This window comes from Pogoniulus pusillus, chromosome 6 (assembly GCF_015220805.1).
Source record: "Pogoniulus pusillus isolate bPogPus1 chromosome 6, bPogPus1.pri, whole genome shotgun sequence".
Classification (NCBI taxonomy): domain Eukaryota; kingdom Metazoa; phylum Chordata; class Aves; order Piciformes; family Lybiidae; genus Pogoniulus; species Pogoniulus pusillus.
Window position 1 is genome coordinate 4,587,642 of NC_087269.1, and position 70,359 is coordinate 4,658,000.

The following is a 70,359-nucleotide window of genomic DNA, read 5'->3' on the forward strand; positions in this document are numbered from 1 at the left end:
GGCAGGCGGAGTGAGCAGAGCTCCTTCGGCTCAGAGAAGGCTTCCGGGAGACCTCCCTGTGTTCTCTCAGAAGGGCCCTGTAGGATAGCAGGGCTGGTCGTGACAGAAGGGGTGATGGTTTAAAACTGAAAGTGAGGCGATTCAGACTAGGTACAAGGCTGAAATGATTGGCAGTGAGGGCAGTGAAACACTGACACAGGCTGCCCAGAGAGATGCCATGGTCTAGTTGATGCCATGGTCTAGTTGACTGGCTAGGGATGGGGGATAGGTTGGACTGGATGATCTTGGAGGTCTCTTCTGACCTGGTTGATTCTATGATTCTGTGATTCTATGGTAAATGCCCCATTCCTGGAAACATTCAAGCTCGAGTTGGACAGGACTCCGAGCATCTTGATCTACTCCCTGCTTGCTGCAGGGAGCTTGGACTGCATGGCCTTTAAAGGTCCCTTTCAACACAAATGATACGAAAATTGTATGGAAAAAAAAAGGCTTAAAAAAAATTTGTGTTTGATGGTTGTTGGTTTTTTTTTCCCCCACTGGCTGCAGTATAGGATCGCAGGATGTCAGGGGTTGTAAGTGCCCCAAAGAGGCCATCGAGTTCCACCTCCCTGCCACAGCAGGACCACACAATCTAGCTCAGCTCACACAGGAACACATCCAGACAGGCCTTGAAAGGCTCCAGAGAAGGAGACATCACAACCTCTCTGGGCAGCCTGTGCCGGTGCTCTGGGGCTCTTACAGCCAAGAAGTTCCCCCTTGTGTTGAGCTGGAACCTCCTGTGCTGCAGCTTCCATCCATTGCTCCTTGTCCTATCCCAGAGAGCAAGTGAGCAGAGCCTGTCCCCCTCCTCCTGACCCCCAGCCCTCATATATTTATAAACACATATTAAATCCCCTCTCAGTCTTCTCCAGACTAAACAGCCCCAGGTCCCTCAGCCTCTCATCAGGCAGTGCTCCAGTCCCCTAATCATCCTCGTAGCCCTCCACTGCACCTTCTCCAGCAGATCTCTGTCCCTCTTAAACTTGCTCTACAACTTGTTGCAAGGTGGGGATTGGTCTTTTCTCTCTAGTAACAAGCAATAGGATGAGAGGAAATGCCCTCAGGTCATGCCAGGGGAGGTTTAGGTTGAATATTAGGAAAAGTTTCTTCACCAAAAAGGGTTGTCAGGCACTAGAACAGGTTTCAGGGAAATGCTACAGTCACCATCCCTGGGGGCATTTAGCAGGTGTGTAGGTGTGGTGCTGAGACACAGTGGTTTAGTGGTGGACTTAGCAGTGCTGGGTTAATGGTCACGCTCCATGCATAACCTTATAGGTGTTTTCCACCAAAACAGTTCTGTAAGTCTATGATTCCAGAGAGTCATAAAGTAGATTTTCACAAAGTCATAAAATTAAAGCACAGGTGTTTAATATGCTTAGCTGCCGTGTAGAGACATGAGGAGTCAGACCATAAATGGTGCTCCCGATTCAAGCCTGGAGGGCTTTCAGGAACTTCAGAGATCCAAAGCAGAAGAGTGGGCTCTTGAACAGCAAATGATGCTATAAAGTGTCAATGAATACCAGGCAGCACATCTGCTGGCCCCTGCCAGCACACAGCTGCCCCCACAGAAAAGGCTGCAAGGCCTCAAGACAGGCACTGGTTCCAGTGGTGTGGCACAACCAGCCTGTGGATGCTGTCTGGACCTGGGTGGTGTCTCTGGTACTCATCTGACAGAATCTCAATTAGTTTTATAAAGACAAGAAAAGGACTTGTTCAGCATTATAAATAGCTTAATGAAGACTACTGAATGTATTCCTGTGGTTTGAAACAGAAAAGAGCAGGCTGCCAAAGCAGTTCAGGACACAGACTGTACTAAAACACTGCCACATGAATCAATAGTGTGGCCTGATGGAGAGAACACTATACAATGTCACTGGAACTCAGAGAGACCAAGGGCACAAGGACATGGAGAAAGTCACAATTGAAGGGACCTTAAGAAAGCAAAGTTGACTTCCCCCATCTTTTTTTTTCTTTCTAGAATGGAGTGTCATATAACAGAGTGGAAAGAGATCCACTGATGGTGCTAAAGCTTCCATACAGTGACTGTTTCTTAGTCTGCAATATTTGTCTGTTTAGCAATAAACTCTGATTACAAGCCAGCAATAAACTCTGATCACAAGCCAACACGAAACAGGATTTTTTTAAATCTCTAAAATGTTTATGAAGCCTTCTGGTGGCCATGCAAGCTTATAACACAGCAAAACAGAAATGTGAAAGACAAGACAGGCTGTCTTTGCTGATTATCCTTTTGGCAGGGGGGTTGGATCAAGAGGAGTGTGGGGGATCAAGAGGAGTGTGGGCATCAGAGTGAGGGAAGTGATCCTCCTCCTCTGCTCCACACTGGTGAGACCCCACCTGGAGTACTGCATCCAGTGCTGGAGCCTCCATTACAAGAGGGATGTGGAGATGCTGGAGTGTGTCCAGAGAAGGGCCACGAGGATGATCAAAGGGCTGCAGCAGCTCTGCTATGAGGAGAGACTGAGGGAGTTGAGGCTGTTCAGTCTGGAGAGGAGGAGGCTCCCAGGTGACCTTATTGAGGCCTTTCAGTGTCAGTATTGTGCCAGGTAAAGCATAGGCTGGATGTTAGGAGGAAGGTGTTCACAGAGAGAGTGATTTGCCATTGGAATGGGCTGCCCAGGGAGGTGGTGGAGGCACCGTCCCTGGAGGTGTTCAAGAAAAGACTGGATGAAGCACTTAGTGCCATGGTCTAGTTGACTGGATAGGGCTGGGTGCTAGGTTGGACTGGATGATCTTGGAGGTCTCTTCCAACCTGGTTGATTCCATGATTCTATGATTAAGGGGCCTACAAGAAAGCTGGAGAGGGACTTTTTAAGATGTCAGGGAGTGATAGGACTGAGGGGAATCGAACAAAGCTAAAAATGGGTAGATTTAGACTGGATGTTAGGAAGAAGTTCTTCAGCATGAGGGTATTGAAAGCCTGGAATGGATTTCCTAGGGAGATGGTGGAAGCCTCATCCCTGGAGGTGTTTAAGGCCAGGCTGGATGAGGCTCTGCACAGCCTGATCTAATGTGAGGAGGGTGTTGGAAGTGAATGATCCTTGTGGTCCCTTCCAACTCTGACTGATTCTACGGTTCTATAACGTGACCACTGGGGGTCTCTTCCAACCTCCAACTTTCTGTGATTCTGTGATTCTCAACAGACTTCTCCATCTACTATGTATGTGTTGAAAAACTATTTAGAAACAGACAGCTGGGTGTGCAGAGGGTGACAGCTCAGTCATGATGTCGTTGATGGTCCAGCTGTAGAGGTATGCATTTCTGCTGGCAAGACTGGAAAGCACATTGAGTTCAATGCCCCACACAGGGGCACAGCATTCTGGTGTTTACTCACCCCAAATTCCTTATTAGTCACACATTCACTTGCTGTTTTACTGCTTTTGCTGTTGCTGCTATGGGACTTCTATGTGCAGTTCACACACCTTCATGCAGCTTCCACTGACTCACCACATACCAAGAGATGTTTTCACATCAGTAGTACACTACTTTATTGCTACTAGTCTTGCTCTTAAGAGGAACAGCTGAGTTGCTCTGAAATAGTTTGGCTTATTTTTCTAAGATTAGGGATGAAATCTGTAGCAGAGGATGCCCACGTGCACATGGAAGGGCCTTTCTGCAAGTCAAGTGGCTGAACTCTGATTTATGAAGCGGCCAAACAAGTTGTGAGGAGCAAAGGCTCAGCACACACGACACCTTCTTTGCCAGGATGTTATTCTGCATGAGATTCATAGAATAACTTTGATTTTAAAAGATCTCTAAGATCATCGAGTCCAACCCTTATCTAATGTCTGGAGCTAAACCATGTCCCCTAGCACTTCATCTATGTGTATTTTAAACACTGCTGTTGATGGTCATTCATCCACCTCCTTGGAGAGCCTATTACAGTGTTCAATGATTCTTTCTGTGAAGAGATTTCTTCTAATATCCAACCTAAACCTCCCCTACTGCAAACTGAGGCCATCTCCTCTCTCCTATTGTTACTGGGGAGAAGAGAGCGAAGTCGTTACTTTTCCACAGCCTGCTTTCTAAGGAATGAATCGAAAGGCTCAACCCTAAGTTGGCCAAACAGCTTCGTGAAGCTCCACAAGGTGGCTCGTCCATCTGGAGAGCCGCTGCCCTGTGAAGCCACCCCCGGGCAGCCCGCGGTGGCCGCGGTCCCTGCCTCTGTGGCATCTGTTCGCCCTGGAGTCTCCGCTAGGCCGGAGGGCACAGCGCGGGGTGTCACTTGGGACACCGACAGCGGAAACCAGCCTCGCCGTCAGCCTGAAGCGTGGCTCTCGGCGGAGGGCTCACTGCCGGGAACTGCCCAGCGGCAGCGCTCGGCCGGCGCCCTCCCGGCTGGGCTCGCCTGACACCGCCGGGACGGCTCCGACACCGCCCCGCGCCCGCGCCGGGAGGGGCTTCCGCTTCCGCCGGCGTCAGCGCGCGCGGGTGACGGCCGCGCTCTCTTTCCGGCCTCGCAGGCTGCCTGGCTGGAGCACGGAGCGAGCCGCCGCCGCCGCCGCCCCCCGCCCCGTGAGGAGAGGCCGCCGCCACCATGCCGGTGTACTTCCAGCGGCCCGAGAATGCCCTCAAAAGGGCGAACGGTCAGTGCGGGCCACCTTCCCCTTGCCGCCGGTTCGCCTCCCCCTGCTCCCGCTGCGGCGGGCAGCGTGCGCCGCTCCTCTGTCCCTGGTCGGATCAGTTGTGCCGGCCTCCAGAGCTCCATCGCCAGCCCCTCGGTGCGGGGCCGTGACCGGCGTTTCCCTGGAGCTGAGGAGAGGCTGCCCGGGAGCGGCGCAGCGCTGCCTTGCCGCGAGGAAATGGCCGAGGCCTACCGGCGCTGGCCGCGCCGCATGGCGGAGGCGAGGCCCGGGCGGCCGCGGGGAGCGGGCCCATCCCGGCTCCGCCTCCCTCTCCCTGTCGGGGCCCCCAGCCGCCCGAGGGGCGGAGGCGTTGGGCAGGCTCTGGGTGAAAGGGGGGTCGTGGATGTGAGGGCCTGTTGTGCTGAGGACAGCATGGCCCGGGTCCCGCGGCTTCTCAGTTTGCGGCCCTGCGACCGCGGGAGCCACGGTAAAGTCGGCGTCGTGCAGCCGCCGGGAATGGGCTGTCCGCCGACCGGCGGCTTGGGGAGAGGAGTCCGAGGGCAATCTGGCCTGTCATCCCACTCCGCGATGATTTCAACGCCGGTGGGATCTCGGATGCAGTTTTTCCACCTGGGCTTCATATTCAGTAGTCCCATCCTTCATGTGACTGTTGACAAGGTGAATGATTATATGCCTTAGACGTTGCACAGTCTGATGCATAAATAGTATGGAATAGAAACCAAAGAGGGCTGTGCTGTAGCTGTCTTTTACTGATGGCCACAAACGAAGTTGGACTGCTTATATTTATCAGCCGTATTCTTTTGGCACTTATTTTTTGATAGCATCTTTTTCTAAGCACTTACCACGACCATTTAGACCCTTCATTGTTGCAGAGCTGACCGCAGGATGACACATAAATGACATCCAAAAATCACACGTGATATGCAGGTCTTGAAGTGGCAGCTGAAGAGGCCATTCTGGAGGCAGTGCATAATTCCAGTCTGTGGTGTTTTAACTAGAAGATGTTAAAGTGTTGTACGTCCTCAGGATTTCTAATCTAAAAGTGATGGTAAAAATAACTCCCCCAAAGACTAAAAGTGGAAAGATAAATTCAACTTCCATCAACTACTGAAGATGAAATTGCATTTTTAGCAGTCTTTTAAAAGATACATATAACATAGTGCTGTTTACTTTGTCTTCAGAATTTGTAGGTAGAACAAGTTGCACTTCAGTGGTGAGTGAATTACATTGATTACATTGCTGGCATATTGATCTTAAACTGTTTGGATCTGATATTTGACTGTTTCTTGATATTGAGGAAGCAGTTTTAAATTCATATCTTGCAATGCTGCAAGTCTACTAAATTCTGATGAGCTGAAGGAGAGGAGATAATGGAAGGATAGGAAAGGAAGGGAATGTTCTGTAGACAAATGCTAGTAATTCTCAATCTAGGTGGACATTACAAGCGTCTTGCAAGCTGCAGGGTTTCAGTCTCACCATGGCCAAGTACCATAAAGGGTGAAAAGTTGTACCTAAGACAGTTACATGTTGCAGGAAGCAGTTCAATGCTAAACTGATTGTTTGAGTTTTGGACACGTAAGAAGTTTAAGAGGGACAGAGATCTGATTGAGAGGAACAAATGGAGGACTATGAGGATGATTAGGGGACTGGAGCACTGCCTGATGAGGAGAGGCTGAGGGACCTGGGGCTGCTTAGTCTGGAGAAGAGAAGACTGAGAGGGGATTTAATAAATATAAATATCTGAGGGCTGGGGGTCAGGAGAGCGAGGACAGACTCTGCTCACTTGCTCTCTGTGATAGGACAAGGAGCAATGGATATAAGCTGCAACACAGGAGGTTCCAGCTCAACACAATGGGGAACTTCTTGACTGTAAGGATCCCAGAGCACTGGCACAGGCTGCCCAGAGAGGTTGTGATGTCTCCTTCTCTGGAACCTTTCAAGGCCTGTCTGGATGTGTTCCTGTGTGAGCTGAGCTAGATTGTATGGTCCTGCTGTGGCAGGGAGGTGGAACTCGATGGCCTCTTTGGGGCACTTACAACCCCTGACATCCTGTGATCCTGTAATGTTGAGTGGCTTTCAGAATTGCAGTGTTCACATTTTATTGGCTAAAGCTTAAGTGGTCATGTAGGGACATTTTATGCTTCAGGTTCTCAGTGACCTTTACATACATTGGAGATGTATGGAAATAAGAGCTAGGCTATATCTACAAATCTGTTGGAAAGCTTGCTTTCCCTTATAATTGATAAATGTAGGTCAAATCCAACCCTTTAGCTATTTTTAAGATCTGCCATTATTTTGCACTTGAGGATGTAATGCAACTTTCAGGAATGTTTTATTGTCGCAGGTGCTGAAGTTGCCCTCTGTTACATAACTGGGTAACTCATGACATCTTTGTACAGTTTCTCAGCTGGAAAACACAGCTTAATTTGTGGTTTGGGTTAGCAGTATATCACTTTATAATATGTATCAGCTAGTTCTTTTCCATGCAGACCTTTAGTTGTCATTTTGGATACCTTTTAGAGTCTTAAGGGGTATGACAGAAGAAATGGTTTTAAAAAATGTAATTCTGGCAGCTTTTCAAAGGCCACAACTTTACATTTTGTTTCCATAATTTAACAATTGCTACTGCAAGACATGTGTGCTGCATTTGACTATTCAGGGTCACTTTGTATATGCTTTGTCTGGGAAATCAGCCTTCATTATTTGACCTGCTTCTTAGAACTTGCTTGACCAGACTTAATTAAAAGTTTCAAAACCATATGAATGAATTTTGTGCTTTGTCCAGTTGGTTATCGACCACTGGCCTTGATTCAGGATTAAACTTGCCTTTCAAATTGAATTTCACATACCAAAAATGTCAAGCTGGGCAGTAGCTGTCTCAAAACCCACACTGAGATAGAGTAGCAGTGTAAATTGTGGGGTGGAGGATAGCTTTAGTAAAATTCCCTTGGTGAGTAAAAAAACACTGCTGAATATTGTCATGCTGTAACCTTCATTATCTTTAAATGTAACTGTGTTTTCTAGAAAGGAATTTGCTCATCTTATGCAAGCTCATTATTTACATAAACTAAGCCCTGGATACATGGTCTTGTGGTCTTTAAACTAAAACCACACTCCTGCTTCCAAAATACATTTTTTAGCCATGTTTAATTTTGATTCTAATACTCCAAAGCTTAGAAACTCTCTCTAATGTATGAACACTTTGAGCAAGCATCTACTTAAGTCCTTTCTGCCATCACTTCTTTAGGAATGAGGTGGTTTCCAAAGTACTTCATGGGGAATTTCTGCTCCACCCCTCAGCCTTTGAGAAAAACACATTTCCTTGTAGCTCTACTTGACTTTATCTTTTAAACCTGTTTGCTTCTCGTTCCCAGCATTCTTTTTGCTTGCCTTTCTGCAGTTAGAAGTAGGTCTGTTGTAGGGCCTGTGTGTATGCTGATAATGGTTGTGCTGCCTGCTTGTGGAGGTTCCTGTGTTTTATACTGAGCAGAATGTGTGGTGCATCATAGATGGGAGTTGCTGTGATGCTGAGAGATCCTGTTAGGAACATCAGCTGCTTAGGGAGTGAATAAATGGGACCTTGGTTTCAGCAGCAAGGCTGATGCAGAAAGTATCTGACCCTTCAGTTGGACTGGCAGCTTTTAGTATAACTGTTCTGTACATCACTTGACTTCAAAAACCATCCAAACAACTTTCCTGACTGAAATTTTTCTTTGCTTGGGGCAGGATTTTTTTTTCTAAGTCATATTCACTGAAGGGTTTGTCTTGTTGAATGCCGTTGGTAGGTGCTGTATTACAAGGCCTGTGTGTTTTCATTTGCCTTCTTGATGAGCTAGCTTTAAAATGGGATGTATGTGTTTTAATATGTGTGAAGAGCCCAGTCATGCAGTGGTGGGTGGAGAGACATCTCTGCTGTCCTGAAATGTCAATGTTAATGGAGAGGACTGTGTTTGTTGGCTGGCTATGTCCTTGAAAGATTACCACTGCATTTGCATTTGCCAGCATTTTGATATGGCCAGCAGTGAGCTCTGGTTAAATTCTAAAAGCATGAACCAGACACCTTCTGTTTTTCAAGCCTTTTGCTAATTGGATTTTACTTTCAGAATTCCTTGAGGTCGGCAAGAAGCAGCCAGCCCTTGATGTTCTCTATGATGTTATGAAAAGTAAGAAACACCGAACATGGCAGAAAATCCACGAGCCTATTATGCTGAAGTACCTGGAACTCTGTGTGGATCTCCGCAAGAGTCACCTGGCAAAAGAAGGATTGTACCAATACAAGAATATTTGCCAGCAGGTATGGCTTTTCCATTTGGTGGTATCTATTTTTAGCAAACGTGGTGTCAGCTGGTATGGTCTAAAAGTAACCAATTGGTCTTGAGTTAGAATTAATCTGCCCTTTAGATGTTTGTACATTTTAAATGTTGGCTGCCTGTTGTGGGTGGAAACATCTTCCCATTTTCTGCCTTTGGTGTAGGTGAACATCAAATCTTTGGAGGATGTTGTTCGAGCCTATCTAAAATTAGCTGAAGAAAAAACAGAAGCAGCTAAAGAAGAATCCCAGCAGATGGTGCTGGACATTGAAGACTTGGATAACATTCAAACTCCAGAAAGGTAGGTCACCTCTCATGAAAATGTAGTAAAGTATCCTTATAGCCATGAAGGATGTTAGCAGTTCAGAGAACCGAGATACAGAGATGGTGGATTAGAAATGGAATGCTAAAGGTGTTTGAGAGGTTTTAATGGTGGGAAGGAAAAACAAGAATTTTTCATTGAACTAAGTCCTAAGTCTTGAGTAAAGATAAGTAAAGAAGGAAGTTGTAAAGAATAGGAAATGGAGATACAATTAGAGCAGTTCTGGGAGTCACAGAATCAGTTAAGGTTGGAAGGGACCACAAGGATCATCTAGTTCCAAGCGTCCTGCCATGGGCAGAGACACCCTACCCTGGATCAGGCTGTCCAAAGCCTCATCCAGCCTGGCCTTATGCACCTCCAGGGATGAGACTTCAACTGCCTTCCTGGGCAACTCACTCCAGGCTCTCACCACTCTCATGCTGAGCAACTTCCTCCTCACATCCAGCCTGAACCTACCCATCTCCAGCTTCGCTCCACGCCCCCTAGTCCTGTCACTACCTGATCCTAAAAAGTCCCTCCCCAAATTTTTTGTAGGCCCCCTTCAGATATTGAAAGGCCACAGTGAGGTCCCCTTGGAGCCTTCTCTTGTCCAGACTGAACAGCCTCAACTCTTTCAGTCTGTCCTCACAGGAGAGGTGCTCCAGCCCTCTGACCATCCCCATGGCCCTTCTCTGAGCATGCTCTAGCACGTCCACATCCTTCTTGTAACGGGGGCTCCAGTCAAGCCACCACTTTCTAGGATCTACTCATACCTGTGTCTGTAGTAATATTGGAGAGTTGATTATTGAAAGCTGCTTGTTATCAGTTGGGTGTACAATTTAATTCCTATGTAGACCAATGTAATGGCTGTGTGTGATAACCTCCAGTCTTTCTGCCCATATTGTGCATGTACAAACAGAAGGAAATGTTGTGTTGTACTTGCCTGGGTAGCTGATAAGAACAGACATGAAAAGTAAACTCGGTGTGCTATAATTAATTGGGTGGATAATGAGAAGGAATGGAGAAGAGGATCAGTAAATATAATCTGCTTTCACTGACAAGTAGTGCCAGGTTAGGATTAAACTCCTCTTCAACTCCGAGAAGTCACTATTCTGTTGTCAGAATATTTCCTTGAAGACCTTCCTAATCTCTTCAGATAAAGCAAGGTTAGCTCTGATTGTGGTTTTATGTTCTTCATATATATCTATTGATTTGGAGAGTACTCATATTAAATCCTGTAATGTAGCCCTATATGTGGCAACATCTGTGGAAGAAAAGTGACCTGGTAAGCATTAAAGAGATATTTTAAAGCATTCCAGCTGCCCATAAAAAAAAATTTAAAAGTATAAGGGAATAAATTAAAATTTCCAGAGGTCAAACCATATTAAAACTTGCAGAGGATATCAAAAGAAACAACAAAGCACCTTTTGAGTTATAGGTAGAGCATTCTAAGAAAAATGGTGATGAAATTCTGTGGAGGTGGGTTGAGATGAGCCATCCTGGGTGTGGTCTGAAGATTAAAGCAATGCTTTTCTAGTCATATTTGTAAGAACATAGATACTGAAATAAGAGATAGTTTTTTAGAGCATGGAGGTAAAAGGAAAAGTCAACTTTCTCTTCATGTTAGGTGTCATCACCATTTTTGTTCTAGTGGTTTAAAAATGCTGGGAGATATTTTGGATACTAAAGCTTTGCTGCTCCATCTGTGGGAGTGAGTGGTGATCTGAACAGTTGCTGCTGTGTTGTTACCTTGTTCGTAATAGCATTCAGGTCTTCAGTACAAGTTTTGAAGGATGGAAGTAGTGTATGAAGTTAATCAGATAAAATTTAGCACAGGCTTGCTGAAGGCTAGGTGACATGTGATTATGTTAGAATTCTATTTGGTAATTTAGTTTTTCAGGTACAAGAAATGTGCAGCATCTCACCTGAGGCACAGTAGACCTGTGGATACCACACCAGAAAGGGTGTTTGCAGTTGAGTTGGAAGGGGTCTAAGGCATTTCACAACGAGAAACTGATGACATGGAATGACAAAAGGAGATAGGAAGCAAGGCTAAAATTGCTGGGACTTCTTTCAACTAAAACCGTGGAACAGAAGCCAAAAATGGCAAAGCTACACCTTCTGATGATAGAAAATTGGAAGAAGTTGCCAAAGTAGAGAACATTTTGTCTTGTGTTGGCGACTGTGAGAAATAGTTAACAATAGTCAAGCAATACTCGCACGTGGAGTAGAAGGCCATGGATATGGATGTTAACAGCAAAGCTCTCTGGCAGAAGTTAGGAACTCACTAGCTGCAGAAAATGACAAAGTTACAGACCTGTCTTCAGTAGTTTAGTTGTTCCAGGATGGCAGTGCCATTTTTGTTATTTCCAGTGCCTGAAGTAGTCTTCATTACAGGTGAATCCTGCTGTTGGGCACTGAGGAGTGGCTGACCACACTTTGCCTTGTTCTCTTTTATATAACAGAACTAGAAAATGTGTCTTTTCAGTCATACTATTTCTTCTGAACAACCAGAGTTTCTTTAGTGTTTTTTAGGTCCTCTTTTCTAGGCTTCTCATGCCTTTTTTTTTGCTGCTTGATCTCTTGGAGAAGGCACTGGTGAAATGTTTAATATTGTATGTAGAATGTAGTCTTCAAGGAACTAAGTTAGACCTGGAAACACTGTAGTGGGAAGAGAGTTACAAGAGTTAAGAGTTTATATTAGAAGCAGGATTTTAGAGACAAAGGCTTAGAGGATTCTTTGTAAGTTTGTCCTGCTGGGTAGTGTTTATCATGCGAGCCATGATACTGAATTTGTACTTGGCTTTGGTGAGGCCACACCTCAAGTATTGTGTTCAGTTTTGGGCACCACCATACAAGAGAGCTGTGGAGGTGCTGCAGCAGGTCCAGAGGAGGGCAATGAAGCTGGTGAAGGGCCTAGAGAATAACTCTTATGAAGAGCAACTGTGGGAGCTGGAGATGGTTAGTTTGAAAAAGAGAAGGCTAAGGGGAGACCTCACTGCTGTCTACAGCTATCTGAAGGGACATTGTGGAGAGGCTGCTGCGCTTCTCCCAGGTAATTGGAGACAGAACAAGGGGGAATGGTCTTGAGCTGAGACTGGAGAGGTGTAGATTGGACATTAGGAAAATTTTTTTCATGGAGAGAGTAGTCAGGGACTGGAATGGGCTGCCCAAGGAGGTGGTGGAGTCACTAACCCTGGATATGTTTAAGGGTGGTTTGGGTGTGTTGCTTAGGACTATAGCTTAAGGTGAATGTTGTAGAGTAGGGTTCTAGGTTGGACTTGGTGATGCTGAGGGGCTTTGCCAAGCTGGATGTTTCTATGAGTCTGCCTCAAGAGTCTTTTCCAGTCTTATATTTCTGCGAAGGAGGGAATGCAGTTGTAGCCACTGAATGCCAGATTACCACATCTCACTTCTGACAACTTTAAGCATCTTTTTCATGTCAGAATTTGAAAAGTTTGTAATGCTTTAAATATTCCACTTTTCCTATGTCTGCAGATCATACAGCACCCAATGCTTGTCCCATATGTCAACAAAAAACGGCCACTTTCATTTAGCACTTGATAAGAAAAATTGGTGAGAATCACAGCGAATGAAACACTTTCTTTTTATTTTCCTCCTTGCCTCCCTGCCCCAACTGCAGTGTTCTTTTGAGTGCTGTGAGTGGAGAAGACACTCAGGATCGTACTGACCGGCTGCTTTTGACTCCCTGGGTTAAGTTTCTGTGGGAATCCTATAGACAGTGTTTGGATCTTCTGAGAAATAATTCTCGAGTCGAACGCCTGTACCATGACATTGCACAGCAAGGTAAGCCATAAAGATGGAAATGACAGGACAATGAAATCTGGGAATTCTGCATTACATCTCATAAAACTAGAAAAACAAAGGTTGGTTCTATTTGGATATTGCTTCAGTTAAATATATGTTAATTTCTTAAGCAGATGTATGTACACAAAAATACTGTTCTTAAAATCACAGAGGTTCCTTAATGTTACTGAGCTTTCTGGCCACAGATCTTCTCTTGTAGCAGAACCTGAAAGGAGAAAATTATGTTTTTTGGGACATGCTGAGAATATGAGAATTCCTGGTGCTATGCCTTTATTTTTTTCTAATTTAGGAATTTAAATTAGTCCTTTTTTTACTTTATTTAGAGTCACAGAATGTCAGGGGCTGGAAGAGATCCTGAAAGCACATCCAGTTGAACTCTCCTGCCAGAGCAAGATCACCTAAAGCAGATTACACAAGAAAGTGTCCAGGCAGGTTTTGAATATCTCCAGAGATATTCTCTCTCCAGAGACTCCACAGCCCCCTTGGGCAGCCTGTTCCAGAGCTCTGTCACACTCACAGGGAAAAAATTCCTCCTCATTTTTGCATGAAACTTCCTATGCCTCAGCTTCTACCCAGTGCCCCTTGTCCTGTCATTGGGCATCACCCAGCAGAGCCTAGCTTCAACCTCCTGGCACTCACCCTTTACATATTTATAAATGGTAAATGTGTCTTCCATTAATGTGTTCTGTGCCAGCTAACTTCAGAAACTGGTGTACACAAAAGGGTCTTGTAAAGTTATGATGTCAATTCTGACACAGGCATAACTTATAGAAATATTATGCAGGAAGTAATAGGAGAAAGTCCAGTCTGGTTCTTTCTAGTGTTAGTCTGCAAAAATAGACTTTTAATGATTGAATGCTTGCAAATTAGTGTTCTTTTAAAGGCAAGAGATGAGCAGAAACATATTTTCCTTTGTATGTAGAAGTTTGGGCCCTGTGTTTTTGAGGAAAGAAAATGTTACACTGTTAACTCTGGATCCAGATTGTGTAAGCACATCAGGAAAGGTGACTGTCAGATGAGTTTGAGGTATTTAGTGTATTTAAGTCTTCAAGATACAGGTTCAAGTCTTCCTTTAGTTTCTAGGTACTTCTGGAGGTACTTTTTCACTTTTCACTGACAGGGGGAAGGCAAAACAGGTTTTTTGAGAGGAAATACAGGATCTAAGACTTTTTTCTGTGTAATTTCCGTTTGAAAGCTTTGTTTAACTTCTCTGTATTTCGCTGATTCCAGGATTTTTCCCATGTTTTACAAAGCCAAAATGTGAATTCTTGCCATTTACATCATTCAGTTTGCATGTGGTTCAAAATAAAAGCTGCAATCACTGCTCAAATTAGAACATATTTGGAGACTCAAAGTATTCCCTTTGCTCCTTAAATGTAATGGTTAGAAGCATCTTAATTTTTTGAGGTCAAGATGGAAGTGGTTTACGCTGTCACTTACTCATTAGGAGTGACAGTTAAATTGCATCTCATTTGATAATGTCTTTGCAGTGTGAATGAAGACTCTTCAACTGTGCTGATTTACATATTGGAATTGCATTTAGTAGAAGAACCATTAAGTGAGCATTCCTGACTTTGTGGTGTTCATTTTTGCAGCCTTTAAGTTCTGCCTGCAGTACACCCGCAAAGCTGAGTTCCGTAAGCTCTGTGACAACCTACGGATGCATTTGGGGCAGATCCAGCGTCACCATAACCAAAGCACAGCAATCAACCTCAACAATCCTGACAGCCAGTCAATGCACTTGGAGACCAGGCTTGTGCAACTTGACAGTGCTATCAGCATGGAGCTGTGGCAGGTATGCAGCAGGGCTCCTGTAATCATGCTGTAGTCTTCAGCCGTTTCTGAATCTGTTCCACGCAGATCCTGTTTCATGCTGTATACTCCAAGGTAAAGACAGGATAATAGTTTAAGAATGAAGTTCCAGTATCTAGAATGTGGTACTACATGCATGTTAAATACTCAGTCTGGTGTTCCTGCAGAGCATTTCAAACCAAGCTTTTGCTGGTGGTAGTAAATGTTAAAGTAGCTGGAGTCACTGAGTTGTGAAAAGTGATAAGTCAATGACACCTTCAGCTCTACCATCTTGCATTTTCAGGAGCTAGACCGCTGGGAAGTGGTTGATAAAGGTTAATGCCTGCTGTTAGCCTGAGACCTCAGCATTACTGGCTTAATTATGTTAGTATCTAGCCACTGAAGACTAAATTTTCAAAGCTATGCTTTAAAGTCTTTCTAATATTGGAGTCCTGAAAAAGTCAAGACTAATTTTTGTGATTTTGGTAAAATGTTCTCTGTTGTGTTGTTTACTTTTTATGTAAGTAATGACCTGTAAGACATTACCAATATTACAGCTATTTTATGGGAAACTAACCTCATTTTTTTAATCACAATAATGATTTTTGTGAAAAAATGGTAAATTCAGTCAATACTAAAATTGTTATAATAGTGAAATAAGAGAATTTTTTGTTACTCTGGTTTGGTTTTTTCCCCCTCCTCCTTGGTTTGTAGCTTGAGCATCTGAAAGAAACCCATTTGGAGACAATTAACATTAACTAATTGTTAACTACCAAATTGTAAGCAGAAGGTTAATGGATTTACAGTACGTCCAAATAATATATTAGGAAAGAAGTATTTAATTTCATATAGCTGAAGATCACAGCCCTCAGTGGTAGTAAATATATTTGTCTTACAGCCGTGTGTGTCTATTCTTGGGTGTCGTAACAAGTTGCTAAGAGCAGCATATTTGTTCTTTTAGGAAGCTTTCAAAGCAGTGGAGGATATTCATGGGCTATTTGCGCTGTCTAAGAAACCACCCAAACCACAACTGATGGCAAATTACTATCACAAAGTTTCAACTGTCTTCTGGAAATCAGGAAATGCTCTTTTCCATGCCTCAACTCTTCACCGACTTTATCACTTATCAAGAGAAATGCGAAAGAATCTCACACAAGAGGAGATGCAGAGGTGGGGAAAAGATAACTTAATGTGATCTTAAAATTCCATTTTTAAAACCATAGGTTCAAAATTAAACTAAATTGTACCCCAAAAGAAGCAGATGCCTGGCTATGAGCAACTCTGCTTAAAGTGGCCAGTACTAATTGCCTCAAAAGAAACAGAGCAAGAGAGATGTTTTACAGAGCTGCAGCATGAATAATGTAAACATCAGGATCACCTTAGTTTAGCTTCCTTCTCTGTTACTGACTGGGAAGCTAAGCAAGTTAGTAAGTATCTGTGTTTCACTTCCTTTTTCTCTTCTGAGTGGTAATTTTTACTTCACAGGATGCCATAATATTCTAAACTTTTCCTTGATATATAGATGTCAAATGGCCTGTAATGTTTTAGTACTAAGTATGATGCTGGTAAGGCTTTTGAGGCATGCAGAACCACTGACTGCATTAACCTCTGAAATTCATCTATAGGCCTTTGCAGAATCAGAATTTGGTGGGAATTAAATACTCTGGAAATTCTTAAATTACTCTTCATCTGGGTATTAAGGTCAAAGTTCAAGTATTTAATATCATTTGTATTGTTCCATCAGAACTGGCTTGCACAGTTACCATTTAAAAAAATAAGTGCCATGGAAAGGGCATGGATGGCAGCTAAAATAAGTGAAAAGCTGCTGCTTTCTGCTCTTCTCATTCTTTTCTGGGATTTTGGTACTTACAGAGGTGACTTGAATTGCTTGGTGTATATATCTATACACATAGGTGTAAGTAATGAAAAGATAGTATCAAAATCTTTACCCTGGTTACTGAAGTGCACCACATTTTGTACTGTTCTGGGCCTTTCCTGTTAGTGCAGATGTTTTTGCATCATAGATGCTACTCGATCTTACTCTTGAATTGGCACATAAGAGGAGTTAATCAGTGTTCTGTTCGAGTTCAGCTTTTGTGGTTGTATTTTGTCAACAGGATGTCTACTCGAGTCCTTTTGGCTACTCTGTCAATTCCTATAACACCTGAGAGAACAGATATTGCTCGCCTTCTGGATATGGATGGCATTATTGTTGAGAAGCAGCGGCGCCTGGCAACCCTGTTGGGCTTGCAGGCCCCACCTACACGTGCCAGTCTCATTAATGATATGGTAGGTAATGGTGTTCAGATAAACAGTTTTTGAGTATCTAAGAATCTTCTTTTTGGACTTTCCCTTCTAGAGCAGCAGTTAAAGTTAAAACAGGTTTATATTTAATTGCGTGACTCGTGTTATAGTGTTACAGTTTAACATTCCTAAGGAGGGCTGTTTGGAAGTGGCAGCAATAATGGGAGGCTTGAGTGCTTGTGTGCCCTAAATAGTCAGATGCAATGTTGTCCTTTATGGAACCTCAGCAACAAATTAATTTTGAAACTGAGAGATTGGGAAAGAGGTGTGAATGAGAGCTTTGCTCTTTGTCCCTCTCCTCTGTGGTGTGAGATTAACTGAACAATGTTTATTTTTCTGTTTTAACTGAGGTTTGGATAAGTGCAGGTTAGATGTTGAGTAGTGAACTGTAAGCACACAACTGATTATGAGAACTTGTGTTTAGTTTGAAGGGAGGAGAGGTGTATCTATGCTCAGAGCTTCCCAGCTATTCATGAATAAGTCAGGTGTTCAGTCAGAGCTAAGTATTTTCAGAGGATCTCTGAATTTCTTGCGTATATGGCTAAAACATAGATTCAGGATTCACTTCTCAATTCACATTAGTTCTTCTGGCTCCTCTGCATTTTGCCCTAAGACCATAATTTAGAACTTTAGATGTTTGCTAACAAACTGACATGTGTGTTTTTAATTTGAATGTGGGCCTACATCTGTGTAGTAGAAAGAGCTAAAAGTTGAAGGTGGTGCTCTAGCCAAAATATTTATCTTATTTCTTTGGGTTTTATTTTCTTTTCCATTTTTCAAATACAAACAGTTGAGTAGCACAGCAGAGTCGTTACCTCTACAATTAAAAATGCTGTAATCAAAAATACATCTGGTGCTTATTTAACTTCTTGAATGTAAAATTCTTAAAGCATAACTGTTTGTTAATACTGTATTTATTTTGAGGTCTTTGTGGGGTTTTTGTGTTGACCGTAGGTAAGGTTCAACGTAGTGCAGTACGTTGTTCCAGAAGTGAAGGAACTTTACAACTGGCTTGAAGTAGACTTTCACCCACTCAAATTATGCAGCCGTGTCAGCAAGGTAAGTTTTGTAGTTCTCTGTGTGTGGTAATTGGTCTTGAGTAGTAGTCTTCTTATTTGACTATGGATTTGTGGCAAATAGCAGCTAGCTGCTTCTGCTGCCAGGATTTTCAGTAGTTGGCCGGCAGTATGCCTTTGTGCTCAAGAAGGCCAATGGTATCCTGGGGTGCATCAAAAAAAATATGGCCAGAAGGTCAAGGGAGGGTCTCCTTCCCCTCTGCCTTAGTGAGGTCACATCTGGAGTATTGTGTCTGGCTCTGGGCTCCCCAGTTCGAGAGAGAAGGAACTGCTGGAGAGGGTCCAGCGGAAGGCTGTGAAGATGATGTATGGACTGGAGCATCAGAGGAAAGGCTGAGGGACCTAGGGCTGTTCAGCCTGCAGAGCAGAAGACTGAGAAGGCATCTTAGGGTTAAACTGGCAAAGGGGAGATTTAAACTAGATGTTAGAAAGAAGTTCTTTGCAGGGAGGGTGGTGAGACACTGGAATAGGTTGCCCAGAGAGGTTGTGGATGTTACCTCCCTGGATTTGTTCAAGGCCAGATTGGATGAGGCCTTGAGCAACTTGTTCTAGTGGGAGGTGTCCCTGCATATGGCAGGAGGGTTGGAACTGAATGACCTTTGAGAGGTCCCTTCCAACCTAAACAATTCTGTGATTCTATCTTGTGGATGTTTATCGATATTTAAAGGGTAGAGTTAAAGAGAATGGGCCAGTCTCTTTTCTGTGGTGGCCAGCCACGGGATGAGGAGCAGTGAGTACAAATTGGACCAGCCTGCCCAGAGTGATTGTGGAGTCTTCTTCTCTGGAGACTTTTAAACCCCTCCTGAATGTGTTCCTGTGTGGCCTGCCCCTAGGTGAACCTGCTTTGGCAGGGGACTTGGACTAGATGATCTGCAGAAGTCTCTTCCAGCCCCCACCATTCTGTGATTCTGTCAAACTCAATTGCCATGAGTGGCATGTAACATCTGCTACTTGTAGCAGACTATGTCATTGAAGTAGAATGAAAATTAGGCAGGTCTCAAGGGTGCTATTTAAAGAAGCCTCTGGAAAGGTGCAGAGTTTTGGGAATGTATCAGAAAGTCTTATTGGTGGAGATGTTACTGAGTTGAACTTTACTGAAAATGTAGGAATAGGAACGAGAAAACTTTGCACATGCATGCATGTGGGTTGTGTGAGGAGTGTCAAAATACACCAGTGACTGTTTTTACTATTGAAATGTAGAGTATTGTGAGGTAATATAATGAGACGTGTCAGGTGAATGTAAGTTGTGAATTGATGAAGCACATCATAATCTTTTTCTTTGATAGTGGGAATAAAGATATTTGAGGTGCTAAAAAGAACTTGAAGGTAAATTAGCAGTGTGGCAAATGTTGCCATTACTGTCAGTTGCCTTCATACAACAAATGTTACCTGCCTGATATGAAAGTGTTCTGATCAAAGTCATGCACTGGAGTGAAATGAAGTATCTAGACAGGAGTGCTGTGGTTTCCTGAGCTGTAGACCAGAAGCATTGAAGAGCTCTGCCTTCATACTTTGATGTTGAAGTTTTTAAGTCTTGATGCAGACAGAGTAACTTCTCATCGTTTTGATAGGTTCTGAACTGGGTGAAAGATCAAGCTGAAAAGGAACCTGAACTGCAGCTGTATGTTCCTCACCTGCAGAACAACACCATTCTTCGCCTTCTGCAGCAGGTATGAATAAAGAAAATGTATGTTCATGGGTATGTAAGCTAGAAAATGCTTTGGAAGAACTCTTAAATTGGGAACTTAAGCTGAAGTAATTTTGTCTCCATCAAAGAGAAAGCCACTGTGGTTTTAAAAAGCTTTTTCCCAGCATATAGCCTCTACCTTCAAGTTTATTTCATCAGTGAGGTACAGCCCATTGGAGCTTCATAGTGGCTGCATACAGCAGTGTGACCTCTTGATTAGATCTTCTTTGTTCCAGATCTGTGATGTCTTATTCAGCTGTTTCTTAAAACTTTGCTTGGAGTAATGTTTTGGTGTGTTTGGATGCTTTATAAAGTGCACATTTCATTGACCTGCTTTCTTGACAAGTGATGAGCAGTGTTATTTCTGATGTGCTAAAGAAATGGTTGAAGGCTAATTAGCAGCATAGCTTTCTGTAGTACTGCTGCCAGTCTCCTTCATACAATGCAGCTGTGGCAAGAATGACATTAGGTCTTGGGTTAGGTTTGAACACAGCAGAGAAATGAAATCCTGAGAGAGTATTTGCAGTTGTATTAATATGTATATGTTCATTTGGCAACAATTGAAAAAGTTAACTTTATAGCTCCTGCAACAGCTTTTATTACTGATCTCTTGAATGAGTTCAAATACCTCTGTTCACTTACAGGTGGCCCAGATCTATCAAAGCATTGAATTTGCTCGTCTGTGTTCCCTGGTTCCTTTTGTTGATGCTTTCCAGCTGGAGCGTTGTATTGTTGATGCAGCCAGACATTGTGACCTACAAGTAAGTATTGTAAGGAAGTTTGTGTGAAATGTGTGGAGGAGGCTCAGGGAGGACACTTTACAGCTACCTGAAGGGAAGGTGTAGTAAGGTGGGGGTCAGGCTCTTCTCCCAGCGTTGTGACAAGAGGAGAGGGCAGAGTCTGAAGCTGTTCTAGGGGAGGGTTAGTTTGTAGCCAGGTGGGGGGTGGCCTCTTCTCCCAGGCAAGAAAAGACTCTATGAGGCACTTAGTGCCATGTTCTACTTGACTGGATAGGGCTGGATGGTAAGTTGGACTGGATGATCTTGGAGGTCTCTTCCAACCTGGTTGATTCTATGATTCTATGGATGTTAGGAAGCACTTCCTGATAGAGAGGGGCATTAGACACTGGAATGGACTGCCCAGGGAGGTGGTGGAGTCACCGTTCCTGGAGGTGTTTTAAGGAAAGCTTGGATGTTGCACTAAGTGACATGGTCTAATTGATGTGGTGATGTTAGGTCATAGGCTGGACATGATGAACCTCAGACGTCTATTCCACAATAATTCTGTGATTGGTTAGATTCAGCTGTTTTACATGGGATGATGTTGTACCCAAGGAAGACAATTGATTCTGGTGGATGGAGATAAGCTAGACTAAAAATGTGGGTGACAATATTAACAACTGGCAGTTACCTGTATTCTGGTGTGCATTTTTGATTTAGGTCTGCAACAACCAATGAGTCCAGTAGAAGTGAAAGTTGTAATAAAATCTGCTGAAACTTGCCCTGTGGGTCCAAGTCATTTAGTCCAGTGTATGCTGTAGCAAGCCTAACACAGAGATAGGAAGTTCTGACTGTGCTGTGTTAGTTGTGCAGGACTGGGTAGTTGCTGATGTTGTTTTTCTTGTCTAACCAAGTGTCTGAAGTGAAGCACCAACATCTGAAGTGTGCACTGGTGGCAATTTCAGCTGCTGGTGAAGGTAGTGTTGTTAGTGCAGTTACCTGTATTGAAAGTCCCACAGCCTGGAATGAAACGTTTCAGCTGTTGATACAAGTAATTTGTAGTCAAGGTTCTTAATAATTATCCATTTAGGATTTTTAGATAAAGCTGAATTAATTAATTTATGTTAAGACACAAATTCAGCTGATATTTTAAAAATGTTAAAACTGTCTACATTAGGATTCTTGTTTTGCATATTGCTAATGTGGAGGAAAAGGCAAGAGTGGTTTTCTGTGCTCATTTCAAAGGATCATTGAAACTTTAGCCTCTTTCAGTGTTTTGTTTTCAGTTTAAATAGGTTTTTGTTTGGTTTTGTGTGTAAACCATGGGAGTCCAATAAACTTTTATTCACAGTGCTATTTTGCTTCTGTAAGTTGGCATTTCCTGTAGTCTGGTGTAGCTAAAAACTTATTTCTGCTTTCTCTTTACTCATGCTGGTCACAGGCAGTGCAACAGAGGGACCTGGGGCATATTGGTCTGGGGAAGAGAAGACTTAGAGGGGATCTAATCAATGTTTATAAATATTTGAGGGCTGGGGGTCAAGACGGAGGGGACAAACTCTTCTCAGTTGTGCCCTGTGAAAGAACAAGGGGTAATAGGTATAAACTACAGCACAGAAGGTTCCACCTCAACACAAGGGGAAAATTCTTTACTGTAAGGGTCACAGAGCACTGGAGCAGGCTGCCCAGAGAGGTTGTGGAGTCTCCTTCTCTGGACACTGTCAAGACCCATCTGGATGTGATTCTGTGAGCTAAATTGTATGGTCCTGCTCTGGCAGGGGGGTTGGGTTCGTTGATCTCCAGGGGTCCCTTCCAACCCCTAATAGAGAAATTGTTTAATAAACAACACAATCATTTTTCTGTTTGTTTTGTGCAGGTTCGCCTTGACCATACCACTCGGACGCTGAGTTTTGGCTCAGATTTGAATTACAGTACTAGAGAAGATGCTCCACTGGGCCCTCAACTGCAAAGCATGCCTTCTGAACAAATCAGAAATCAGTTGACTGCCATGTCCTCTGCTCTGGCCAAGGCCCTTGCAGTCATCAAGCCTCCTCACTTAATGGTAAGTCATTTTAAGCCTTCTGAGAATGCTGACACATGCTGACGTTGCCCTCGTGTGCATTGTGTGATGTTTTTCTGTGGACCTTGGACAGCCTTCTTGTTTGGTTTTTGCCTTTTTTTTCCCTTTCTGGTCAGCTGCTCCTTACAATAGTCTGTCCTTAGTGCAGTGGTGATTCACAGACTCACAGAGTGTCAGGGGATAGAAGAGACTTTGAAGGATCATTTAGTTCACCCGCCTTGCCAGAGCTGAATCACCTATACCAGATCACACAGGAAGGGTTCCAGGCAGGTTTTTAATATCTCCAAAGAGGGAGACTCTACAACTCCCCATAGCAGCCTGTTCCAGTGTTCTGTCACTCTCTCAGGGAAAAAGTTCCTCATGTTTAAGTGAAACTTCCTATGCCTCAGCTTCCACCCACTGATACTCTTACTCATTGATACTGTTACTGCTGTCCTCTTCCTTCAGTGCAAGTAACCCATCCTTGAGGTAAATATATCCTAAAATAGGGAAGTATTAAGATACTTATTAATAACAAAGTATCTTTTGGCATCTGTTCCATACTCACCTGTTCTAATCGATCTTAATTTCCTGGTTTAGCAAGGCAAACTTTGAAGTCATGAGAGCATCCTTGAAGGAGTTACTTGTTTTACCTTTCCTTAACTTAGGAAAGGCTGTGAGCTATCTAATGATTAATTTAAGATCACATGGCAAGGATCTGAGTGGGCAGTGATTGGTGCTTTGGAAGATTTGTTTATTTTTCAGAAGTGTGTTGGTCTCTTTTTCAGAGCATTGTGGTAATGTAATTAGACAGTAACGATGGACTTGCAGATTAAATAGAAGCTAATTGATACTTCATACCAAAATTTATATCTCAATTAGTGTATTTTTTCAGGTGAGATGCACTTTTAACTTCATTGCTTTTCAGCCTGGCAGTAGTCAGCTATTGGTGCCTGTGAAGAGGAATTCTTAAATGAACTTAACCAGCTAGTGTATAGTCATAACAATAAAATTGTGTTAAAATATACATAAGAGGACTGAGTTTAAATGCTCAATCCTGCATATATCAGGTTTAGGCTATACCAAATAATAACCTTCCCATTGGTGGGTCTGCAGAGCCAGGTTGTGTTTAAAATGTTATATGCATTTCTGAAAATCCCAGTGCCTGTTTTCTTTGTTCTTCCAGGAGAAACTCCTGTTGCAAAGAACATGGAATGTAACTTGCTCTCTACCATTACCTGAAAGCAGATTGTACTCAGATGAGATGGTCTCTTCTCCCAGGCAACCAGGGACAGAACAAGAGGACACAGCCTCAAGATGCACCAGGGCAGGTTTAGGTTGGACATTAGGAAGAAGTTCTTACCAGCAAGAGTGATTGGCATTGGAATGGGCTGCCTGAGGAGGTAGTGAAGTCCTCATCCTGGGAGGTGTTTAAAAGGAGGCTGGATGAGGCACTTAGTGCCATGAGTTAGTTAATTAGAAGGTGTTAGGTGATAGGTTGGACTGGATGATCTTGAAGGTCTTTTCCAGCCTGGATGATTCTGTGATTCTGAGGAGAATCTGAAAACACCATCACAACATCCCACAACTCGCTGTCCTTGTCACTCCCTGTCCTCAGGGAGTCTGGGGCTGTTGGACTCAAGATCAGACTCACCAGTGAGCTCACATTTCAGGTTCTCCAGAGCTGCGAAGGAGCAAGGTGTAAATCAGTCTGGGATCACAGAAACATCCAGGTTGGCAAAGCCCCTCAGGATCACCCAGTCAAACCTAGAACCCTACTCTACAAGATTCACCTTAAACCGTAGTCCTAAGCAACACATCCAAACCACCCTTAAACACATTCAGGGTAGGTGACTCCACTACCTCCCTGGGCAGCTCATTCCAGTCCCTGACCACTCTGTGAAATATTTTTCCCTAATGTCCAATCTAAACCTCCCCAGCCTCAGCTTGAGGCCATTCCACCTTGTTCTCTCTCCAGTGACCTGCGAGAAGAGCCCAGCAGCAGCCTCTGCACAATGTTTCTTCAGGTAGTTGTAGACAGCAATGACGTCTCCCTTCAGCATCCTCTTCCTCAAACTAACCATCCCCAGCTCCCTCAGTCTCTCCTCATCAGATTTATTCTCCAGGCCCTTCCCCAGCTTTGTTGTCCTCCTCTGGAACTGCTTCAGCACCTCCACGTCTCTCTTGTCTTGCGGTGCATTCTTTGGTTGTGGCAAGTTAAACTTTCCCTTCTCTTAAAAGAGCAGTGATAATTTTTTTCTTTTGCTTCATGTTTATGAAATATTTCATAGAAAACATACTAAATATTTTTTTTTCCATAGGGAAAAAAGCTGATAGCAAGATGTCTGTGTCAGATACTTTATACATGTTGAAATAGTAATGTTCTTAAAATACAGAGTAGAGCTGCGTCGTGACACCTAATGCTAGCTGGAATTAGACACGTGGATTGTTGCTTTGAGAGAAAAGAACATGCTCTCTCTCTGCACATTCATAGATAGAAATGTCTTACACTTGACATGTTACTACAATTAGCTGAGTAAGGCATAAGTGGTAGTAATTTTGCTAGTAAAATTGGACTACAGTGTCAAGGTTAATATCAGTCAAGAATAAGTTTATAGCAATTTTTTCCTTCTCTATTCAGATCGAAACTTTTCATATTTTACAGGTGCTTAAAACTTGTGACTCCTGTGGAATTTGTTGTGACTCACAACAGTCTTTGATTAATCTAAGGCTTTTAAGTTTTGTATTTCTGGCACCTCCATTTTATCTGGATCTGTAACAAAGTGTGGATGTTTCAATGGTTTTGTCAAATGCCCTAGAGGTGACAGAAGACTGAAAATACCTCAGAGCTGGTGCACGTTTTGGGAGCATGACTAAGGGAGTGCAGTGAGCCAGTTTAGCTACAGTGCTTTGCTCCTTGCTGGGCGGATGGAAATGGGCAGCTCCATGAGCTCACACATCTGCACTTCTCAATATGTGCAGCATGAGACTCTGCAAAGAACCATGTTGGTACTCTGGAGGAGAGTGATGGGGCACTGCTTCAAGAACAATCTGTATGTTAGTGTCTGGACATCTAGTGGGTTTTATAATTAGAATTGGGTTATACAATGTTTGTACCTGTGGTGATTTGGGTGTTACTAGCCCCCCCATACTTGGGAAATCACCCTGACTAGACTCGATCGGCTCTGGAAATTTGAATGAAGCTTATACTTACAGCTTAGCACAGTAGACAAGCAGATAGTTACAATATATATACAGTTTTATACAGAAATATACAAAGTAAAAGGTAATACAGAAACACAACTCCCCTCCCAGAAACCTGAGACCCCAGGAGGGGCTCCCAACCACCCTTCCACCTTCTCCCACTCCCCTACCTTACCCCAGACATTGCCTTGTGCCCCAAGGAAGAATGGAGGTTGGCCAGGGGATTAGGAAGCAAGTGGATCAATCAGACAGATGGAAAGTGAGGTTAGAGAGAAATGCAGCCCACAGCCCGGACAAAGAGTGACTCCCTTATCCGTGTTTGGATTCTTGCTCTTACACCTCTCAGCAAGCCTGTGAGTGAAGTAGACACCACCATTGTTTCCCTTTCACAGCCTGTAATCTAGCTCTTCTCACCAAAACGTTCTAGCTAGCTTCAAACTAGCACGGTACCTAAGTTGTTGATAATATTTTTATCATCTCACAGGTGATTTGTGTTAGTAAGGATCTTTCTTCTCTTAGGTTAGTGCATTTGGGAAAATGAAAAAGTTTAAAAACAAGCGAGATTGGGTTCAATACAGAGCATGTGGTGCTATACTTACCAGCACATGCAGAGGCAAACAAAATTGACTCCCCCTCCACCCTTATCAATTAGCCTGAGTTATCAGTAACATGGGTGTGCAGCGGTTTGGACAGAAAAAAGTTTGAAACCATTGTACTTAAGATATGTTGCAAAGTATTGCCTTCTACAGACAGCTTTCACCTTATGCACGTGGTTCTAGTCGGTCGATAGTACCTTGTGTGCCATTTGGATGAGTGAGCAGATTTGCCATTCACAGCTTCATTTCCGTGCAGCTGTGAAAACTGAACTCTTGAGTTCTCTGAGGAGCATTTGCTGTGCTTTCTGCTGGTTTTAAGAGATGCTGTATCCATCACCTTATTCTTAATTCACATTCAGCAAGAGAAGGAGGAACAGCATCAGCTGGCGGTCACTGCCTTCCTCAAAAATTCACGGAAGGAACATCAGCGGATTCTTGCCCGTCGTCAAACTATAGAGGAGAGAAAAGAACGCCTGGAAAGCTTGAACATCCAGCGGGAAAAAGAGGAGCTGGAGCAGCGTGAGGCAGAGTTACAGAAGGTCCGGAAAGCCGAAGAGGAGAGGCTGCGCCAGGAGGCAAAGGAGAGGGAGAAGGAGCGCATCCTGCAGGAGCATGAGCAGATCAAAAAGAAGACTGTTCGTGAGCGCTTGGAGCAGATTAAGAAGACTGAGCTGGGAGCCAAAGCATTTAAAGATATTGACATTGAGGTATGCAAAGCATCACTGAAATTAGGAGGGGTTTTTCTGGTGTTAATGTTGCTTGTCTGCCTCAATTCCATTATTCTCTTACTTTTTTTTTACTGTAACTGATCTTATAATTAGTGTCCCTTAAAAAAACGAGACAATTTGACACTTAAATACTGCTTAACAGTGTAAGTAAACCCAAATTCTGGGTTTACATAGGTCTTTTTATTCTTACCTGGGTTTGCATAGGTCTTTTTACCTGGAAGAATTAAGTGCAGCTGGATTTGATGGTTAGTAGTATTTGATTTTTGTAACATTTCCTTGTTGCTTAAACACTATCTGAAATACAAAATACACCTGCAGATCAGATTATGTAGTACTTGGACTGTCTCTCAATTATCTGTGAAGATAGAAATGCTTTGGAGGGTTATTTGAAAACAAAACTCAAGGTACCCAGAAGAGAGAAGAAACTGAGAATGTTTCTGAAGCAAATTTAGTTTAAAAGTCAAGGGGAAAGCTGCAGAGAAGCTTAAATAAATACAAAACCCACATCTGTAACAGCAGCGAACAAAAGTGTGTTTTATTTTGTATTGATAACTTTATTTGGTTGTAGGATCTTGAAGAATTGGATCCTGATTTTATTATGGCTAAACAAGTTGAGCAGCTGGAAAAAGAAAAGAAGGAACTTCAGGAACGTCTGAAAAACCAGGAGAAAAAGGTACAGAGTAGGAAGGGTACAAACATGGATAGAATGCTATAGTTTGAGAACTCCTGTATTGATACATTAATAGTATTTTTTGTGTGTGTATATATGTGTTTGTGTTTGAAAATGTTAAGTGTTTGAAGCCAAAAAGAGGTAAATGTGTTAGAAGCTAATTGAGTTTCTAGTATCAGTGCACAGATCTAATTAAAGGAGTTGGTTTGAAAATTGACCCTTAAGCTGTATATGAACTGGTTCTTAGTTGGGTAAACTTGTAATTGGAAAATGTTCAGAGAAGATTAAATGATCACAGAAAGCAAGGTCATCACAGAGGAGCTAAATTTAATTAGTTGCATTAATCCTCACTAACAGAGAGGAAATTCCACTGATAGAGCCCTTCTAGATGGCAGAACAAGATCTGCCTGAAACTTGGGGGTCTGTAAAACTGTGATGAATATGTTATAGATTGAAACATAGAACTTGGGCAAGGTGAAACTCACTCAGTTTTATTCCTGAATACTGTTAAAAGTCCTGAGGTTAGATTACAGAGTTGCTAATTCAGGTCAATTAAAACTGGCTTGATACTAGTGGAATCACAGAATCATAGAATCAGTCAGGCTGGAAGAGACCTCCAAGATCATCCAGTCCAACCTGTCCCCCAGCCCTAGCCAGTCAACCAGACCATGGCACCAAGTGCTAAGTTTCTTCAAAAAGATTGCAGTGAGGATTTTTTTTATGCTGCAGGTTTGTAAGCCTTTTGCTTATACTGGGCAAAGTAGCAGAATGGTAAATGATAGAATTAGTAGTCACTTGAGTAATTATGATTAAATCTGACAGGTCAACAGAGTTTATCAACAAATTATAAGACAGGACTTCCTCTCTGAGTTCTCTGAATCTGTCAAAGCAAACATGAGTAAGAGTGGTCTGGCTGGTGTAACTAAGTTGGATTTTCCAAAAGGCTTTTCACAGAATTCTTCACCAAAGAAAACTTAGCAGCTGTGAGATAAAAGGAAAAGCCTTTGAAGTCCAGTTTATATAGCTGTAGAATACTGTATTTGTGTAGGGAAGGTGGGGAAAAAAATAATCTCAGTCTTTAGCTTTATGTGTTAAATGCTGAGCTCCAAAATTAACATCCTTACTCAGCAGTGAGAACTTAGTCATTCCGCATCTTGAGCGCTTTGTGCAATTCGAGCCTGCCTCAAAAAGGGACTGCAAGTTTGAGGAGGCCAGCACGAGTTATTAATAATGTGGATTAGCTTCTGTGTGAGAAATGTCTCTGTGAATTAGTAAGCCTGTGTCCAACAGACTTCTGAAGAGAGGATATAGTAGCAGTCTGTAAGAGTGTACCTGCTGTAACAACTGACAACTTTGACAGTTGTTCCCACACTGATTGCAAGAGATAGCAAAGTATCAGCTGAAGCTGGTAGGAACCGTATTCAGAGCTGTTTGTAGGTAGCAGTGGAGCACACACAACAGTTGTTCCTGAAATACATTGCTGTATATGAAAAGCTTATTTGATTTCAAAAGGACAAAAGATAACATCCACCAGTGGCTGTTAAATATGAAAAAAAAAACTTAAAGGAAATGCCAGGAGCTGAAAATTGATGATCCTGAGTGTGGTACATGTGCCTGCCCCTTTTATTGCATCCTTGCCTAGAAGTCCACTTAGTTGTCAGGTTGTTGGTTAGGTGGTTCTTTATGTGGTCCAGTATGGTTGTTCTTGGGCAATACTATCAGATATATTAGAGAAGTCTCCAAATATTGGGATTTTCTGCAGGAGATGCTGAAGTCTTCCAGATGTGTTGTTTGCATTGTGCCATGCTAAGGGTCTGTTATGCTGTCTTGATATAGATCGACTATTTTGAGAGAGCAAAACGCTTAGAAGAAATTCCTTTAATAAAGACTGCATATGAGGAGCAGAGAGTGCGTGATATGGAGCTGTGGGAGCAACAGGAAGAAGAAAGGGTAAGGAGCTTTTGTTCAGATAATAAAATCCATCAGAGATGACTGAACAATCATGGGGTTTGCACTGCCTTTTTTGCCCATCTTGATCCAAAGGAAAAAGGGATATGAAGTTGATCTTCAAAATTAAAGATTACCTTTGCAATTTCATCTCAGAAGTGAGCAGCAGTATCTCCTGTCTTGGATCTGAAAAAGGAAAAGATGATTTCTCTTTCTAGTGACTGAAGTATATTATGTGCAAGTATATAGTAAGATTTTACTTTGTAACTTTCTGGTTTTAGATCACCACTTTGCAGTTGGAGCGTGAGAAAGCCCTTGAGCACAAGAACAGACTCTCTAGGATGTTGGAGGATAGAGATTTATTTGAAGCCAGGCTCAAAGCATCCCGACGAACAGTTTATGAGGTATGTGGGATATGGTTTTGTAGTGTAATAGTTCCCTAAAGTGAGGTTTAGCAAGAGTAAGTACAGGGTTCTGCACCTGAGTTGAAAGAATCCTTACTATCAATAGAGTCTAGGGTATGAGATGATAGAAAGCAGCCCTGCAGAAAAGCACTTGGGGATGCTGATGGATGAGAAGCTGGACATGAGCAGTTGGTGTGAGCTTGCAGCCCAGAAGGCAAATCACATCCTGAGCTGCATCAAAAGCAGCGCAGCCAGCAGATCCAGAGAGGTGATTCTGCCACTTTGTTCTGATCAGACCTCACCTGGAGGCTTTAGGTACAGGTAACAAAACATTCAGGTAATTCCCATCCTGATAAAGCATGTGAAGGACTGAAGCCCTGCTGTCTGTCTTCTAGAGTAGAAATGTATTCCCTAAGAGGAAACCAATAGCAGAGAGTTTGAAATGGCAACCGCATAGTTACTTTTCAGCAGAGCAAAGTTTAATGTTGCTGCAGTTGGTTTGTGTTCCTGTGCAGCTGCATTTAGCAATTTGTGTAATTGTCTAGCTCTTAAATGTGGTGGTTTTGGTGTTTTCATGTGTGTTCTTTGTGTCTCAGGATAAACTTAAGCAGTTCCAGGAACGGTTGGCAGAAGAGAGGCGGAATCGCTTGGAGGAACGCAAGAAACAGCGCAAAGAAGAGCGGCGCATTACTTACTACAGGGAAAAGGAGGAAGAGGAGCAGAGGCTGCGAGAAGAACAGCTGCTGAAAGGTATAATTGAGAACCTGCTTACTTCATCCTTTGCATCCTTGACCTCCTCCAGATGTGTATGCAGCTAACTTAAGGTTTCCTTGTTTCACGGTACTGAATCATAGAGTGGTTTAGATTGGAAGGGACCTCAAATATCATAGAATCATAGAATCAACCAGGTTGGAAGAGACCTCCAAGATCATCGAGTCCAACCTATCACCCAGCCCTAGCCAGTCAAGTAGACCATGTCACTGAGTGCCTCATCCAGTCTTTTCTTGAAGACCCCCAGGGACGGTGCCTCCACCACCTCCCTGGGCAGCCCATTCCAATGGGAAATCACTCTCTCTGTGAAAAACCTCCTCCTAACATCCAGCCTATACCTACCCTGGCACAACTTGAGACTGTGTCCCCTTGTTCTATTGCTGGTTGCCTGGGAGAAGAGGCCAACCCCCACCTGGCTACAATGCCCCTTCAGGTAGTTGTAGACAGTAATAAGATCACCCCTGAGCCTCCTCTTCTCCAGGCTAAACAGGCCCAGTTCCCTCAACCTCTCCTCATAGGATTTGTGTTCCAGGCCCCTCATCCTGTTCCAGCTGCCCTGCCATAGACAGGGACACTTCCCATAGAACAGGTCGCTCAAGGCCTCATCCAGCCTGGCCTTGAACACTTCCAGGGAGGGAGCAGCCACAACCTCCCTGGGCAACTTGTGCCAGTGTCTCACCACCCTGACTGGAAAGAACATCTTCCTAACATCTAGTTTCAATCTCCCCTCTGCCAGTTTAAACCCACTGCTATCATTACAAGACCTTGTAAATAGTCGTGTCCCCCAGGCTTCTTGTAGGCCCTTTTTAGATCCTGGAAGGCCATAATCTCAGTCCTTGTGTTTCCAGTGCTTTGGAAATGCTAGAAGTTAGCAAGAAGAGAAGCTGTAAAAGCTGGGCTTGAGGTTGGGAACAGCTAGCCTTGACCCATGAAAGGAAATCAGTGTCCCAGATTTCCTTCTATTGCTTTCAAGTCAGCACACTTCCAGAAAAGAGGTTTTGCAGTTAGTTAAACACAGCCTGTGAAACACTTCTGTTTTTCATTTTGTTACTGAGGTTATTTTGTAAACTTTCTGTGGATACAGCAAAGTACCAGAATTTATTTTGGTGTGATCCATCCTACTTCCATTTGTCGTTGTGCAGAGCGTGAGGAGAAGGAACGCATAGAGCGTGAGAAACGCGAGCAGGAGCAACGCGAGTACCAGGAGCGCGTCAAGAAGCTGGAAGAGCTGGAGAAGAAAAAACGGCAGAGAGAGATGGAGATAGAAGAGAGAGAGCGTCGTCGAGAGGAAGAAAGGAGAGGTCTGGATGACCCATTTTCAAGAAAAGTAGGTGGCACCTGAGTGTTTGGGTTCTTTCCGACTTGGCCTTCTGTAGGTTACTCGGAAGAAGATGGCAGCATTGCAAAATCCTGGGGTAAATTCTGGGTTTTTGATCTGTGGCATAAGTAGCTGATTTAATGCTTAAGTTATTGTCACAGAATCATGGAGTGTTAGGGACCTCATCCAGTCCAACCCCCTTGCCAGAGCAGGATCACCTAAAGCAGATCACACAGGAGCACATCAGGCAGATTTTGAGTATCTCCAGAGAGGGAGACTCCACACCCACCTTGGGCAGCCTGTTTCAGTGTTCTGTCAACCTCACAGGGAAAAAAATCCTCCTCATGTTTCCATGGAACTTCCTATGCCTCAGCCTCCACCCATTGCCCCTTGTCCTGTCATTTGACATCACCCAGCAGAGCCTGGCTTGCAACCTCTTGGCATTGACCTGTCATATCTTTATGAACATTGTGAGGTCACTTAGTTACAGCTCACTCAGCCGAATCTGGAATCTGTAGATCAATAATAATGTAAACCAAACAAACTACTAAGATCTTCAGGCTGTTCTAAAACTATACAAATAAAGGCAAGAACACTGAATAAAATTTTGACACAGAAGGAGGAAAACTAGGTTGGTCTAGTTGACTGAATAGGGCTGGGGGATAGGTTGGACTGGATGATCTTGGAGGTCTCTACCAACCTGGTTGATTCTATGAAGCCTTGAGCGACCTGTTCTAGTGGGAGGTGTCCCTGCCTATGGCAGGGGGTTGGAACTAGATGATCTTTGAGGTCCTTTCCAACCTAAACCGTTCTATGACGCAAATGTAGTGGTTCATGCCCAATTCAGGAATTAGAGCAGACAGTGAAGGAAAATCCCAGACTAAACATAAAAGCCTAATTTTGAGAGAAATATGCAAATGCATAAAAGCAAGAGGCATGTGCAGCTTCCTGCTTAAAAATACAGGTGCTGGGGAAAAGAATGATCCCACTTCAACAGGAAACAAAGTGAAAGGCATTTGCAAATGTTTAATGCCTTAAAAGAATAATGTGAGTGCCACAAACCTGTGCTCCCATGTTTTTGCAGTATAGTGGTAGGAGAACTAGTTCTGCACTTCAGCCACTATGGCCATTGTCTTTCTTTAATGCATCCTCCAGTAAGACTATGAAAGGAAGTGAGCAGAGCTGGTGTCAGTTGTTTTGATAGCCTGTCAGGTACATAATCATTACTGGTATTTTTCCCAGAAGAGGTACTCCTAGCCATGAATATATGCAAAAGTTGGCTGAGGTTCTGAGATACCTGTACTACTTAAAAAACACTGTTTGCAGTTTTGGGATTCTTTCTTTGCTCACCCTTGTTGCTTTGGGTCGTTTCGAAAGCATTTAAGCACAGAGTCATGGTGCAGTGGATATGCCCAATCTTGTGCAACCTGTGTATATTCTTATGTTGAAACACAGATCAAGGGAGCTTTTCCTTCCCCTCTACTCTGTCCTGGTGAGGCCACATCTGAAATATTTTGTCCAGTTGTGTGCTTCCCAGTTAGAGGGACAGGAAGCTACTGGACTGAGCCTAGTGGAGGGCCTCAAAGAGGATGAGGGAACTGTTGGAGCATTCGTCTTACAAGGAGAGGCTGAGTGACCCGGAGCTCTGTAGCTTGCAAAAGAGCAGACCAAGAGGGGATCTTAATTTTTATCAGTATCTAAAGGGTGGAGGTCATGAGGATGGGACCAGGCTCTTTTGAGTGGTGCCCAGTGATTCGAACCAAGGGGCAATGGGGACAAGCTGAAACACAGGATGTTACACTTCAATGTGAGGAAAAACTTCTTTCCTATGAGGGTGCTGGAGCAGGCTGCCCAGAGAGGTTGCAGAGTCTCTTTCTCTGAAGACTTTCAGAACCCATTTAAAGGTGGTCCTGTGCAACCAGATATAAGCAAACCTGTGTTAGGAGGGAGGTGGAACTAGATCTCCAGAGGTCACTTCCATTCCCTACCATTCTGTGATTCTTTGTGCATCTAAGCAATCTGAATCACAAATACCTCTCCTGTTCTGTGGATCGAGGTGGTCAGAATTGTCTGTGCCACAGAGACAGCTTTTGGCTTATTCAGTAACTTTTTCTGGTCTCATCAGAAAAATCCAAATCATTCTTTGAATTCATTCCAGCTGTCGTTAAACAGCAGGAAGTTGAAACTGTCAGAACCAGTTTTCTATTAACAGGCAGGAGCTGTGGCTCACTATAGCTATTGTTCATACACTTGCTCACAAGCTTTGTAAACTGTTTCCATGTACCCTACCCTGCTAGTAAAGTAGGTGCACAAAGGCAGCTGTGTTGTTTTGTCAGCTGTGCCAGAAACAATCCAGTCAAGACCATAATCAAGTTTTTCCTGGGCCTTCTGATAGTCCTGTGTTCTCTGCACTGTAACAAGCAAGTTTTTAATGATGTAGTTATGCTCTGAAATTAGTAAATTAAATGTTGAAAAGCTTAATTGAAAAATATTCAGAGAGAATTTCTTTTATTGTCCAGGAGTCTCGTTGGGGTGACAGGGAGTCTGAAAGCTCCTGGAGAAGAGGTGGTGAGCCAGAATCTGAATGGCGACGAGCACCAGTGGAAAGGTAATCACTGAGTTACTAAGGACAAGTTTTATTGGGCTCAAAACAGTAGGATCTTTTTTTTGTTGCTACTGCTGTAGCTGCACTAACTGTGTAATATCTTGTGGCTCTCTGAAAGTTCCTTCTATAAAAACTTGCTTTGTAAACAGCTTGGAATGAAGGAGAAGATTTTTATCTCGGACCTGCATTCCTGCTTTCTTTAGGTATGTGAAAGCAAACAGACAGACACTTCTGCATGTGATAAGCAACTTGCTTGGCTTCTTTTGTAAATAAAATATTTCTGTCCTACTCAAACACTCTGTCAGGTGTATAAACATGGAATAGGGAAGGATGGCAAGCAAGTGCAGGGTTCCTGAGTGACGAAACAGAGATTTTTCCATTTAGAAGACTTGACAGAGTATGTAAGAATAGTAAAGACAAAGTTCAGAGTCTTAAACTATTCAAGTCCCAGAGTGAATCACAGAGCAGAAAATCTGTGCCATAAACTAAAGCAAAGCTCTGAAGAACTGTTTTGGACAGAGGAGGAAGGCTTTCTGAAGGAGCAATATTGTGAAGGTACTTTACACTTAAAAAAAACCCACCACACAAAAATGCTTGTTCCCATCTGTATACTTTAGGGGGGGGGGTTTGGATGTGATCAGTAATAATGAAGACTGTTTATATATGGCTGTAGAAAATAAAACCTTTAACATTTGTGCATCCCTCTGCTCCACAACAGGATGAGCTGTACCTAAAATATTTCTGATGGTGCACATCCATTTGTTCTTAAAAGGCTGTGCTGATGAAACTACTGCTGCTAGTTCTAACAGGATATTCTAATGCTTAATTAGATAGATTTTTGTAAATGTCTAACTCTTGTTTCCAGTGCACCACTTTAAATCCATTACAGCTTATTCTGACTGCAGTGGAAGCAAATTAATTTACCCATCCTCTCTCTAGTAAGAATTGCCATTCCTGGTGATGATCCACTTTCTCCTGAATTGCAGAATCAAAACCGGGCTGAAACTCCTGGGTGAAGCCTTCAGCTATTAACAGATTGCAGAAGTGTTTAATGCATCTATTTCTATACTGGAGTGTGGTATTCTTTCTCAGAGTGATGCAGGTGACCCATATTCAGTTTTGAATCATTAGAGCATAAGAGTTTTTCTGAATAAGTATTGTCTTAGTAATTTCTCATTTAACTTTTGTTCAAATTGAGCTGAGTGACTGCTAAGGAGTTAAGGTTAGACATATTTCGGGTAATTATGTAGCATGTTTGGTAAAACTTTCCTTCTGTCTTTTAATAGAAGAAAGATACAGTGGAATACTACAAGGAAATACTGATAGCAGTCAGTAAAACTTTCCTTCTGTCTTTTAATAAAAGAAAGATACAGAGGAATACTACAAAGAAATATTGATAGCAGTCAAAATTAAGATCTCTCTGTGGAATTTTAAGTAATGTTTCTCAACTAGTTTGTTTTTGCTGAACTTAGAGAATAACAAAGTAAAAGTGGTGATGCTCAGACTTAAGTGGTGAAACTCTGGGCAACCTGGTCTGCTACCTGCAGACCTTCAGAGGTTCTTTCCAACCCAGACCATTCTACGATCCTATGATAATTGCAGAAGAAAGGTGTAGTTCTGCGTTCTTAGACCCTAGTCTATCACCAGCTGGATTTTAAGCCTAAAGGGTGGGTGTGTTGGATAGAAAGACAGCAGTGCAAAGCTAACTGTGAGTAAAGGACTTCCAACGTGTGTTTCTGAATTGAGTGGTGAAGGCAGGAACAGAGGACAGAGCTCCAGATTTATTTTGCAGCATGTATCTAGCTGTAAGCAGAGCTCTGGATATATGCATGTAAAAGGCCTTTTGGATGCTAATACAAGGAGAAGAGTTATGCAGCTGATCTTGCAGATAGTTTCTCATGGAAAAGGCAGAGTCCTGTTGTGCTGTTTTGGTACAGAGGACCTTATAGCCATGGTGCAACTGACCATACTACGTAGGACTCTCCAGAGTGCAACTCTGATTCCAGACGATCAGGATGTTCCAGTGTTCTCAGTTTTTCCCATACTGTGGTTTCAGTTACAGGAAAAAACAGAAATGCAGAACTGTCTGCTTTTTGGGCAGCTGGTGCCTTCAATATGAGTTATAACTCTGCTGTGAGCATTTGCTTTGTTCCTTCACTGTGCAAGAAAAGTAGTTACCATAAGAAATAAAAGAGGAAAATAAACCAGTCAGGATAATTTTATTAGGAAAGTCAATCCTGATACAACAAAAATACTACAACTGTTGTGATTGCAGAAAGAAGGTTAGCATAGAAGTGTTGTGTTAGTTGAGTTAAAAGCCAGTTGATTTAGTAGAAAAAGTAGTTTTATTGGTGGTATCTCTTGGTCTATCTTTAGATAACAGAAAATGCATAAAATCCTGTCAGGAACTGGACACTTGGCTTATTGAAATTGAAATGGCAGCTAATCTAGACCTGGTATTCATTAAAAGTGGCAGAGCAGTGCTGCAGGCTGCCACACTTAGCACAGCTCATTAGAGATATTAGTGCCACAAATCATTCTCCCAAATGACTAACAAATGCTGATGTGCTTATGGGCAAGAAACACTAAAAAGCCAAAATGTGTAAAACAGGGAAGTAACCTCCATTTTATGTCTGTACTGTTTGTTTCTGATGAGCAAAAAAAACTCAGTTATGAACCTGTGAGAGTGGTAGACACTAGTGTGACCTTTAACACATTTCTGTTTTACTTGGTAAAGCTGCCTGCATGCTTTCAACTCCTGGAGATCTGTGTTTAGGGTTGGTTAGAGGTTATGGAGAAGCAGGCTCTAGAATACAAACAGGATTGCAGTACTATCAGTGACTGCTGTTCAATAAGATTGTTAATACTCCTGCATCCCCCTGTTCTTGTTCATTTATCAGCTGCTGCTCAACTCTTCATTTCAGTACACTTCTTGTAGTGGGAGTTAAGATTTCTAAGAGGGAAAGAAAGGACAAAAGCTGAAATCTGAACACTCAAGTTATCAAATGAGGGAAAAAAAGTGGTAAAAATCAGGAGATGTAATTTCACTTGCAAATAATAGTTTCAAAATTAGAGCAGCAACAGGTTGAAATCATAATTTAAAGCCAGATTTAAAAATCCTAACCCACTGAACCAGTACCTGAGTATGAATGAATTAGATACTTGTTAATTTGAACTCTATAACCACCTCTTTACATGTCTTTCACGTCACAATAATCAAATTCTTCAAAGGAAAAGGTTATCCAGTTTGGGTTTAAATGAAAGTTAACAGTCTCTGTCATGTTTTTGTCTCACAACTCATTGGTAACTGCATTCTCCCTTTTTCTTCCAAATCTAGGCTATTAACTGCTCACAGTTCCTCGAAAGTAATGCAGTCACAAACTGTTATCTCTTTGTTCTTGCCTCTCAGAGTCCTACCTGCTACTGTTGTTTTGTAGCAAGTCACTGCTGTTACTTTGTTTGCAATTTAGTAGCACAGTGGATTTCTGACTCGGGGGCTGGGGGGGCGGTGCTGGAGTGTTGTTTTCATTTTGAATCGGAGAGATTAATCCCCAGTGCAGCTCCTCTTGCCAAAAAGCAGGTACCAGTAAATCCCTATAGTGCACTTTCTCTTGTTTTTATTGCTGAGGAACTAACTTTCTTTTGAAAAATAAAGGTTTTAATCTGGTGACAAAACCAAGGGTTATGGTCTAAACCTACTTGTAGAATGCTGTGGGCGTTAAATTAAAAGGTGTGTCCAGAGAAGTGACATGAATGGCAAGCTCAAGCTGTCGTTCAGCTGTGTCTGATCTTTTCAGTGTTACAAATCCAAACATGTTTCAAAGAGAAACTGATGACCCAAAAGCCCAGAGAAGATTTCCAGGAATACTTTAGTAAGGAGAGCCTTTGCAAGCACTGATGCCTGGTGCATCCTGCCTGCTGTCAGGCAGTAGCAGTGGATTGAGTCATGATCTTATTATGTTGTCCTGCCATACTCGGTTTCAGATGCCTGTCAGTGAAAATATAGACAAGTTGTTGGGCTGGAGCTATGCCAAAGTGTGTGGAAGCAAGGACTGGACTTGTAGTGTTGGTATGGGTGTGAAGAAAGGGGAAACTTTCCTGATGGTTTTGGGTTTTTTTAATGCTGGTTCTTCAAGGCTTAGCTCAAGTTTATCAAATTAGGTATGGTGTAGAAGGTGCAAAAGCCAAGCCTCTTCTCTGCTGTGTTGCACCAGGTAACCAACAAGGGACTGTTGTTATCTCCTTCAAACTAGTTTTGAAGGGGACAGTAAACCATTCAGTCTTACTGAAGCTGTAGGGATGGTGACCTGCTACTTTCCCATAGCAATGAGGGCAATCAGGAAATGCATTTGAGAAATGCAAGCTCTGTAAATGTGTTTTCAGCCAGACATCAAGCGACTACCTTCAGAAATGGCTTTGAGGGGGGGGTTGTCAGTCCCAATTTGTCAAGCATTGCGGAGTACCCATCCACCTTTTGCCCCTTTCCTGTGCTTTTACAGAGATTGGCGTCGAGGAGAAGCGAGGGATGATGAAAGACCTTTCCGACGGGGAGATGATCTGCCCCGACGTGGTGCTGCAGAAGAGAAGGAGCGTCCTTCTCTGGACTCAGCCGACGACAGGCCACCGAGGAGAGAAGGGGATGAGGAGAGGCCACCGAGGCGTGAAGGGGAGGAGGACAGGCCGCCCAGACGTGCTTTGGATGATGACAGAGGGAGCTGGCGGGCTGCAGATGACGACAGGGGTCCCAGGCGTGGATTGGATGATGACAGGCCCCCGCGACGGGCTTTGGATGATGACAGGCCCCCGCGACGGGCTTTGGATGATGACAGGCCCCCCCGACGAGCTTTGGATGATGACAGGCCCCCTAGACGGGCTTTGGATGATGATAGGCCCCCCAGAAGGGCTTTGGATGATGACAGACCACCTAGGCGTGCTTTGGATGATGACAGAGGCAGCTGGCGAGCAGCAGATGATGACAGAGGACCCAGGAGGGCGCTGGATGATGACAGGCCCCCCAGGCGTGGGCTGGATGATGACAGGCCCCCCAGGCGTGGGCTGGATGATGACAGGCCCCCCAGGCGAGTGCTGGATGATGACAGGCCCCCCAGGCGTGGGCTGGATGATGACAGGCCCCCCAGACGAGCCTTGGATGATGACAGGCCCCCCAGGCGTGGGCTGGATGATGAGCGTGGCAGCTGGCGTGCTGCGGATGACGACAGGGGCCCCCGGCGTGGGCTGGATGACGACAGAGGTCCCCGGCGCGGGCTGGATGACGACAGAATGTCACGGCGTGATGATGACAGGGGCCCGTGGCGTAGCACAGATGATGACAGGCTCTCCAGACGAGATGATGACAGGGGGCCGTGGCGTGGCAGTGATGATTCAAGGCCGGGTCCTTGGAGACCATTTGGTAAACCAGGTAAAACACAACACTCCCATGGTCTGCCCTCTGTAGCCTAGTGGATGATGGATGTAGTGTGCTTGGTGTCAGAGATGAGAGTCAGCTCTGAAAACACCTGCATTCATTTGGCCCACGTGGACACTCCTTTACTGGCATCATGAAAGCTTTTCATTTTGGTCAGATTAAAAACGCTGCAGTGTCTGTTGCTCACCTGCAAGCTACCTGAAGGTAGCTAAAGGTGACACATGCATTACTGCAGCGTTTTGTCTGCAGCTCCCACTCGGTGCACATCCTGAGTCAGATCCTCAGGGATCCAAAATTGAAGACCCAGTTTTTGTGAGGGAAGCAAAGGATTCTTTGTCTTCAGAGGGATCAGAGGTCAGCCACAAATACCTTTGGATGGTGTTTTTTCCCTTGTAGGGGGATGGAGAGAACGAGAAAAGGCTCGTGAGGACAGCTGGGGCCCTCCTCGAGACTCCAGGCCTTCGGGAGACCGGGAATGGGACAGAGACAAAGACCGGGATGAAAGTGAGAAAGAGCGGGAGTTGGACAGGGACAGGGACTTTGATCGAGAGGATCGCTTCAGGAGGCCCAGGTTTGACTGCCCTCTTCTACTTTACCAGCAAAGCTCTTTTAACGTTCTAAAGAGAACAATGTGTCACTGAGGGAAGGGAACAGGAGCTGGCTCCTGGGAAATGAAGCACTTGAAAGAAGGAAATGGGATGTGACATTTGGGGGCCCTTTTGGTTTCATAGAATCATAGAATCAACCAGGTTGGAAGAGACTTCCAAGATCATCCAGTCCAAACTGTCCCCCAGCCTTAGCTGTTTTAAAGACAGACAAGGTTAACTGTTTACCAAAGAAAACACCAAAAAAAAGAAGATTGTTTACAAAGGAAATATTTTACTGCTCTTCATTTTTATTTATTTGGTTTTTAAAAACCTGTTATTAGGAGAATTTTATCTTAGCCTCCAGGAAATATTTTGGAATGCACAGAATCACAGAATTAACCAGGTTGGAAAAGACCTGTAGGATCATCGAGTCCAACCTATCAGCTAATCCTTCTAATTAACTAACCCATGGCACTAAGTGCCTCATCCAGCCTCCTCTTAAACACCTACAGGGATAGGGACTCCACCACCTCCCTGGGCAGTCCATTCCAATGCCAGTCATTTTCTCTGGCAACAACTTCCTCCCAACAGCCAGCCTAAACCCACCCTGGCACAGCTTGAGACTGTGTCCCCTTGTTCTGTTGCTGGTTGCCTGTGAAGAGAGCACAACCCCATTTGGCTGGAGCCTCACTTCAGGTAGTTGGAGACAGCAATGAGGTCTGCCCTGAGCCTCCTCTTCTCCAGCCTGAACACTCCCAGCTCCCTCAGTGTCTCCTCACAGGGCTGTGCTCCAGGCCCCTCACCAACCTTGGTGCCCTTCAAGCACTTCAACATCTTTCCTAAATTGAGAGGCCCAGAACTGGACACAGGACTCAAGGTGTGGCCTAACCAGTACTGAGTACAGGGCGAGAAGGACCTCTCTGGTCCTACTGGCCACACTGTTCCTGATCCAGGCCAGAATGCCATTGGCCTTCTTGGCCACCTGGGCACACTGCTGGCTCATGTTCAGTCACGGTCAACCACCACCCTCAGATCCCTCTCTGCCTGGCTGCTCTCCAGCCACTCTGTCCCCAGTCTGTAGCACTACATGGGGTTGTTGTGACCAAAGCGCAGAACCTGGCACTTGGCCTTGTTAAATTATGTCAGTATGTTAAAGAAGGACCCCAGAGGGCCTGAAAATACCCCGTGCTGTGATTTTAGTATTGCCTCTTTCCACAGCAAAGATAAAATCGTTAATGATTTAATCTTATTTAATATTTTGGATGGCAAAAGGGATGATGCTGGTTGGAGGAGAGGTCCAGCTGAGGAAACTTCTAGCTGGAGAGATTCAAGTCGACGTGAAGACTGGGATAGAGGTGGTCGTGACCTGAGAGATCGACGTGCTGATGACAGAGAGCCACCCCTCAGAAGAGGACCTCCCCTCAGATCTGACCGTGAAGAACGTAAGTTTGCTTTGTCATTCGTAAACGTTTCCATCCTTACAGAGCCTTCGTCTTACTCTCACAGCACTAGGATGTGGTAAAATCATAGAATGGTTTAGGTTGGAAGGGACCTCAAAGATCATTCAGTTCCAACCCCCAGTACAGGCAGGGACACCTTCCACTAGAACAGATTGCTCGAGTCCTCATCCAGCGTGGCCTTGAACACCTCCAGAGAGGGAGCATCCACAGCCTCCCTGGACAGCCTGCGCCAGTCTCTCACCACCCTCACTGCAAAGAACTTCTTCCCAACATGCAGTTTCAACCTCTCCTCTGCCACTTTAGACCCATTCCTCCTGATCCTATCATTGCAAGACCTTGTTAGTAGTCCCTCCCCAGCCCTCCTGTAAGCCCCCTTCAGATACTGGAAGGCCACTGAAAGGTCTCCTCCGAAGCCTTCTCTTCTCCAGGCTGCAGAGCACCAACTTTTATCCTGTCCTCACAGCAGAGCTGGTCCAGCCCCATGAGAATAAGCTATATTTGAGAATAAATGATAATAAGTTGTATTTGCAGCCACTTAAAAGTCCCCTTGCATAAGCAAAGTAATGGAAAGACGCTTTGGTGCCATGGTCTGGTTGACTGGCTAGGGCTGGGTGCTAGGTTGGGCTGGCTGATCTTGGAGGTCTCTTCCAACCTCGTTGATTCTATGAATCAGCACAAGAGTTCCTCCCTGGGTCTGAACGTCTTTCAGTGGTGCTCTTTCCTGTCACAGTGACATTTCACAGCTGCAGTGGGAGGATAACTTTTTGAGCAGGCAGGGTTCATGGTAAGATTATGTTGAGGGTGAAGGAAGTTCTTGTACTTAAATTATCAAGACAGAGGTCCCAGAAAAGTGATTTCTGGGTCATTTCTTAACAGTCATTAAAATATGAGGGAAAAATTTCCAAACAGGGCCTTATGGGTTTGACACCATTAGTGGTATTGATTAGGATGAATAACCTATTTTAATTACATACATTAACCTGTTTTAATTATGTACCTTTATTAATCATTTGCTGTGTTGTAAAAATACAGCAACAGCAAATACATTTAGCCTGAGGTGCCAACATCTTCCACTTCTGCCATTCTTGCCTTAGAATCATAGAACCAACCAGGTTGAAAGAGACCTCCAAGTTCATCCAGTTAAGCCTTCAGAGTCCTCTGTGGTGTTTGCCCAGAGTGTGGGTGCTCCCTGGAGACAGATGCTGCCAGGCAGGTGGTCTTGGAGAGCAGGCTGGAACCGAGCACAGAATAGAGGACTTCGGCTGAGGGTTGATGAAAAGCTCAACATGAGCTGGCAGCGTGTGCCCAGCCCAGACAGCAACTGTGTGCTGGGCTGCAGCAAGAGCAACGTGGCCAGCAGGGCAAGGGAGGGGATTCTGCCCCTTTGCTCCGCTCTCCTGAGCCCCCACCTAGAGTACTGTGTGCAGTTCTGGAGCCCCCAATACAAGAAGGACATGGAACTGTTGGAGCCTGTCCAGAGGAGGCCACAAAAATGCTCAAAGGGCTGCAGCAGCCCTGCTATGAGGACAGGCTGAGAGAGTTGGGGCTCTGCAGCCTGGAGAAGAGAAGGCTTCAAGAAGACCTAATAGTGATCTTCCAGTACCTGAAGTGGGTTATGAGAATGCTGGAGATAGATTGTTGACAAAGGCCTGCAGTGACAGGATGAGGGCAGTGGCTTCAAACTGGAGAAGAACTGATTTAGAGTGGATGGTAGGAATAGGTTCTTTACCATGAGGGCAGTGGAACACTGGAACAGGTTGCCAGGGGAGGTGGTTGAGACCCCATCCCTGGAGATATTCAAGATGAGACTTGACAAGGCAACCTGATCTAGTTGAGGATGTCTCTGCTGACTGCATGGGGGTTGGACTGGATGACCTTTGGAGATCTCTTCCAGCCCAGCCCATTCAGTGAGGGTGACAGACCCTTGGAACAGGCTGCCCAGAGAGGTTGTGGAGTCGTCTTCTTTGGAGACTTTCCAAACCTGCCTTGATGTATTCCTGTGCCAGCTACTGTAGGTGATCCTGCTTGGCAGGAGGGTTGGACTTGATCTCTGGAGGTCCCTTCCAACCTCTAAGGTTCTGTGATTCTGTGTAAACTCTGCAGGCTGCTGGTGGAATGTGACCAAGGTGTTCTTGTCTTTCTGTACTCGCAGCAAGCTCCTGGAGGCGTGCTGATGATAGGAGAGAAGAACGCGGAGAGGAACGCGAACCGGTTCGGCGATCAGCTCCTGCTTCCACTGCCTCTCCAGCTTCTGCTGCCCCACCAGCATCAAAAGATCGAGAAAGAGATGGGGAGAAGGAGAAAGGTTCCTGGAAAGCAGAAAAGGAACGTGAGCCAGCTCGCCGCAGTAAAAATGAGACAGATGAAGAAGGGTGGACCACTGTACGACGTTAAGTGGGAGTCACAGAGTTTAACCAATGTTTTAGCTTTGATTTGATCAAATCCATGGATTATATTTGTGCTTATAAACATTCTGAATTGGAATTCTTTAACAAATGTTTTGAGGTAACATGAAAGCATGAGCTTGAATTACTTAACTCATAGAGATTGGTCATGCACAAAACTCACAGCAGAAGGTTGGAAATTGATTTCCAGGTTTTGAAATTTCAAAGTATGCTGATTTCGTCGGTTGGTTGTTGCTAAAATAAAGAAGCAAGCCCAAACAGCTGCCTTGAGTAAGGCTTCTATCTCACACCAAAGCCAGGCTGACCTTTCTATTTTCCAGTTGTCCTTAATTTGGAAGGGGTTATTATCAGCACAGAAGGTGCATCTGAAAACACCTCTGCCGACAGAGTGCAATTATTGAAAAAAGCAGAGCAAAATCAATTCTTATAATTAGCCAAAACAAGAGAAAAAACTCTAAAAGCCCTGTTTTTTCATAGCTGTCTTTCCAAGAGACTTCTTTTATCAGGAAGTTCTTTAAATTTGAATTAAATATGAATTTAATGATGAGCATTAGCTACACTGGCATCTTTCCTGTAGATTTACTTGAATACATCAACACCTCCGAGGCCAATTTGCAACCCTTGTTCCAGTAAGGTATCCCCTGTTGCAGTGTGCAACCACAGAACTTGGGAGCTATTCCAGCTGGAGTGTTTTGGTAAGAGTATGGCTGTGTCTTTTTTTTTTGTTGCCAATATCACAACTGCTTTCTTGTTCTGTTACTTGGATAATTTCATGCCTCTCAAGGATTTATAAATATTGTCATATTTAAAGAAAAAAAACAAGTGGGTTTTGAAGAAATGGTTGAATTTTCCCCCCAATTCTCATGTCTTCAGGGTTAATTCTTTCCCTTTCCAAACAAAACAAAAAGTGATTTGTAGTAATGGCTGTGTTGACTTCACTTTTTGGGTGTGGTAACAATGATTAGCTATCTGGTCATACTGAAGCCAACACAGAACTTGCTGCTGTGTGTTTCTTCAATGATAAATAAACAACTTAAGGAATTAGCTGCTGTAGTCTTTTGCCTTACAACTTCCATGCTGTAAGCTAATGCAGAACATCCACTGCGTTAGTGCTCTTTCAGTACGAGCTGAAGGAGAATGTGGCAACACTTATGGTAGTTTCATCAGGTCATAGAATGGTAGAGGTTGGAAGGGACCTCCAGAGATCATCAGGTCCACCCCCTCTGCCAAAGCAGAATCAGCAAGGGCAGGCCACACAGGAACAAGTCCAGGTTGGCTTTTATAGTCTCCAGAGAAGGCGACTCCACAGCCTCTCTGAGAGATCTGGTTTCATTTTAATGTGTGTCAACAAAGTTGCAGTACTCCACTTGTCCTTTCCTGCTGCTTTCTGAGTTACCCAGGACCAGTAGGTTTCTCAGAGTCATCTTTGAGGGGCAGATTTCTGTGCCTTTGGAAGCTGTCATGTCATTGCTTGTTGAATCAGAGAATTTCTTCAACCAACTCTGTGTTTTTGATTCACCACACAGTCCTATGAAGGATGCAAGTAGAGAGTGGCAGCTGCCCACTTACTGGATTTGGAGTCCATGGATGCTGCTGCTGTTCAGCTACCTCTTGCCAGCCTTAAATTCTGTGCCACAGGATCATTCCTCTTAAGTGAGACCACAGGAGCTTGCCTCACCTCTGTGAAACGATTGTGTTACTCAGAACTGTGTTTCTCCAGTGTGGTCTTGAAAAGCTCCAAAGATGCAGACTGAGCAACCTTTCTGAGCAGCTTCCTCCAATGCTTCAGTGGTCCCAGACTGGAAAATCAATAGAAAGGTTTGAGTTGGAAGGGACCTTTAAAGGGTCCTGTTAAACTTGATCTGGAATGTTTCCAGGAATGAGGCATCTAATGTCTCTCTGGGCAACCTGTTTCAGTGTTTCACCACCCTCAGTGTAAAAAATGTCTTCCTTAAACCTAGTCCAAATCTTTCCTCTTTTCGTTTAAAACCATTTCCCCTAATCTGCTGCAACAAACTGCTAAAAAGATTGTCCCCCATCTTTCTAACAGGCCCCCTTGGAGTATTGAAAGGCTGCAGTAAGATCTTGAAGCCTTCTCCAGATGTGAACAATCCCAGCTCTCAGCCTGTTTTCACATAAGGTGTGCCTTAACACTCTCTTTTCAGCTCCTACCGCATGTTCTCTTGCTTATGCACTGCTGTGAGAAAAGCCTGCTGAAGTTTCCTGGTAGGTCCTGATGGAGTGCAGGTAAGTCTCCTCAAAGCCTTCTCCAGGCTGTGCAAGCCCTGTTCCCTCAGTCTTTCTTGCCAGGCATATGCTATAGCCTTGACTGTAGTTGCCCCTCTGCTCAACTTGGATTTGGCAGTGTCCTCATTGCACTGGGGACAGTGGGACCTAAACCTTCATGTGGTAGTCAAGATGAGGTCTGCTGAGGGGAATACTCTCATCTACAGGCTACGGTCCTATTCAGACACTGAGAGATGTGCTAGCTCATGTTCAGCATTTTGCTTGTCAGAGCTCTGGAGGCATTTGAGCCAGCTCTCCAATCTCATTGCTGCCTCCAGGTCCTTGAGGAAGTTGTCCAGCCAGGTTCCAGCACAGCCCCCCAGCCCCCTGTGCTATCCCACTTCGGCTGCAGCCTAACCTCTTGATACTGAGCCTGAACATTCAACACTGTATCGCTGTCTGCACTTGTCCTCTGGGCTGTAACACTTTAACTTGGGGACAATAATATTGTAAGACAGCCTTGACAGCTCTGCTAAAATTGAACATCTCATGCACCTTCTGTTGTCCACAAAGTTACTTTGTTGTAGAAAGCAGGCAAGCCAGACATTAATTACACTCAGTAAATCCATGCTGGCTGTTCCATCCCCTCTTCAATGTGCCCATAAACATGCTTGCTTCCTCCACAGTGCTCCCAGGGACTCAAGTGACACCATCTGTGCCATAGCTCCTCAGACAATCCTTTCAGCCTTTCCTGAAGATGAATGCAGGACTTGCCTTTCTCCAGTCACCAGAGAGATGTAAAGTGATTATTCCTCCAACTATGTATTTTCAGTTTTATCCAAGCACGGCCATTTTCACATGGGGATAAACGTTGGTATGCTTGCACCTGCTGCAGTTCTGTTTCCAAAACTGTTCCACTATTTGAGATGGGGATAATGTTGCCAACACAACTCTCAGGAGAAAAGATCTGCAAGATGTGAGCTCTACAGCTATGCCAGTGTGTTTGTTTTCCTGCTTGGTCATTTTAGAAGACTAAACTGCAAGAGTCAAGCTCCACTGCTGACTGAATCCCACAGATAAAACCTCCATCTACTGCTGCTAGCACAGAGCTTGGTGACCTGAAGATGCTGAGCAACTCAAGTGAATGCTCTGTCCAGTGTTGCTGTGCTTAAATCATCCATTAGAACACAAAGTGTCATATGACTATATTTAGATGGCAGAACTTAAGGCTGCTGGTGGTTAAATGGATGCAAATTTTGCTTTGTCGAAACATCTCCAAGAGCAGAGCAAGGCAGGTGATCAGGTAGGAACAGTTCAGCTTCTTTCTTATAGCGGGAGCACCCCAGAGCCTAACCCCTAGCTGGTGGGCAGGGCTGAGGACCATCAGAGTGCTCAGCAGAAGCAAGGTATAAGCATTTGAAGTGTTTTCTCTAGAGTGCCTTTGTTCTAAAGAAATGAAGTCCTAAGACTAGCATTAGGGCACAGCAGGAGCACTGAATGCAGTGGTGCCACTCCAGCCTGGGCACAGCCACAGTTGCATCCCTGGATGCATCGTGACCTTGGTTAGATGTGCCTCAGGGTCAGGAGCACACCAGGAAGCTATGGAGCAGATGGGCTGGCCAGCCAGAAGACAATCTCAGGCAGTAACAGTACTGAGATTCATCTTGCTGTAAATTAAATCTGTTGCTTTATCTCTGGTGTGTGGTCACCAGCAGGAGCTGCTACATGTAAGCAAGTTTCCCTTCTGACACTAAGGGTACCTTTAACTGTAAAAGCCTACAGAGTGAAGGTGGTGTGGGTCAGTACAATGCAAGATTCAAAGTTCACCTGTTCCTCAGACACTGGTTCCCACCCTGTGTGGCTTCCTGCATGCCAGTGGCACAAGAACACCCCATTTATCCTATTTCACCACAGCAGGATCAACCAGAACTGAAGTGCTCTGCACTTTGTCTGGTCCTCCTCTTAAAAAGGAACATTGCTGCATTTAATGATGGCAGGATGGCAGTTCCACAAGCTATTGCTCTGCTTTTCACTGATTAAAATATTCCCTACTGCAGTTTAAGCTTTGTTAGTCCTTCCATTCCTGGGCAGGAGGACAATCCACTGGTTTTGCCCATGTCTCTTTCTGTGTTTGTCACTTCTGATTTCTCCAGGCAGCAAGCATAGCAGAATCATTTTCTGTAAGCAAACTGTCTCCAGTACAAATTAACCTTTATTTTGGTGGGTTAAGCTGGCACATCTATGGAAAAGAAAGACAACTTCTGGCCAGGATGGTTTGGTGCTATGGCAAAGCAGCTACCTGAGGCCCTCTGCTCTGCAGATTGACAGCAAACTCTGTCCAAACAGAATTTCCACTAAAGTTGGGTACAGACTTACCAGACTTCAGCTGAATCGAGTTACCTGTGCATCAAAAAGTAACTTTTAATTAGAATTAGCTTGATCTTTGCCAAGACTTGTATCAACTGAGGATGATTAAGGGCCAACTGGAATATCACTGGTGAAAGGATTCTACCACCTACCTGCTCAGGAATATTTCCCAGTAATTAAGTGATTCTGTGAAGATAAATGACTTGGTTTAAACAAGTGACCATAATATTTTTGTTTGCAAATGCCTGTAGAATAAATGAAACAGATACCTGGCTTTTCTTAGCCCTCTTCTGTGGAGCACATAACAGCTCCAAGCTAGGCTGCTTTCAGCTGAAGCTATTTAAACTGTCAATGTAAATGGTTTCCAGCATTGAAGGAGACCACTACTACACATTGTAGTAAGCTTTTCAGAGACCAAGAACAAGCACGTTTCAGCTTACTCAGTGCCACAAGGGGTGTGCTGGTGCACAGGAAATCACAGAAGGGACTTAAAGGAGAAAACCAAAACAAACCAACCCACCCCAAAACGTCCTTCAAAGTTCAATCTTTGTAAGACACTGTTAAGTAACAAAAAGCTTGTTGCCTTTTGCTGGTTCTGAACCTTGTAATCTCTCTGGAATAGTGTGGGTTGTTTTTCCTCCCCCTAACTTTTGAAGCTGTTATTCTACCACCTTACCTGTTCTCAGATGCTTAATGCTGTGTGGCAGCTACAAAAGGCAGTTCTTGGCCTTTCCATGCCAGAGCTGCAAGTACCCGTTTAGGATGAGAGGAACTGGGAGTGACAGGCTTCAGCAGAGGCCATGGATAAAGCAGCTTGCTCTTAACCAGGCAGAGAGAACAAACAGGCACTGCAAAAGGCCAGTGACATCCTGGGTCTTATGGTGCCTTGATGGATTTCCAGGGGGTGCAATAGGGCTGTGGCTACACAGTAGCTTCATGTACAGAACAGAGGAGAAGGCTGGGCACGTTGTGAACATCACCAGGAGCACCTCAGATCCAGCACTTCCAGAATTACCCCTCAGATTCCTTACACCTTTCTAGCTCTTATGCCCAGTAACAGTGAACTGCATTAAAATGCAGGTGCTGATCAAACGTCCCATGTGGAAGTAACAGAAGTACAGAAGAAAGCTCTTCTGGCATCACATTTGAGCTTGATCCTAATGGGTGGTGGATAGAAATTCAACCTCTGTGGAGCAGGCATCACAAAACCAAATGCATCTACCCTGTAACAGCTTCAAAGAGCCTTTGGTGCACATCCCACAGTGAAACACAAAACGCTACTGCAGGAGGAGAGGGTAGCTGCCACAGGGTTAGCTGCAGCTGCTGCAAACTGTTATTTAATGTAAGCCCTGCTGCATTTGGTAATTAGACCTGACATCATCTTTGGAGCTATTTGATGAAGATTTAAGAGAACACTTCCACACAAAATCAGTTTCTCCCTCCTAATTGTTGCAGCTGTGAGTCAACAGCAGTGATGAATAATGAACCCTAGGCCCTCCTCCCCAGCCCACCCTGCACTTGTTTTGACTCCTTTCTCAACCATCCCACTCTCCCCCTCTCCTGCCCCACCTCACACCCTAATGAACAGCTGATCAAAAGGAATGCACACAGACATCCATCACCCCTCACTTTGCTGGCTCGCTTCTGTCAGGACCCATCTCCTTTCTCATCTCCTCCGGGTAGTGCCCCAGCAGCTCCTGCACAAGGCTCTCTTCCTCTCCCTGCTTTTAGCAGAACCACCCCCCCCAAATGAGCACCCCTCCTTGTGCCAGGTGTGGTTAAGTCTACCTATAGTATAACTGCCTCCGCACTGAGAACTTGGGCACCTGCCTTCAGCTCCAGGGGACTCCTAGGCAAACCACAAACCTGCTGCTGCTCCTTGTCCTGCCCCCAAGTAGCAATGAAAACAATTTCAGGTCTCTCAAGGATCAGAAGCAACACCACTCTGCCTGATGCTCAGCACCAAACAACTGCCACCACTTATTCAGCACTGGTCTTAAATTTTCATAGCTCATGAAACATTAAGGATATTTGTTAACTGTATAGGTAGATCCCTCCCACCTTGCAGTAAATTAAAGCCACAGTGTCTCAGCTCTGGAAAATCTCACCCCCCACTTCCACTCCAGTCATGCCTCTCTGCTTTGTCCAGGTGTCTCCTTTCCAAAGTCTCATCACCCCCTTACTGTCCCACCACAAGCACAAGCTGCATCAAAGATCATTCTCTGCCATACCGCTCACCCTTCCTTCAGCAGAAAGGGCTCAGCTTGCACCTCAGCCCGAAGTCTGACGCTTACAAACATGCACTTTGATTCTTTCTCCTCTGAGCCCTTCCCTAAAGCCGTGTGGGGGGCACGGACACCTGGGAAGACCAGCAACTGACCACGCTCACTAGTGAAACAGTTCAAGGGTGCCCGTGGGGGCTCTCTCATCGTGCTAGGTAGGATGCTGCGATTACGGGGAGGTGACGTTTGTTAATCAGCGGGAGAGGCACGGAGAGCAGCTTTGCTGACGATTTGTTTCCCGACCAAGGAACCTGCTGGGATGTTTGCCTTCAGACCTGCAGGGTAGCATGTCGCACCCTAATTAAACACCCTGCTGTTAGCCAGGCAAGACGGCCGCTCACCCTCCAGCCCCCTGCGGTGCACCACCGGCCCGGACCCACCGCGACGGCCACCGCTGCTTTCCCCTCCACTTCAGGGTGGGGGGGAGGCAAAGCCGGGCCCAGCTGGCAGCAGAGGGCAGCGCTGCCCCGCTGCAACCAACCGCCAGCCCCCTCCCCAGCCCCGCTCTCCGCCCGGTATTTGCTTTAATCGCCCCCCCCCCCCCCCCAATTAGATCTCGCCTGCAATCAGTTTCCGTAAAAATCACATATATATATATTTTTTTTCCTCCTTACAATAAACAAATACAGTGCATCTAATGCTGCGCAACTCCCGCGGCCCGGCGCCGGGCTCCGCGCGGGCCAGCGCGCCCCAAACGCCACCGGCGGCACGGCACCGGCACGGCACCGGCACGGCACCGGCACGGCGCTCCCGCTCGCCAGTCTCCGCCTTTAATATATTAATGTGTGAGGAGAACATAAACCGCCAGCCGCTTTAAAGACAAAACCAAACAACCCAAAGGGAAACCAGCCGGGAGGTGGCCGGGCCGCCCCCGGGAGGGTCCCGGCGCCTAACGACTCTTCTTTCCCAGGGCGGTCCGGGCGTGTTTGAGCTGTTTGGCCGCCTGCATTTTGGAGAGGGGACAGTATTTGATGGTGTGGGCATTGTCGCCGCTGGCACCGCAGAGGGGGCAGGTGTAGCGTCGCAGCACCGGGCAAAGAACGCGGCCGTCGGGTCCCTTGAGGATGTGGGTGGTGTAGAGAGCCACGGCCTCCTTGTTGTTCCGGCAGAAGACGCAGACCTGCAGCTCGGGTTTAAGCAAGCGGGAGGCGGCCCGCGGGTGGGTCGGCAGCCTCCCCGCCACCACCACCCCGCCCCAGGCGTGGGGCGAGCCCTCCCGGCCCGGGTGCTCCCCCGAGCAATCCAACACCACGGCGGCCGGGCCGCCGCGCCCGGGAAAAGGGCTGAAGTCGGCGAAGCGCTCCTCCAACAGGCTCTCGCTGTGGTGATGATGATGGTGATGCCCGCAGAGGGCCAGGTCGTGCAAGTCCAGCGCGCCCTCGAAGTACGGCCCCGCCGCTTCTTCTTCCTCCTCCTCTTCCTCCTCCTCCTCGGCCGGCGGCACGGCAGCCGCCACCACCACCGAGGGCTGCTCGGCGCTGAAGCCCTTGCCGGGGCGCACGGCCTTGGTGATGAGCGTGGCCAGCCCCAGGTAATCGTTCCAGGAGTTGAAAACGTTCCCACAGGCGCTGTGACTGCGGCCGCCGTACCGAGCGCCCGGCAGGCACTCCACGGGCGGAAGGTGCCGGTGCTGCTCCAGCTTACCGCCGGGGAAAGCCTCCATGGAGCCGTACAGCTGCCCGGGACCGCCCGCTCCCCCGAGCGCCGTGCGGGGCAGCGCCGCCAGCACCGCCCGCTCCCACCGCCTCTGCCGGCGCGCGGCCGCGCGGCGCGCCTCAAATACGGGGCGGGGGCAGCGAGCGGCCGGCAGGGGGCAGCGCCCGCGCCCCCATTGGCCGCTGGCCTGAGCCCGCTAACGCTCATTGGCTGGCGGGCCGAGGGGAGGGGCGGGGCGGTGGCTTGGGGTGGGGCGCGAGCCCCGGCGGGGCAGGTGTGGCCGCACGTGCAGGCGGGGCCGGGCGGAGCCCCCACACCCGCCGGGAGCCCCGGGACACCCCCTGAGGGCCTTCGCACCTGTCTGTGCAGCCTGCGCCTACTGCAGCCTCTGCACCCGTCGAGAGTTCTCGCACCTGTCGGAACCCCCCGCGCCTATCGGGAGCCTCTGCATCCATCGGGAGCCCCGGGACACCCTCTGAGGGCCTTCGCACCTGTCTGGACAGCCTGCGCCTACTGCAGCCTCTGCACCCGTCGAGAGTTCTCGCACCTGTTGGAACCCCCCGCACCTCTCGGAAGGCTCTGCATCCATCGGGAGCCTCTGCACCCATCGGGAGCCCCGGGACACCCCCTGAAGGCCTTCGCACCTGTGTGGACAGCCTGCGCCTACTGCAGCCTCTGCACCCATCGAGAGTTCTCGCACCTGTCGGAACCCCCCGCGCCTATCGGGAGCCTCTGCATCCATCGGGAGCACCCACACCCGTCGGGAGCCCCGGCAGCGGCGGGGTCTGACTGGGGAGGGGTAGCAGAGCGCGGGAGCGGTGTTACGGAGCGGTCGGTGTGAGCCGCCGGGAAGGAGTGCTGCCCCTCAGAGCGTGCTCTGGCAGGGACGGCTCTGCTTTGGCTCAGAGTCCTCCTAGTTGGAAAAGATCTTTAGGATCACCTGGTACAGCCTTTAGCCCTGCACTGTCAAGTGCACTTCTGCACCGGCCCCTCAGCACCACGTCTACGCCGCTGTTCAAACCCTTTTAGCCATGGCGACTGCACCCCTGCCCTGGGCAGCCTGTTTCAGTGTCTCACAACTCTTTTGGTGGAAGAGCTCTTTCCTAACATCCAACAGAAACTTTCCCTGCAGCAACTTGAGGCCATTTCCTTTCATCCTATCACTTGCTACCTGGGAGAAGAGACTGACCCCTACCTCACTGCAACCTCATTTCAGGGAGTTGTAGCAAGCAATGAGGCCTCCCCTCAGCCTCCAAGCCACACAACAGCGGCTCCCACAGCTGCTCCTCCTCAGGCCTATTCTCCACACCCTTCACCAGCTTCTCTGGGCACATGTATAAATATCTGCAGGGTGAGTGCCAGGAGGCTGGAGCCAGCTTCTTCTTGGTGATGCCCAGTGACAGGACAAGGGGCAGTGGTGGAAGCTGAGGCATAGGAGGTTCCATGTGAACCAGAGGAAGATTTTTTTCCCTATAAGGGTGACAGAACACTGGAACAGACCGTGGACTGTGGAGTCTCCCTCTCTGGAGATACTCAAGAACTATCTGGATGCATTCCAGTGTGATCTGCTCTAGGTAAGGAAAGAGGAAAATGATCTGGAGGTCCTAGTTGGTGGGAGGTTGACCACGAGCCAGTAATGTGTTCTGGTGGTGAGGAGGGGAAATGCCATTCTGGGGTGGATTAGAAGGGTTGTGCTTAGTAGATTGAGAGAAGTTCTTCTGCCCCTCTGCTCTGCCCTGGTGAGGCCACATCTGGAGTACTGTGTTCAGTTCTGGGTCCCCCAGTTCAAGAGGGACATAGAAATGCTTGAGAGAGCCCAGCACAGAGCCACAAAGATGATGAAGGGAGTGGAACACCTCTGTTACAAGGAGAGCCTGAGGGAGCTGGGTCTGTGCTGTTTGGAGAAGAGGAGACTGAGAGGTGACCTCACCAATGGTTATAAATGTGTAAGGAGTGAGTGCCAAGAGTACCAGACTCTGCTGGGTGATGCCCAATGACAGGCCAAGGGGCACTGGGTGGAAGCTGAGGCACAGGAAGTTCCCCTTAAAAACGAGGAGAATTTTTTTCCCTGTGTGGGTGACAGAACACTGGAACAGGCTACCCAGGGGGGTTGTGGAGTCTCTCTGGAGATATTTGAGACCCACCTGGACATGTTCCTGTGTGATCTGGTGTAGTTGATCCTGCTGTGGCAGGAGGGTTGGACTGAATGAGCTTTTGAGGTCCCTTCCAGCCTCTATGGTTCTATGACCTGCTGCAGCTCATCAATGCCCTTCTTGCAATATGTTCCCAAAACTGAACTCAATAATTGAGGTGCAGCCTCAGTGCTGCTAAGAAGACAAGGATGATCATGATTCTTCTCCAGTTTCAGCAGGGTGATGGAAGGATAAAACACTTCTCACTTGATCCATGTTGTGTACATGGAAATGTTAGGTTGTGGTTAGACTTAATGACATTAAGCTCTTTTCCAACCATGCAATTCCACGATTCTGTGTTTGATAATACACAATCCCAAATGAAAAGACTCAGAAATGAGCTGGGAAGCTCATGGAGGGCAACCGATGCCTTCCTGTAGGTGTTAGCAAATTGCATTGGGCAGGAGTGAAACCACTTGGATTGCTTTTAATATGTGGCTTTGGTTGTTACTATCTAAAGCTAATGAAATTTTGGATTGGGTCTTAAATGAGTTGTGGGTGCTCACTGGGGTGCTGCTCCTGTGTATGGAACTGGTCTGGTAGATGGAACCTGCAACAAGGGAGGTAGGGAGGTGGTTGACCTACATTGTGGCTGTGAGCGCGTTGTATGTGTCTAGTTGACTGGATAGGGCTGGGGGATAGGTTGGAGTGGATGATCTTGGAGGTCTCTTCCAACCTGGTTGATTCTATGATTCTATGTGTTACCATGTGAGGGACCCCAGACAGCAGGAAGGGCATAGGTGTCCTGCAGCACTCACCTGTTTCGCCTGACAAGTCCAGGTTTCAGTGGCCCAGCTGTCACTCCTCTGCCCTGTGCCTGCTGTGCTGCTGGACGTGGGGCTGTGGCGGGGAGATGCCCCTGACAGTTCCCATCTGGTCAGACCTCCCCCAGAAAGCAGATCCTTCTCCAGGAATCAGCACGTGCACATTTCTCCATTTGGGCGAGAGGAGTTAAGAATGCAGCTGCAATTAAAAGCGCTGCTGATTACCAGCCCCTGGTAAGAACTGCTGGGGCTGAACACGGCAGGCGGAGCTTGTCAGCAGCAAATCCGTCTCATTGATTTGTGGGTCTGACAGGCTCTGCCCCCAGCAGGTGAAGCAGCTTTACAACGTGGTCTGTCTGCGGCTGAAATCGGCAGGTTTCATAAGCTCGGGTACCAGAAATACCTCCCTTGGGGCTGGCTCTCTTGGCTGCAAGGCCTCGATATGTTTCTCCAGCCATATGAAGTGGCTGGGAAGTGAGTCTACCAAGCAATGTGGATGTCTCCAGAGAACAGAGCCAGCTGGAAGGAGCATTTCAGAGTGCGAATGGTCTGGTTGGAGAAAAGAGCTCCTTTCTGCCCTGAGGACATCTGCAGAACTCCTGTTCCAGAGCTGCGCTTGTGCTGGGACAAGGTTCTGCCCTAGGGACATTTGGCAGCTGTGTGGTGTGGGGCTCAGCTGACAGCCCTTCTCCGTGGCTCAATTTCACAGTCACAGAAACATCCAGGTTGGCAAAGCTCCTCAGCACCACCAAGTCCAACCTAGAACCCTACTCTACAACATTCACTTTAAACCATAGCCCTCAGCATACAAATGACCCTTGAACACATCCAGGGTTGACAACTCAACCACCTCCCTGGGCAGCTCATTCCAATCCCTGACCACTGTCTCCATGAAAAAACTTTTTCCTAATGTCCCTGGAGGTGTTCAAGCAAAGCCTGGATGAGGCACTTAGTGCCATGGTCTAGTTGACTGGATAGCGCTGGGTGCTAGGTTGGACTGGATGACCTTGGAGGACTCTTCCAACCTGGTTGATTCTATGATTCTAAACTTCCCCAGCCTCAGCTTGAGGCTGTTTGCCCTTCTTCTGCCTCTGATTACCTGTGAGACGAGCCCAGCAGCAGCCTCTTTGCTGACAGGCCTGTTCTGGCTTCAGCAGAGTGTGCCAGGGCCTGCTGGCACTGAGGCACAGGGACACTGCCTCTTAGAGCACAAGCAGGTGTCCTGATACTCATGAGGGGTGAGCTCTGGCGGCTGTGCTGGAGCCAGCGGGGAGCGACAGAAGCAGCGGATGAGCGCGAAGGCGCAGGGTGATCAGTCAGAGTCACTGAGCACCACATCCTGGGGCAACTGTTGTCGCTCATCTTCTATCTCTAGACATTTTAAGAAGAAATCTTGGAGAGTGAATCATTTCAGATCACTTTGTGCTGCAGCAGCGTCAGCAGCAGAGGTAGAAGAAAACTGTCCTGTTCCCCTCTCTGCTGATGCAGGGAGTGACAAAGGACATGGAACAGCGTGAAAAGTATCTGTGCTGGAAACATCCAGTGAAGGAGAGTTACCCCTCACCGGCAGGGCAGCAACAGCACCCTCTGTTTGACTGGCAGCTGTGGCAGAGCTCATGTGCCTCAGCAGTCTGAGTGTGGAAGCTCTGCTGCGAAAGTCATTCTGCTGCTTCCACTGTCCAGGCTTTTGCAAATGGCCACTCACCTTCCAGGTGCTGAGCCAACCTGCAGAGGCTGTGCTGGGCTCTTCTCACAGGCAATTGGAGACAGAACAAGGGGGAACAACCTCGAGCTGAGGCCGGGGAGGTTTAGATTGGACATTAGGAAAAAGTTTTTCATGGAGAGAGCGGTCAGGGACTGGAATGAGCTGCCCAGGGAGGTGGTGGAGTCACCCAGCCTGGATGTGTTTAAGGGTGGTTTGGCTGTGGTGCTTAGGGCTATGGTTTAAGGTGAATGTTGTAGAGTAGGGTTCTAGGTTGGACTTGGTGATGCTGAGGGGCTCTGCCAACCTCTATGTTTCTGTGATTCTGTGACTCCTCAGCTTGGCTCAGGTGTTGATCTCCACAGAGCTGTCAGGCATTGTGGGCTCGTTGGGTGGCAGGTCAGAGTGCTGTTACAAGAGTAAGGAATGATCCTGCTGGCATTGGAGTGAAGCAATGCCTCAGTGGAGCTCTTTCATCAGACAAACAGTAAGCAAAAAAATATGACCATGAACAGCTAAGGGAGAACCAGCTGCTTCTAGTAAGGGTGCAGCACTGGCATTTTGGTGTTCCTTGGAAAGGTCTTGTAGCTTTGAAATGCAAGAAACTGCAGGAAAAAAACCTACTGCTTTGTCCTCAGCTGGAAGTTAGGTCTGTTTCTGACTGTTCCCAACTACCCTTATGGCAACACTTGTAAGGGCTTTGACAATGTAAGACCACAGCTGTCTTGGTGGTGAAGAGAGGCTGAGGGAACTGGGATTGTTTAGCCTGGAGAAGAGGAGGCTCAGAGGTGACCTCACTGCTCTCTACAACTACCTGAAGGGAGGTTGTAGCCAGGTGGGGTTGGTCTCTTGTCCCAGGCAACCAGCAACAGAACAAGGACACAGCCTCAAGTTGTGCCAGAGGAGGTCTAGGCTGGATGTTAGGAGGAAGTTCTTTTCAGAGAGAGTGATTGGCATTGGAATGGGCTGCCCAGGGAGGTGCTGGAGTCACTGTCCCTGGAGGTGCTCAAGAAAAGCCTGGATGAGGCACTTGGTGCCATGATCTAGTTGACTGGATAGGGCTGGGTGCTGGGTTGGACTGGATGATCTTGAAGGTCTCTTCCAACCTGGTTGATTCTATGATTCTGTGATTCTTGTGGTAAGGCTGCAGAGCAGCTCTGGAAGACTACTGGCTGGAGCAGGTGTGACAAAAAGCTGTTGGCACTGTGAGTTCTACATGAGGGCCAAGCTCTGCACAGTGAAGGGGAAAGTTTTCTGCAGGCCCTCAGAGCAGTGAAAAGCCTTGTCACAGATTTAAGCTGATCTGAGCATAGGAAGCCATCAGATTGTCTGGGAGTGAGTAATCTGCTTAGGGGGATGGGTATGGGAGCTCCTGCCAACTGCAGGAGTTTGTTGAGCCCAAGATTACATCTGGAGATAAATATATGTATATATACACACATTTATATATGGAAAGTCTGGAACCATAGAGCCATGCCAGTGGAGAGCAGTGTATAAGCCACTTGGCTCCCAAGTGATGGAGCTGTGATGCTCATATCATCAAATCCCTACTGACTGCCACAGGGAGACGTCTGGGCAGTGCACCTCTGCATGCCATGGATGAAGTGTCCCTGAGCATTGCTGCTTCCCAGGAGGCCAGAGCAACGTGGTGCTACCCTTGTGCATGTCAGCAGCAGGTCAGTGAGAACTTTGTGTAGGGTTGGAGGAGAGATTTCTTTCTTCATCTGAAAGGAAAAATGATGTAACAAGGCATTTAACAAGAAAGATTCAAGCACGGAGAAGGAGGGGTGTTGAGTGTGTGCAGGACAGCTGTCAAGTTTAGAGAGGAGCTTAGCAGTTCATTGCAGAGATACATCAGCAAAAAGAGCTCACTCCGGGGGGCTGTTAGCTCCCTTGGGGCTGGGAAGGATTTAGTGTCTGCAAGTGTTGATGTATTGTGCCTGCTATGGAGCTTGCCATCCCAGCAGCTTTGATATGTTCCAGCTTTGAAACCCCTGTGGCTGTTAGAGAGACTTTCATTTAACGTGGGAGATGTCGACAAGCTCCCCCAGGAGGCTGGTGAGTGCTCGAAAGGGTCTTTAAAAATATTAGCTTCACTGCCACTTTCAGATGATTCCCCCCTCCCCCTGGAGCATCAAGGAGTGGTTTGTTTCTGACAGCACTAAAAATACATCAGGTGTCTGCTGACACAGGGAAGATATGCCCTGTGCTGGTGGGACTCCCAGCCTCGCATCCGTGGATCCTATCTAAAGCTTCTGGCTTAATAGATGATGCTTGCGTTTGCAAAGCTGAAGTTTATAGCACGGAGAGATCCTTCTGTTGAGAAGATTGGAAGCAGCTGGTGGGACTAACAGGGGCGAGTTAGGTTTCAGCGGAGGATGCAAACAGAAGTCATTAAAGCACAGCTTCAGTTAAGAGTCTGCGGTGCTGAAAGCTGACTGCTTCTCTCGGTGCTTCTCTTTCCCAAGGAGACGTGCACAAGGGCTCCTGCTGTCTGTGCACACGGCTGCAGAGGGGCTCTGGTGAGGACACCCCTGCTTTGTATTGTGGGGAGGCGCTATTTTGGGGCAGGGGGCAGTTACAGGGTCTCCCAGGCTTTGGGGGACAGAAGGCTTGAGCTGGCATGAGAGTGTTGGTAAGGAAAGTAATGAAATCCCTCTAGCCTGTTTTACTGGCAAAAATACACTGGGATGGAGGATCGTGGAAGTAAAAGCTGGCTTTGGTTTGGGGAATCTTCCTCTGAAGGTGAGCTTCTGCTTTTGTTGTGTGGAAGCAGCTGCTCCCTCAAGGAGAAGGAAATGTGTTGGACTGCAAAGGAGGCAGTGGTGATCTCCCCCTCCTCTGATCTCCAGCAAGCCCAGTGGGCTATTTCTGCATACCCAGGCATGTTAACAGTTTCTGTACCAGGGTACTGAGCTTCTCCATGGTCAACTTCTCCACAACTTTCATACAGCACACTGGAGGTGGGAGTGACCGTCTGGGTCTGTTTTGGAGTTAAAGGACAGTCCTCAGGCAACTACAGCAAACGTTTACCTTGGCAAACAGAGCTAGTGGGGGATCACAAGATGTCAGGGGTTGGAAGGGACCCAAGATGATCATTGAGTCCAATCCCCCTGCCAGAGCAGGACCATACAGCCTAGCTCAGATCACAGAGGAACACATCCAGACAGGCCTTGAAAGCCTCCAGAGAAGACTGTCATGCATTTTTTGGGCTGTCTTTTAATTTGACTCACCCATCAAAACTTCAGAGCTGCACACAGCAGGAGCCAGCTCTATAAGAACTTCTGCTTCAGCTTTTTGCATGCAGACAACTGGAAAGAGCTGAGGAGGAAAAAAGGTGACTCCAAGAGTACAGCATTGCTTGGTGAAGAGACAGTGTGATGTTAGGCTCCATTTCATGAGTGTAAACCCAATGGCTGCAGTTATAGGTCCCTGGTGAAGCAGGACTAGACTGCTGGATTTGAGGTCTTGGCACCCAGTGAAACCTCCCAGCTCATTGTGACTGCAATGGTTTGTGTTCAAGTGAGGAACTGGGCTGCAAGGTCTGGGGCTGTGATCCCAGACCTGCTCCTAGAGAGCCACACAGAAATGAATGATCTTATTTACCTACAGGTTTTGTCAAAAGCCACCAGCTGAAAGACCTGGAGTAAAATATCTGTACCTTATCACCTGGGCTTTAGATGGCATGGGGAATCCAAGTAGTGATCATGTAAGTAATGTGCACATCATAGCAGAGGGTTATGTGGGCAGCTGAAATATGGCTCTGCTTGGCTGTTGAGTGCAAAATGACATCTTTGTCATTGATTTATCTCTAGCAATAGCATCCTCTGCATCCCATGTTTGAACCTGAACCTTCAGGGAGGCCCAACTGCAGTCTGACAGCATCAGACTGGCTGTGGCTGTAGCAGTAGGTGTGCACAGGGGCATTAATGGAGACTGCTGAAGCAACAACCAAGCCCTCTCTGGGGCTGAGTAGAATAGGAGCAATAGCGGGAAGTATCCCTGCCTATGGCAAGAGGTTGGAGCTGGATGATCTTTGAGGTCCTTTCCAGCCTAAACCATTGTGTGAGAATAGACTCCATGTTTTGGGGGCTGGCAGTGCAGAGAGGAGAGAGACTGATTTTTTCTCTCCCCTGGAAAATTTGTCAGGTGAAGCTGAGCTGATTTTCAGGAGGGAAATTGTTTTCTGGACATGGACCCCTTTAAATCTTCAAATCCAGAGCACTGCTGAAAGTGATGGAAAGAGTAGCTGTTAATAAAGCAAAACCAACAACCCCACAAATCTGCTACAAGAGGATTTGTACAATCAAAATGCACCCACTCTAATTACCATGGCTGATAAACAGTTGACACTATCAACTCTGCCATCATCTCTCTCAAAGGCAGGGAATTTAAAGGAGAATGCAAAGGTCATAGATGATCAGCCAGGGTTTTGCCTTGCCCATCCAAAGCACTGCAGAACACAAACATAAGCCAAGATTCGAATGTTTATCAGCAGAAACATGAGGATATAGGAACTCACATTCATACCTCATGGAGAACAATGTCAAAGATACTGTTTATGAGAAAAATCAGACACTTCTTGTGCAAGCTGGAAGGGTTTCTTGCTCAAGAACAACTTGTGTGTGTGCATTTTACAGGTGCATCAGGGAAGTGCAATAAACACTAGGAGCATTTTGGGTTCATAGAATAGTCTGGGCTGGAAGGGACTTCTAAAAGTCACCCAGTTCAATCCCCACTGCAGTCAGCAGGGACAGCCTCACCTAGATCAGGTTGCCCAGAGCTCTGTTGAGCCTCACCTTGAATATCTCCAGGGATGGGGCCACAATCACCTCCCTGGGCAACCTGTTGCAGTGTTCCACCACCCTCATGGTGCAGAACTTGCTCCTAACATCCAATCTAAACCTGCTATGCTCTAGTTTGAAGCCATTGCTCTCGATCTGTCACTACAGCTCTTTACAAACAGTCTCTCTCCATTCTTCTTGCAGCCCCCTTCAGGTACTGGCAGGCTGCTATTAGGTCTCCTGAGAGCCTTCTCTTCTCCAGGCTGAACTCCTCCAGCCTGTCCTTGTACCAGAGCTGCTCCAACCCCCTGATCACTTTTGTGGACCCACTCTGGACCTGCTCAATCATTCTAGATATCTAAATGGGGTTTCCTTCTATCCCATCAGATTACTGCTTAAACTGAAAACCATGTTCACAGGATCACAAGATGTTAAGGGTCATAAGGGACCCAAAGAGAACATTGAGCCCAATGCCTCTGCCACAGCAGGACCATACAATCTAGCTCAGGTAACACAGGAACACATCCAGACAGGCCTTGAAAGTCTCCAGAGAAGGAGACTCCACAACCTCTCTGGGCAGCCTGTGCCTGTGCTCTGGGACCCTTACAGTAAGGAAGTTCCCCCTTGTATTGAGGTGGAACCTCCTGTCCTGCAGCTTCCATCCATTGCTCCTTGTCCTATCCCAGTGAGCAGAGCTTGTCCCCCCTCTCCTGACCCCCAGCCCTCAGATATTTATAAACATTGATTAAATCCTCTCTCAGACTTCTTTTCTCCAGACTAAAAATTCTTTTGTGAAGAGCCTGTCAACTCCAAACAACAAACCCAGACTGTTCTTTTTACACCTTTAGAAGGGATGAAATCAAACTCTGTGTCAGTGGACTTGATTATTGCTGAACATCTCAACTTCAAGTTGAAATGAACAACTCAAGATGGGTGTTTGGGGATCAACAGCTCTCTGATCCATGCTGAGCCTGCTTGTGACCTGTGCTGGAGCAGGTCCAGAGGAGGGCAGTGAAGCTGGGAAGGGCCTGGAGAATAAATCTGATGAGGAATGACTGAGGGAGCTGGAGCTGGATAGTGTGAAAAAGAGGGGGCTGAGGGCAGACCTCGTTGCTGTCTACAGCTACCTGAAGGGTCATTGTGGAGAGGCTGCTGCTGGGCTCTTTTCACAGGTCATTTGAAACAGAACAAGGTGGAATGGCCTCAAGATGAGGCTGGGGAGGTTTAGATTGGACATTAGGAAGAAGTTTTTGATGAAGAAGTGGTCAGGGACTGGAATGAGCTGCCCAGGGAGGTGGTGGTGTCACTCAGCCTGGCTGTGTTTAAGGGTGGTTTGGATGTGGTGCTTAGGGCTATGGTTTAAGGTGAATGTTGTAGAGTAGGGTTCTAGGTTGGACTTGGTGATGCTGAGGGGCTTTGCCAACCTGCATGGTTCTGTGATTTGGTGAGCTGTGTGTGCTGAAACACCGAGGTCAAAATTCCTGGCTGCTCAGTCCCTGCTGCAGCCAGTATTTCATCTTCAGAGCTTATTGCAGCTGGCAGGTTGTTACCAGGCACCTCTGCCGGAGTCTGCATCAGCAGCTGTGTGTCACAGGTTTGTGCTGTTAGTTCCTCTTGGTGAGTCTGGCATTTCAGAGGTTTCCCACATCTGCATTTGAAGTGTGGGTCAGCTTTGCCTGCATGTAATGCTGTTTCATGCTTGCTTTGAACTGCAGGCTACTCATAAATGAAAGCCCAATTCAGCAAACACTTTGTGCTCACCAGCTCACTATAGCAGCCTTGCTATAGTGCTTGTACTTTTTTCCTCAAAGGTGGCTGCTTCTGTTGGATTTCAGGCTGCAGAGCTTTTCAAGTACAGAGAGATGTTACAGTGACTTACAATGCAGGGTAAAATCCTGCTTGATTGGTGTCATTGATGAAATTGCTGCTTATTTAAAGCTGGTGGCTAGGATTTTATGCAGTGCTGCCCAAGCTTTCTGGTCTTCTGGGCAAGGTCATGGAAGTGGAAAGCCAAGCCAATACATCTGGGGGGAAAAAAAATGAAAGAGAGGCTTTCTGTTTTGGACAAGTGTTGAGAGTCATTGAAAAGAGCATTTTCAAATAGAACTTTGGCTAGACACTCTACATTCCTTTCTGTATTCCTCCTCTCCAAAACTGACTGCTTCAGGTTATGTTTGACAGAGGTTGATGCTTGCAGGAGGATTTATCACTTTTCATTTCTCAATGGGTTCTGAACCTGAGTTAGCAAATGCTGGTGCATATTTCTAAGAGCAACAGGAATTCCAGCAGGATTAAATCCAGCCAAGGCTCCTGCTAAGCTCCAAGGCAGAGCCCAGCCATATCAAGGGCTTTAAGATGACCTCACATTCAGTTCTGTAGATTGTTGTTTTTATTGTGTGGAATTTTACCAGGCAGCAGAACATATCTATTAGTTGATCTGTTTGAATGCCATACAAGCATGCAAGACAGTAGATAAGTTCCTCATATGCTCAGGCATAGAGAGTCAGCAGTAAGTTTGCAGGTGACACCAAGTCAGGTGGCAGTGTTGATTTGAATGTGGGTAGAGAGGCTCTGCAGAGGAGCCTGGATAGGCTTAGATCCATGAGCCAACATTAATGGGATGAGTTTCAATAAGGCCAAGTACCAGGTCCTGCGCTTGGGTCACAACAATCCCAAGCAATGCTATAGGCTTGGGGCAGTGTGGCTGGAGAGCTGCTGGCAGAAAGGGATCTGGGGGTTGTAATAGACAGGAGCTGTATAGGAGCCAGCAGTGTGCCCAGGTGGCCAAGGAAACCAATGGCATTCTGGCTTGGATTAAAAATGCTGTGTCCAGCAGGAGCAAGGAGGTGATTGTCCCCTTGGACTCAGATTTGGTGAGGCCACACCTCGAGTACTGTGTTCAGTTTTGGGCACCACAATACAGGAGAGATGTGGAGGTGCTGGAGCAGATCAGAGAAGGGCAATGAAGCTCTGGAGGGCCTGGAGAATAGATCTGACGAGGAGAGACTGAGGGAGCTGGGGATGGTTAGTGTGAGGAAGAAGAGGCTGAGGGCAGACCTCAATGCTGTCTACAACTACCTGAAGGAACATTGTGGAGAGGCTGCTGCTGGGATCTTCTCACAGGTCACTGGAGAGAGAACAAAGTGGAATGGCCTCAAGCTGAGGCTAGGGAGGTTTAGATTGGACATTAGGGACAAGTATTTTATAGATAGAGTGATCAGGGACTGGAATGAGTTGCCCAGGGAGGTGGTGGAGTCACCCATCCTGGATGTGGTGCTTAGGGCTATGGTTTAAGGTGAATGTTGTAGAGTAGGGTTCTAGGTTGGACTTGGTGATGCTGAGGGGCTTTGCCAACCTGGATGTTTCTGTGATTTCTGTGATTGATTTCCCATGGTAAGGATATTGACATTTCCCCAGACAATTTGGTTGAATCTGTGGAACATTCCCAGTAAAAAACAGCCCTTATGCAGTTGCTGTCAAGTCCAGAAGTGCAATTTCAGTGTTAGAGAAAAGCAACCAGAAAGACCAGGCTTGCCCTTTCTGCTTAGACGAAAGGAGTAAACAGAGGCTTCCTCAGTGTTCTGCTTCCTTAGTGCTGCTGCTTTTCTTTGTCTGAGGCTGAAGTTGTCTCTGTTGGGAGGAACAGTAGTGACCAAGAAAATATGAAGCAGCCTTAGTCAAGAAAACAATGAGAAAGAGTTCCTTAATTGGTCTAAATGTTCTCTGCTTCTGGAATCTTTTGCCTTCTCAGAAGTCAAAGGAAACTTCAAGGCTTATTATTTTGGGGGTCTTCAACCCTGAAATTTGTAGCAAACACATTTGGGGCCGTTGGGTGTATCCTTCAGCTGAGCAGAGACTGAGATTCATGGGACTAAACTGGCAGAGGGGAGATTGGAACTGAATGTTAGGAAGAAGCTCTTTCCAGTGAGGGTGATGAAACGCTGGCACAGGTTGCCCAGGGAGGTTGTGGATGCTCCCTTCCTGGAGGTGATCAAGGCCAGGTTGGATGAGGTCTTGAATGACCTGTTCTAGTGGGAGGGCTTCCCTGCCTATGGCAGGGGTTTGGAACTGGATGATCTTTGAGATCCTTTCCAACCTCTATTTGGAGTCTGACCTGCTCTGATCTCTGGGAAAGGAGGTACAATTTCAGTGAGTTGTTTGTCAGAGCATTTTCTGCTGCACAAGGTGAATTGCCCCTCAGACAGTTTATGTAAATATCTTGGGTCAAACACATCTTGATGTGAGGAGGGTTCCTGGAGATCTCTGAGCACCACAGCTTGGGCTGCAGTTCTGCACGTCTCTTGAGTCCTGCTGCTCCAAGGCTTGGTGCTTGTATTGGAAGAGAAAAGGCATTCTATGGCAGAGCTTTCTCCCTATGGAGGTCCTGGTGTGATGGAGGGGCTGGTGTTTCCCTTGATGTACAATGGCATCCATGCAACCAGCAGTTACCCTGCTCCCTAGCCAGGTATTTTCCACCTTTCACTACTCTCCTCCATGGTGTGTGCCTCCAAAAATCTTCAGCCTCATTTCTCAGCTACACCCTTCTCCCAGCTCATCCTCATGCCTGTGCACACAAACCCTATCTATGCCCAAGTCTCTCTTCACTCCCTGGCCGACAGGGTCCCTCTTGCACAGAGACTGGGGCATAGCTGGCTCCTGCCAATCTCTGTTCCTCACCCCTACAAGAGTCTGTAGATAACCAAGTGAAAACATAATTAATATCAAACCACAGTTATAGATAGTAGCACAGAATCACAGAAAGTCAGAGGCTGGAAGGGACCTCCAATCTCATCCAGTCCAACCCTCCTGCCACAGCAGGATCAGCTAGACCAAACCACACAGGAACACATCCAGGCAGGTTTTGAATATCTCCAGAGTGGGAGACTGCACAAACCCTCATGGCAGCCTGTTCCAGTGCTCTGTTAGCTTCACAGGGAAAAAAATCCTCCTCATGTTTAAGGGAAACTTCCTATGCCTCAGCTTCCACCCAGTGCCCCTTGTCCTGTCACTGAGCATCACCCAGCAGAGCCTGGCTCCATCCTCCTAGCACTCACCCTGCACATCTTTATAACCATTGATGAGGTCACCTCTCAGTCTCCTCCTCTCCAAGCAGCACAGGCTCAGCTCCCTCAGGCTCTCCTTGCAAGGTGCTCCCATGTGCAGGTCTCTGTGCAATTGCAATTTGCACATCAACATTTCACCTCCCCTGGGAGCCTGCATTAAAGTTTCCGCATTCTTGCGCTCCTGTTCTCTCACAAATCCCAGTCCCATTCCCAGCCTGACCCCCAGAGCATGACTTCATTTGTGTTTTCAGAAAGAACTTTTTTGTTCAAACCTTTGGGGGCTTTAATGTTTTAACTTTTTTTTTCCTTTCCTGAAGGGATGAACCACCAATTATACATGGAAATTGTACCTCAAAGATCCATCTTAATAGTATAATTGTAGTAGCAAAGCAACTGGTATGATTATGTGCATCGTTGCACTTCTCAGCCATTAACCAGCTTTTCTTGCTTAAATGAAGTTAGTAAAACCTAGAATGTGCTCTGCTGGAATACATCCAACTGGAATCTCATTATCACCTACAAGCCTTTATAATTGGGGTGATAATGTGCAAAATGTTATCTTGCTGATAAACGAGATGGGATTAAAAGAGGACAAAGTTCTGCCCTCAGCCACGTGTGGCACATCCTGGGAGGAAAGGGTTTGCTGAGTTGTTTGTGCACTACCTGCAGCCCCCTGTCAAGTTGGGGTTTCTTTTGGGAGGGGGGTGTCACATTTCAAGCTAGAGGAGGTACAATTGGAAGAAGTCCAGCAGCAAAACCAATGAGTGCTGCGACCTCTCAGGAAAGGTAGAAAGGATCAGCTCTATCGAGTCAGGAGGAGACTGCAGTGAGGCATGAAAATGGTCTTAAATGCCTTCAAAGAAGGGAATAATCTGTTCTCCGTGATCTGGTTGGATAGGACACAGAGGAGCAGGCTTAAAGCACAGTGAAGGCAGTTGACAGTGGGTACTAGGGAAACACAGATAATTAAGGACTGGTTGCAATTGCTTGGAATGGGGTGCACCAAAAATTCTCCACTGCTGGTGGGCACCAGGAAGAGGTGAGGGAGGTAGTGATGGAGGAGGCTTTTATTTCTTCTGTCTTCAGGTGGTGAAGCACCACTGGCATGGCTACTAGGTTAGTTTATGGTTCAGGGCACATAGAATCATAGAATGTCAGGGGCTGGAAGGGACCTCTCAAAAGCTCATCCAGTCCAACCCCCCTGTCAGAGCAGAATCACCTACACCAGATCACACAGGAATGTGTCCAGGCAGGTTTTGAGTATCTCCAGAGAGGGAGACTACACAACCCCCCTGGGCAGCCTGTTCCAGTCACATGCAAGTGAGAGACCAGGGAGCTGCTTGGTGCTTGCACAGACACAGGCCAGATCTGTTGGAAGGGTCTGTGATCAGAACTATACTCAGACCTGTTACATGCTTAGACTTGATCTCTGAAGTTCCCTTCCAACCTCTAGGGTTCTGTGATTCTGTGACTGCTGACAGGAGAGGAGTGGTGATGTTATAAATGCAAAAGGGGCATTGCTGTTTGTATTCTTGCGTGATACAGGTCACTAGGCTCTTGCTGTTTCTGCTTGTGTGGATTTCAGCACAGATTTTGAGGAACAAAACATCCAAATGCTATTCAAAAAACCTGCAATGAGAAGTCATTCTGTCTGCTCCAGCCCTGGCTTTGGTACTAAACTCATTGTATGAACTGTTAAACATGTGTCCAGTTCTGGGCCCCTTAATTCAGAAGAGCTGTTGAGATACTGGAATGTGTCCTGAGAAGGGCGACAAAGCTGGTGAGAGACCTGGAGCACAGTCCTGTGAGGAGTGTGCAGCCTGGAGAAGAGGAGGCTCAGGGGTGGTCTCATTGCTGTCTACAACTACATGAAAGGAGGCTGTAGCCAGGTGGGGTTGGTCTCTTCTGCCAAGGAACCAGCAACAGAACAAAGGGACACAGTCTCAAGTTGTGCCAGGGGAGATTTAGGCTGGATGTTAGGAGGAAGTTCTCCACAGAGAGAGTGATTGGCATTGGAATGGGCTGCCCAGGGAGGTGGTAGAGTCACTGTCCCTGGAGGTGTTCAAGAAAAGACTGGATGGGGCACTTAGAATCAACCAGGTTGAAAGAGACCTCCAAGCTCATCCAGTCCAACCTAGCACCCAGCCCTGTCCAGTCAACCAGACCATGGCACTAAGTGCCTCATCCAGGCTTTGCTTCAACACCTCCAGGGATGGCAACTCCATCACCTCCCTGGGCAGCCCATTCCAATGCCAATCACTGTCTCTGTGGAGAACTTCCTCCTAACATCCAGCCTATACCTCCCCTGGCACAGCTTGAGACTGTGTCCCCTCATTCTGTTGCTGGTTGTTTTGAGAGCTCTAATCCCTCAAAGACTACCTGAACATGGCACCTAAACTTTGCATTTCATGAAGTGCTTCCTGCAATGCTGTCTCAGTGCAGGCTTTATATCATTTGTTTGTATCTTCTTGAAGGAGGCTGTTTGCTT

General features: G+C 46.1%; 2 protein-coding genes and 1 non-coding gene across 4 annotated transcripts; 2 read left to right on the forward strand and 1 right to left on the reverse strand.

Annotated features, from left to right (window-relative positions):
• Positions 1-4,499: 4,499 nt before the first annotated feature.
• On the forward strand, positions 4,500-45,879 carry EIF3A (eukaryotic translation initiation factor 3 subunit A). 2 transcript variants are annotated; one of them, XM_064144275.1, is made up of 23 exons: positions 4,500-4,643; positions 8,747-8,937; positions 9,118-9,254; positions 12,898-13,061; positions 14,678-14,877; positions 15,835-16,043; positions 16,991-17,162; positions 18,132-18,236; positions 19,825-19,923; positions 20,585-20,701; positions 22,533-22,718; positions 26,875-27,222; positions 27,812-27,916; positions 29,750-29,863; positions 30,142-30,264; positions 30,861-31,014; positions 32,178-32,362; positions 34,873-34,961; positions 39,458-39,699; positions 40,210-40,377; positions 40,780-40,954; positions 42,243-42,412; positions 44,583-45,879. In XM_064144275.1, exons 1-23 carry the CDS (start codon positions 4,595-4,597, stop codon positions 44,822-44,824), a joined length of 3,744 nt encoding a protein of 1,247 aa, XP_064000345.1. In that variant the 5' UTR covers positions 4,500-4,594; the 3' UTR covers positions 44,825-45,879. The 2 variants fall into 2 exon arrangements, with proteins under 2 accessions (XP_064000345.1, XP_064000344.1); XM_064144274.1 differs by having other exon boundaries at positions 39,458-40,377.
• LOC135176581 (small nucleolar RNA SNORA19) lies at positions 20,254-20,385 on the forward strand. The gene has a single exon (XR_010302740.1). It is a non-coding gene; the product is annotated as a small nucleolar RNA SNORA19 (small nucleolar RNA).
• A 6,401-nt stretch (positions 45,880-52,280) lies between the features above and the next one.
• On the reverse strand, positions 52,281-53,454 carry NANOS1 (nanos C2HC-type zinc finger 1). The gene has a single exon (XM_064144277.1). It carries the CDS (start codon positions 53,371-53,373, stop codon positions 52,600-52,602), a length of 774 nt encoding a protein of 257 aa, XP_064000347.1. The 5' UTR covers positions 53,374-53,454; the 3' UTR covers positions 52,281-52,599.
• Positions 53,455-70,359: the final 16,905 nt, after the last annotated feature.

Excerpts from the sequence above, each read along its gene's own strand:
- EIF3A (XM_064144274.1), top strand. The coding sequence starts at position 4,595 with ATGCCGGTGTACTTCCAGCGGCCCGAGAATGCCCTCAAAAGGGCGAAC. Across the intron at positions 27,223-27,811 it reads TTAAAGATATTGACATTGAG|GATCTTGAAGAATTGGATCC; the intron begins GTATGCAAAGCA and ends ATTTGGTTGTAG. Across the intron at positions 30,265-30,860 it reads CCCGACGAACAGTTTATGAG|GATAAACTTAAGCAGTTCCA; the intron begins GTATGTGGGATA and ends TTTGTGTCTCAG.
- NANOS1 (XM_064144277.1), bottom strand. The coding sequence starts at position 53,373 with ATGGAGGCTTTCCCCGGCGGTAAGCTGGAGCAGCACCGGCACCTTCCG.